The sequence below is a fragment of the Oncorhynchus mykiss genome, chromosome 1 (genome assembly GCF_013265735.2).
Source record: "Oncorhynchus mykiss isolate Arlee chromosome 1, USDA_OmykA_1.1, whole genome shotgun sequence".
Classification (NCBI taxonomy): Eukaryota; Metazoa; Chordata; class Actinopteri; order Salmoniformes; family Salmonidae; genus Oncorhynchus; species Oncorhynchus mykiss.
Genome location: NC_048565.1, coordinates 74,347,396 through 74,419,484, shown reverse-complemented (window position 1 = coordinate 74,419,484; position 72,089 = coordinate 74,347,396). Strand labels below are relative to the sequence as shown.

Genomic DNA, 72,089 nt, shown 5'->3' with positions numbered 1-72,089 from the left:
CAGCCTCCGGGAGGACGTCCACAGGGAGCTAGCTTGTTGGGACGCCACTCTCTCCCTCGATGAACTCATAAACATGTCGTTCCGGCTGGACAATCTGCTAGCTGCCCGCGGGCGTTCAGAAAGGGTCCTGTCAGTTAAACCTCCTGGCCTTCCCACTCCCATACCTATGGAGGTAGGGGAGCTGCATCGAGGGGTACCGGAGGAGGAGGCTCCTCCTGCACCAGCTGTGGTCGGAGAGGACACACTTCCGACTGGTGCTGGAGGAGCTCGTCTGGGAGTCGAGAGGGCAGGCAGAACACTTCTCCGTCACCCCAGGTGAGTCAGCGCCAAACTCACCCAGCGCTCCCTGATGGTCACATGTTTGTATTAATTTATTTTTCAGAGTTTTCTCCCTCTCTCCAGCATAAGGTGCTAGTCAATTCATGTGCAGCTGGGAACTTTATGGATCGTGGACTCGCCCGTAAGCTGGGGATTCCGCTGGTGCCGATAGATTCCTCCCTTCCCCGTGCACTCCTTAAATAGCCGACCATTAGGGTCAGGGCTGACCAGGGAGGCCACGGTTCCACTGGACAAGTAACGCAGGGGGATCATAGGGAGCGGATTAGTCTCTTCCTTATCGATTCATCTGCGTTTCCAGTTCACGTCCCGAGTGTGGAGGGCGTTTATGGAGCGTCTCGGGGTCTCAGTCAGCCTGACCTCGGTTTATCACCCCGAGCGTAATGGGCAGGTGGAGAGAGTGAACCAGGAGGTGGGTAGGTTTCTGCGGTCGTATTGCCAGGACAGGCCAGGAGAATGGGCGAGGTACGTCCCATGGGCGGAGATGGAGCAGAACTCACTACGCCGCACCCACTACGCATAGAAGTGCGTTACAAGTGCGACAAAAACAACAACACAGAATTAAACATAAACAAACATTCAGTCAATAACACGATAGAAAAATCTATGTACAGTGTGTGCAAATATAGAAGAGTAGGGAGGTAAGGCAATAAATAGGCCATGGAGGCAAAATAATTACAATTTAGCATTAACACTGGAGTGATAAATGTGCAGATGATGATGTGCAAGTAGAAAAACTGATGTGCAAAAGAGCAAGAGGATAAGTAACAATATGGAGATGAGGTAGTTGGGTGTGCTATTTACAGATTGGCTGTGTACAGGTACAGTGATCGGTAAGCTGCTCTGACAGCTGATGCTTATTCGTTCCAGTCATTGGCAGCATAGAACTGGAATAAAAGGCGGCCAAAGGGAGTGTTGGCTTTGGGGGTGACCAGTGAAATATACCTGCTGGAGAGCTTGCTGCGGGTGGGTGTTGCTATGGTGACCAGTGAGCTGAGATAAGGCGGGGCCTAGCATAGACTTGTAGATGACCTGGAGCCAGTGGGTTTGGCGACAAATATTTAGTGAGGCCAACCAACGAGAGCATACAGGTCGCAGTGGTGGGTAGTATATGGGGCTTTGGTGACAAAACGGATGGCACTGTGATAGACTACATCCAATTAGCTGAGTAGAGTGTTGGAGGCTATTTTGTAAATTACATCGCCGAAGTCAAGGATCTGCAGGATAGTCAGTTTTAGGGGCGGAGGTGGGGGGGGGGGGGTATGTGTGGCTGCATGAATGAAGGAGGCTTTGTTGCAAAATAGGTAACCGATTCTAGATTTAATTTTGAATTGGAGATGCTTAATGTGAGTCTGGAAGGAGAGTTTACAGTCTAACCAGACACCTAGGTATTTGTAGTTGTCCACATATTTTAAGTCAGAACCATCCAGAGTAGTGATACTAGTCAGGCGGGAGGGTGCGGGCAGCAATCGGTTGAAGAGCATGCATTTAGTTTTACTTGCATTTAAAAGCAGTTGGGGGCCTCGGAAGGAGTATTGTATATCATTGAAGCTCGTTAGCAGGTTTGTTAGCACAGTGTCCAAAGAAGGGCTAGATGTCTACAGAATGGTGGCATCTGCGTAGAGGTAGATCAGAGAATCACCAGCAGCAAGAGGGACATCATTGATATATACAGAGAAAAGAGTCAGTCCAAGAATTTAACCCTGTGGCACCCCCATAGAAACTTCCAGAGGTCTGGACAACAGGCCCTCCGATTTGACACACTGAACTCTATCTGAGAAGTAGTTGGTGAATCAGGCAAGGCAGTCATTTGAGAAGCCAAGGTTATTGAGTCTGCCGATAAGAATGCGTTGACTGACAGAGACGAAAGTCTTGGGCAGGTCAATGAAGACATTATTGTATTTTATTGATGCTGGTTATGATATTGTTTATGACCTTGAGCGTGACTGAGGTGCACCCATGACCAGCTTGGAAACCAGATTGCATAGTGGAGAAGGTACGGTGGGATTCGAAATGGTCGGTGTTCTGTTGATTAACTTGGCTTTCGAAGATTTAAGAAAGGCAGGGCAGGATGGATGTAGGTCTAAAACAGTTTGGGTCTAGAGTGTCTCCCCATTTGAAGAGAAGGATTATCGCGTGAGCTTTTCAATCTTTCGATGCTAATGCAGAACGCAACAGGATGCTTTTGTGCTGGTCAAGGGCAGTCAAGTCTGGGGTGACCAAGGGCTATATCTGTTCTTGGTTATACATTTTTTGAATGGGGCATGATTATTTAAAATAGAGAGGAAAACACTTTTGAAGAGCAACCAGGCATCCTCTACTGGCGGGATGAGGTCAGTATCCTTCCAGGATACCCGGGCCAGGTCGATTAGAAAGGCCTGCACGATGAAGTGTTTTAGGGAGCGTTTGACAGTGATGTGTGGTGAATGTTAAATGTCAGGAATTGTGAAAAACCGAGTTTAAATGTATTTGGCTACGGTGTATGTAAACTTCCGACTTCAACTGTATTTGTAGTTGTCCACATATTCTAGGTGTTTTAGGGAGCGTTTGACAGTGATGAGGGGTGGTCGTTTGACCACGGATCCATTTCGCCCGCAGGCAATGAGATCGCTGAGATCCTGGTTGAAGACAGCAGAGGTGTATTTAGAGGGAAAGTTGGTCAGGATGATATCTAAGAGGGTGCCCATGGTTACAGATATAAGGTTATACCTGGTAGGTTCCTTGTTAATTTGTGTGAGATTGAGGGCACCTATCTTAGATTGTATGACTGCCGGGGTGTTAAACAAATCCCAGTTTAGGTCACCAAACAGTACGAACTCTGAAGATAGATGGGGGGGCAATCAATTCACATATGGTGTCCAGGGCACAGCTGGGGCTGAAAAGGGTCTATAACAACTGTTTCTGGAAAGGTAGATTTTTAAAAGTAGAAGCTCGAATTGTTTGGGCAAAGACCTGGATAGTATGACAGAACTCTGCAGGCTATCTCTGGAGTAGACTGCAACTCTGCCCCCTTTGTCAGTTCTTGTCGTAAAATTGAAATTTCTGGATTTTTGGTGGCCTTCCTAAGCCAGGATTCAGACACGGCAGAGAGATCTGGGTTGGTGGAGTGTGCTATAGCAGTGAATAAAACAAACTTAGGGAGGAGGCTTCAAATGTTAACCAATGCTTTTACGGTTACAGAAGTCAACAAATGAGAGTCCCTGGGGAATGGGAGTGGAGCTAGGCGCTGCAGGGCATGGGTTAACCTCTACATCCCCAGAGGAACAGAGGAGGAGTAGGACAAGGGTACGGCTGAAGGCTATAAGAACTGGTCGTCTTGTGCGTTTGGAACAGAGAGTAAAAGGAGCAGAGTTATGGGCGAGGAAGAATAGATTTAAGGCATAATATACAGACAAGGTTATGGTAGAATGTGAATACAGTGGAGGTAAACCTAGGCATTGAGTGACAATGAGAGAGGTTTTGTCTCTAGAGGCACCATTTAAGCCAGGTGAGGTCACCACATGTGTGGGGGATGGAACAAAATGGCTAGCTAAGGCATATTGATAGGGCTGGAGGCTCTACAGTGAAATAGATAATAATCACCAACCAAAACAGCAATGGACAAGGCCTATTGACATTAGGGAGAGGCATGCAAAGCCAAGTGATCATAGGGTCCATTGAGTAGCTTGGCGAGCTGGAGACATTGCAATTCAGACTGCTAGCGGGCCGGGCATAGCAGGCTAACAGAAGTGCCTTCTGGGGACATCGTGACGGAAGAGCCTTTTGGGACCCCCTCGAACGATTACGTTGGCAGACCAGTCGTGATGGATCGGCGGGGCTGCGTGTCGGCAGTAAAATGGTCCAGGCCAATTGGCAAAACCGGTATTGTAGCCCAAGAATTGGCTGATGGACATCTTCAGCTAACTGGGAGATGGGCCTTGCTCGAGGCTAGCTCCAGGCTAACTGTTGCTTGCTTCGGGACAGAGACGTTAGCCAGGAGTAGCCACTCGGATAGCAGCTAGCTAGCTGTGTGTGTAAAGATGTGTAAAGACTCAGAGCTTGTGGTAGGAATCTGGAGATGTGGAGATGTGGTAGAGAAAAAGCAGTCCGATATGCTCTGGGTTGATATCGCACCTTGCAGTCTGGCAGGAATTGACCGGGCTGAGGCTGGCTTATGTCCGAGTTAACGGTGATGACCGCTAGCAGTGGCTAACTGACCACTAGCAAGTAGCTAGTTAGCTGGCTAGCTACTGTAGCTTCTGATGGGGGTTCCAGTTCTAAAGTGTGAACAAAATAGCAGATCCGTACCACATTGGGTGGAATTATTTTATTATTATTTTTCTTATGATTTTTTTTATTGAGGGAGTCTGTGGGGGGGGGGTCTCAGATCGTTGAGGGGCAGCTCTTGGGGAACTGTTGGGGGGGGGGGCTCTTGAAGGGCTGGTAGCCTGGCGGTTGGGAGCTTGGGCCGGTGGCTGATAGTTAGTCGGTTCGGTTTACCATTTTTGACCTTGTGGGAGATCTGTCGACGTGCTCTTGAGCAGGGCGTTAACCCTGGTTGCTTCTGTGGGTCGCTCTGGATGGGAGTCTGTTAGAAGACTGAATGTAAAGCAAATGTTGAGCGGCTTCACTGCAGTGGCCATTGAAGGTGAGTATTTGCTCAGTGAAATCGGTTACGACGCCGAACTGGAGTCTGGTCAAGACCCTCGTGAGGACGACGAGCACACAGATGAGCTTCCCTGAGATGGTTTCTGACAGTTTGTGAAGAAATTATTCAGTTGTGCAATCCCACAGTTTCATCAGCTGTCCTGGTAGCTGGTCTCATTCATTAATTTCTCTGGCTCCAGCTCTGGTCAACATTCCTGTAGTCAGCATGCCAATTGCATGCTCCCTCAAAACATCTGTGGCATTGGGTTGTGTGACAAAACTTCACATTTTAAAGCGCCTTTTTTGTCCCCAGCACAAGGTGCACATGTGTAATGATTATGCTGTTTAATCAGCTTCTTGATATGCCACACCTGTCAGTTGGATGTATTATCCTGGCAAACGAGAAATGTTCACTAACAGAGATGTAAACAAATTTGTGCACAAAATATTTGTGAAATAAGCTTTTTGTGCATTTGGAAAATGTCTGGGATCTTTTATTTCAGCTCATGAAACATGGGACCAACACTTTACATGTTGCATTTCTATTTTTGTTCAGTGTATAATGATCCTTCTCCTGATCACTGGGAACAGCCGGCCTCCATCCCAAGATGGGCCAGCCCAGTTTTCTGATAACCTGAGCTGAGGTCACAAAAACTCACATTCACATTCATTGCACGTTAATATGAGCATTTTATGGTGTGGATAAAATGCTAAGGCCAAATTCTTCTCCTAGTCTGCCCCTGTCTCACTACACTGTAGTGCTGTATGGAGCTCATCCACTCAGGTCAGGAAAGGATGAATATACTTTTAGCATGTTTTCAATATTGAATAAATCAATTGCGAGGTAAATGCATAGTTCCAGTACCAGTAATTGTGTGATAAATGTGTGACATATAGTACATGTGTGGTGCTATATGCTAATGAACATTTTAATACTTAAACCCTTATCACCTTAAATCAACTCTTCATATCTAAGAATGCAGCATACGATGTCATATACAGTAGTTATGCCAATGAAGATGACAAGTGTGTGTTTTAACCTTATCACCTATCCTTTACATTCCTGTTAAAGATCTCTTCCAGTAGGCTGTGAAGCTCAAGGGAATAATCCAGAGGAATTCTGAAATGATGTGAAATGTGACGCCTTAGGCCATGTCACTATACCAGAGGGAGGTTTATATTAAATTAGAAAAATATATATAAAATAAACAAGAATGTTATTTTGTCTTTTCCTTTTTTGACTGTTTATTCAACCCATTCATATTTAGTATAGCTTATTTTTCAGTCATCATCATTCTGTTCAAATTTCATTTAGGGTCGACCTCTACATTTTGCTTCCGGTATCGAGGAATATAATTGGGTATTTGAATGAAATATTTCCACACAAAAAAAAACAGGTTAATAGACGCAACTTCCAACAACTGGTCTCAAGATTGTCATTAACGCTCCTTATGAAGTCAACGTGTCGACTTATAACACCTTGATCAAAACTTACTGCATGTGTTTCTGCTTGTTGTTGAGGAGGAGGATCTGACGGACAGCCAGTGTACGCCCCTCACCCTCCACTCACTTACCCATATCACTCCAGGCAAATTGTTTTTCCTCTGAACCCCCTCAATAGCTACTAAGGACCCACCTGCTCATCCAAAACCATCAACACATACCACAGAGGCTTGCCTTGTTGCCTTGGGTTTCAAAGGGACATTCTCCAAGTTGATTCTTTTCATTTAATTTGTGTAAAGAGGATAGAATCCCCTTCCCCCTCACACATGGACACACACATATGCACACAGGCAAATGCACGCACGCACGCACGCACGCAAACACACACACACACACACACACACACACACACACACACACACACACACACACACACACACACACACACCAGCCTGCCCTTTATCTGGTCGTGAAAGTGTGGGGACTGAAACAGAGGATTATCGATTTGCACTCCAACAGTGGGCCAACCTAAAAAGCCCCAATGAATTGTCACTCATTATTGAAATTATCAGGCTCTAATTAAACTGGCAACCCTAAGCCCCCTGGGCTGTGCTCATCTCCAACTGAATTTCAGCTCTTCACACGGTAATAGGAAGGCAGCTTTAGCCGCTACAGGATGCTAATGAGCCCTGGAAGCTGTCTCTCCCTCTTAGGGTTTTACAGGAGCAACCACAGTTGCTTGTGAACCACAGCTCGGCCTATAGAGTATAGTATGAGAAGCCTGAGTGGTAGGGATGGTGTTGTGCTTCGCTGTTCTTTGTGGGCAACACTTAACATATACAGAACGTTGAAAGATGTCTTTTTTTTCCTTTTGAAAGTATTTCTTTTTCTTGATGTACGTACTTTGGCTCTAGGTTTTTCATCCTCTCTTTCTGATGCTTTCACTCTGGCTGTTCTCTTTGTCTCTCGCTCTTTTTCTCTCTCTCTCTCTCTCTCTCGGTCTCTCCCCCCCACCCCCACCCCTTTTTCTCCCTTTCTCCATTTTTCCCTTTCTCCCTTTCGCTACTGTCTTGAAGTTGTTGACTTACACAGCTCTCTGCACTTCTCCTCTATGAAAATCAGCAGACACGGTACCAGTGAGAGTCTGACTGACTTTATCACATGGTACACAGCTTGTTAATAACTTCCTCTGACAATTCCTCCTCGTCTTTGCTGATGACCAGAGGGACAGCCATGATTGTCATGTTTGTAGGGGAAGAAAGACTCTAAACAATGATGTCACGTCAGCCCCTCTATTAAAAGACTTCATATTTTGAGCGGCATAATTAATACTCTTGGGCACACCGCTTCCAAGTTGGCACTCCAGGCAAAGGGCTGCCACTCACCTGATAATTATTTTTGGAAACGAAGCCCAAATTACAGTGATTGACAAATGCAACAAAGCAGAGACTGCCTCGAGCGCTCATGGAGAAAGAAATGAGAAAATAGTTAACTAGATAATGTACTGGCAGAGTAGTGTTAAAGTTTGAGGTGGCTGGATTTACGTGTCCTTTTATGACTCTATATTTAACTGTGGCTCGGTCAGACAAATTATCCACTGCTATCTTCTAATGGACAAGCAACTAAACCTAAGTGGCTCCAGTAGCTGCACTTAACACTCCTTACTGTCAGTCAAGAATGGCACTTAAAGACGTCCTCCAGCAATTTTGGAACTTTTACTGTTGAAAAGCGATATCCCAAGTATTAATACAGCAAAGAACACACACTAAAGGGTAAAAAAATATGTTTATAGCAAAATAGCTTTTTTTAGACACAACTGCAAACTTCATGTAGTAGGACATTTAAGGAGTTGGTCTGATGGGAATAGGAGATTGAGGAGCAATAGAGAACAAAAGAGGAACCCAAACCCCTTGTGTGATGTTGTCATGACTTACCTGGACCACCTATTGAAATGTGCTTTTTGCTAAATAAATTAGGTGTTAAATTATGTGAAAGGAGCCTGGAGTGCCACTTTAAACATAACTTTGTCCCTATACTGCAAATGCGAAAAATAAGAAAACATTTTAGGGGGGGGGGGGGGGGGGGGGGGGTCATAGACTCCTTATGGACTATGCCCTGTGACTTTCAATATGCTCATAGACAGTCAATAAGCCAACTGTCAGTGTTTGTTATTGTGTGGTGCTTTAGAAGTCCCTCATCGCTGTAAACAAAACTAAAGAATTCAAGAACATGTCTTTCCCCGTAGCTCCCCATAGTACAGTGTCAGCCTCACTGGTTGTGCCTGCTAGCTGGTGAGTCTAGCTCATGTTACAAGTGTTGAATTTCATGTTGCATAATTACACAAAATCGAGTAGTTCCATGCCAAATATTGCTGTGCATTAATTTTGTTGTTGTGATTGCTCTTTTTAATGCTGCACACTTCCTTCCCTTCCTGTATTCCCCCTAATAAACATCTCCTGCCCTCCTTACCTATTCCCTGTCTACTGTACCCTTGTGGAAGAGGTAGAATTCTGTAATTCATCCCATGAAAATCAACCCTATATGTTAAAACACAGTATGAGTTGATATTGTCACTGACCGTGCACTATAATGGTCTACCACGATTATGTCATGATATGTATGCATTTCAGTCATTTATTAACTTGTTCCTACTTTACATGCTAGCTACTGTACATTTTATTGTACATGTCGTCATTGGGCTGGCATTGAGCCCTTTTGTTGTTAATTTGCACTTTGCAGAGGAACTGGCGTATAAGGTCAGGACAGCATTTGTTTTATGGACGTTTTCCCTGTTATTATCAGATATGTTGTGTTTTAAATAAGATATTTTGACTATATTTTACTGCTCGCAGTTTGAAAGTGTACTTCACCTACTGTGCTGTACGTAATGCCTGGCTGTCATTGTCACGCCCTGACCTTAGAGATCCTTTTTATGTCTCTATTTTGGTTTGGTCAGGGCGTGAGTTGGGGTGGGTATTCTATGTTTTGTTTTTCTATGATTTTCTATTTCTGTGTTTTGGCCGGGTATGGTTCTCAATCAGGGACAGCTGTCTATCGTTGTCTCTGATTGGGAACCATACTTCCCACCTGTGTTTGTGGGAAGTTAACTTTGTTTGATGGCACATAGCCTTAAGCGTCACGGTTTGGTATTGTTTATTGTTTTATTGGCGACATCTACTATTAAAAGTATATACGCTCCACCACACTGCACCTTGGTCGAGTTCTTCCTTCAACAGCCGTGACAGTCATTGAGAAAGTTGGCTAGCCTAGACCTATAGGCTACTGTACATTTACATGTAATACTGTACATTGCATTTGCATTGTTATGTGAAAGAACATTATTGTTATTGGCCCTGTCTGATGTAGCCGTGTGGAAGAGAGGAGTTGGCGTATACAGCAGAGCATTTGTTTATGGATGTTGTTCCTGTCATTATCAGAGAATAAAAGATCTACACCAACCATGGTTATAGGTAAGCCGATCAAAACACAATGCATAGGCAATCTACACCTGTCACACTCGGTGCCGTGACCCGGATGCGCGGTTGGGCTCAGCTCGATGGCTGGGGTTGCTGTGTAGCGAGTTTAAAGGGGGTGCTTGAAATAGAGTTAAGAACATACCGTAAGTTCACATGTCGCGGTTGGACACTTCTAATTGCTGCAATGTGAGGCGGCTCAACCCGTTGGAATGTTGTCAAGGTGGGCGGTCATGTGTGTTGCGTAAGCAAAGGATCACTGGTTCTAGCCTAGTACGAGGCAGGTGACTGTGGAGTAAGCTAAGCTATTAGCAGCACACTGACCTCAGTGATATGCCTCTCCGCTTTAACACCTCTCCTCCCGTGTAAATCAGACACTCCGCCATTCCACACAGAAGAGAGAGGGATGAATTACAGTATGTCAAGTTATTTGTTTTGTACCAAAATGAAATATTTATCAGGAGTGAACACCTACCAGGAACAGACGATAGGCCAAGGTGCTTCATCTTCCGAGCCTCATATTTGTCTTCCACCTCTGCAAAGGCCAAGCCATGTCCTGAGGGTTTTCAGTGATTCAAGGAAGTCCACTAGCTTTGAATCCAGATTTCAAAGCCTGCGTTGAACTGGAGGACAGTGTTGGAACTGGAGAGAAGTACACACTGCAGCCAATTATTATGGTGATCTTCTAGACTTTTGCATATGTCCAAAGGGGTTAGAATACATATCTTTATGCTTCCTTATTTCTCCTGTTTCCATATTCATTCTGAAATGTTTCAATAAAACACTATCAGGAGTTGGGTCTTTGTGGTTAAGAAGTTTTCCACATGACTGTTTTGTTTTGAGTGAGATGTCAAGTTACCATAAAGTCACCAGTTGTAATTAGTTTTTTTTACAGAGCACCCTGAGCATACATCACATATTATAATTTAAGAGAAAAATATTCATTTTTGATGGAAAGATTGATGGAAATTGTGGGAGGAAAACATGGCAGAGGAAACATTAGATCCTGTATGTAAAGGTATATTTTAGAACATTTCACAGAGTCAAATGCCGACCGGAAAACCATAACATAGTTATATTTCTACAGGGAAGCTTGCAGAAGGAAATGCATTCCATAGTAAGGGGCAGTTTGGTGGTAAACGTGAAAGTATTATTACTTTATTCCTAGTGGACTGCTAAACATTTACATTATTGGTTAGTAGAGATGCCTTGGACCTCTGCTCTGCGTCCTTTGGTACATCGTTAACCGTGTATCAACAACAGCTTCCATTCCTCTTCACTGGGAAAACCATTACCATATTTGAATGCTAAACACATTAGCAGAACGAGAGGGAAAGCAAAAACAATAGAATCATTGTACCTCTGTCCAAACCCACTACAACACTGACCCCTCTGACTTCAAAGTAATAATGATTGAGACAGCCATACAGACTTCCCTGCCAGTAGGCCTACCTGGAAAAGTCCTTTCGGAGCGAGCTCTCGTTTGATCATGTGCGCAGGCGACGTATGTCACGCTGGGTTATTCCCACAGTTAATATTCTTTCATGGCCTGCCATGCGGGCTGAACCTGATTATTTTGGCACCTGGGCAAACAGCTATGGATTTCAGGTGCTGCATACTGTATCACAGACCCTGGTCACCAGGGTGATCCTATTCGCTGAAAAGTCAGGCTTCTGGCAAAAGACTCAGCACCTTGGAGTAATGAACCAAGGCTTTCTCTGTGAGCATAGGCAGACCAGGTTACATTAGAAATGCATGAAGGGCAATAGGTGGTTATCCTAGGTCTGCTCAAACCCATTTATATTCCATCAAGTGATATCAAAGAAGGAAAACATTTGTTGAAGGAGGAGAAGGAGAGGTTTGAGGAGAGATGTGGTGGGATTTCAGTTCATTTCCATAACATGCAAAAAATGGATTTGTCAAAATGTTGATGTTTGTTACATAAAAAAATGCAATGGACTCCAAGTAAAATGATCACCACAAAGCACCACCAGGCTTGGAAAGTGTACGTTTCTCTTCAGAACTAAAAAATGATCCCATGAATGTATTACTTTCCTGTCTCAACGCACGAGTCCAGTTGGCAGATGAGAGAAAGAGGGGGTGGGCCAACTAGTGCTGGCCAAAATGAAGACCTGGTTCTGGGCAACTTTCCTGCTGTCCACCCCCTCTCTCAAAGTATTGGTGCTTACTTAATCATGATTAATCGCTGCCTGGATAATCAGATACAACATCAAAAGGTTGGAGATGACAGTCCAAGGACGCTAGGGAGGAAACAAGGTATAGTACGCATTCATTAGCTGTGGCATGGCAGTCATACATTAGCCCATAACCCTTTATTGTCCTAATTAGGCTGGAGTGGAGACACTAGCATTAGCACTTCCAATATTATGCACATACAATCAGAGGGATATTAGTTGACCTGAACCTTCAAACAATAAACACACTCCAGTCTGAAAAATCCATGCAGCCTTCTGTATTCGATCATATTCAGGATATGTTGGGTCCTGTTTTCATCAAGTGAGACGAAGTGGTAATCCTGCTAGTTTCTCCATACGGTATGATGTGTTTGTTATTTTTGTTGCTCAAAGTCGGTATCTTATATGGGCAGCCTTTTTGATTGACTACACCTACGTTGTTTGGGAAACACAAGACTCTTCCTTTCTTTCTCTCTGAAATGTTTACTCATCTCACCACACTGTGAGAGGTAAGAGTGACTGTATATTTCCTTTTCTCCTCCCTGCTTGTAAATCTCTGCGGATGAAGCCTGGCTTTCTGTGCGCCATTTTCCAGCTACAGTAGCATTGGTGCTGGCTGCTGGATCCTGTTCAAACCCATTATTTCTGAGAGCCAAATTCCCATGGTCCCAGGAACAGGCGTGCCAGCTCTGCCTTCTTGGCTCTCTTCCCTGGTATTGTTTCCTTTGTTACATCCAAAGCTGCATTTCAGACCGTTAATGTTTGCACTGGGAGGTCCAAAATTCCCAACGTTCATCCCCAGAAAAGGTAACTCGAAGTTCAGAACGCAATCACCTTTTGATGTTGCGTTGCTTTTTTTCTCACACAACCTCATGGTGTATTTCTGTAGTAAGGCAAAAGCTATTGCTAGAGTTATATATTGTATGTTGCTTATATCATAACCATTCATAGGTACAGTTTAGTTGTGCACGTGGTTTGTAAACCAGTACCTAGAAACATCAAATTATTGTTTGATTTCATCGATGTACAATACTATCTTTATAACATTCATACAATCATTTTTTAGGTACCCTTTTGGCCTGTAATTTGCTCTGGCACACAAGCCACTACAGCCACTACAGCTACATCCCCACTCATTTAATTCTGAAAATCCTAAGATTACTCCAGGGTGATCACATAAGACCTCAGACTGCCATCAAGAAATAACGTCTAACGTTCCTCCCCATTCAAATATGATGGCATTTCCCCGTCATTAATCCACATTATCTCCAATCATACCACCCTTACCACCATAACTCCCTTTCTCTGATGTCAACTCATGTAACCATGGTGGCGGCTCACACAGGGGACTTAATGTAAGGTTTGCTGGCTCTGCACAGCGTGGGGGGGTCGTCTCCGACTGATGTTGCTGTTCCACTCTGAGCCAGAGCACTTGTTTCCCAGAGCAGAGACAGGGAGACGCGGTGGTGTCAGGTAATTCTCAGAGGAAGATCCACACACTCCTGCAGAGAGCGCAGGGGGAGCCTGTATCACATCTCAGGAGTTGTAATAGCAGCTTTGAAGACGCCAGTCCATTAATCCCATCATGTGATCTGGTGTCTAATAGACCTGCATGTAATTCACAGCATTGTGGGGGTGTTTGCTGTCAGTCACACCAGGAGAGGCGGTGTACAGTGTACATGTTCTGTAGAATAAATAGAATGTGAGCAGTTGGGTGGCACAACTCTTTCACAAACACACACACAGAAACGCATGCACACACACCTCGAATAGAATGATCACGGATGACTGCCTGTGTGCGCATACAGTATAGCCACAACCCAGGCAAAGGATTGCTTTGTACAGCATGCTTAAGAGACATCCAGACACAGAAAAAAATACATTTACATACATTTATACAAATAAAGGCAAGCTGTGGGATTTTTTTTTGTCTCTCCTTCATACCCAGAAAACAACAAATCATAGCAAAAGGAATGTGTAGCACAACATGGAGTCCCTCAGTATTGAGTGAATGAATCCCTCTGTAAATGGGTGTGATCATTCACAGGAAAGCTGGTCTGTCAAAAGTTGAATGACAGATGCATCTTCTGTCATGAGATTATCTAAAGTAGAACTGTACACATTAAAGGGCTGGCGTTAACTTTAACACATGTAAAACCATTACCGCTATTGCTGACAGTAGGACATAATCCTGCTTTAAATTCAGATATTGACACACAATCAAAAGCTAAACTCTGATAGCAGCTAGGTTGTTTCTCTCTAGGGGGCTGAAAGACAGACAAATGAAATAGCTCCAGATTGATTGAAGAGAAATACGCACCGTAATAACATTGTAAGTGTGTGTATGTGTGTGTGTATATGTGTGTGTGAGTGTGTGTGTGTGTGTGTGTGTGTGTGTGTGTGTGTGTGTGTGTGTGTGTGTGTGTGTGTGTGTGTGTGTGTGTGTGTGTGTGTGTGTGTGTGTGTGTGTGTGTGTGTGTGTGTTTGTGTGTGTTCTTTCTCATGTAAGAGGTGATTAAACTTACTCTCTTGCAAAGACAATCAATTAATTCTTAAGGTGGAACCAATTAATAGTGTTTCACTTCAGAACCTAGTGCTGGCTTTAGCCATTCATTTTAATAACCATGCCTGCATTTCTAATTATGAACCATGCAAATGGATTTTTAAACCATGCCAAATTAAATCTAAGTTCATTAGATATAAACTGTTGAAAGATTGAAGGGCAATATTATAATTTCTTTGAAATGTTTGAACGTTCATGTCCCATTTTTAATGAGGACGTTGAAATGTAGGCGGGGTGAAAGGAATTGCGGATGAATAATCTTACCAATATGAAATATTAAGTCACTGTTTTACTCTGTGTTTCTTCTCAGGCTCGTATGTAAGGGTGGATACTAGAAGATGTTCCTTTTGTGAGGCTGCAGTTTTGAATAATACACTGAAGTGGATGAAGGGAAAGCTCAATTGTCTAGAGGCAACGGTGGCTCTGAATTACTTGTGAATATATTCATTATTCCTTAAAAAAAGGCATTGTTGACAGACGTCAGTTTCATCATTAGTGGATAAGTATGGCAGACAGTAAATAAGTTAACTTTGTTTCCTCTGATTTTGTTTTCTAAGGAAAAGGGTTGAGGTTAGGAAACTTCAGCTTTCAATTTTTAACCATGTTTGTTTGCTAGATAAATCCAAGCTTTCGCTGTGCTTTCTAATCACAGTTATCACAGTGTAAGTATTCTAGACTGTCATGACATGAGACATGATGTTGCTTTGCCCTTGAGATGAGAAGTCTGGTAATAAATGTTGCAGTGTGTTACAGTGAAGGTTATTGCTCGCAGTGCATCCTCTGCTTTTTACAGCTAATAGAAAGAACATATGTTTGACACGGCACCACCCCCTCCAAGCTATCCTCCCTCTCTCTCACGCCACAGAACACATACAATTAATGGTGAATGTTCTAAAGAATTTTTTTTTTTAAATAGTCTGAAGGTTTAAACATGAAGACGAGAAACTTTAGTCACGGCTATGGTGGAAATTATTCACCTTGGCAACACCAGCAGGCAATCAAGTGGCTGGATCTGAGTTCAACACTTAGCAAGTCTCCTCTATTAACTTCGGTGCCATCTTTCTCGTGCTCCTCTGTCATAGCGGGACTCAGAGACAGATCTGGGTCTACAACAACAACCTCTAAGGCCTCTGCGTTGTGTAAACCGCAGACCAGATTATTATTTACTCTGCATGATGTTCTGCCTCCTCGGCTGGTGAAGTAGAATGCCAGAACAACCTTTGGATTTTGGCCAGTAACCTTGGAGAGAGAGGTGGGGATTGAAAACTGGAGTATGAATCCAGGTCAGTCATTACGCCTTCAATTCTGAAACAATGAGACAAAATTAATCTGACTGCACTGAAGCAAATGTTCTGTTTTGAACGGAGTAATGACGGCAGGGAGCAAAAATGAATTTACAGGATTTAATCTTTATTACTGGAGGCAAGAAACGGATAATAACCAATTCAATAAACAGGTGGATTAATGACAAGAGGAAAAATCCTCCTTTAGATTTCAGATCCTTTGACTAATTTGATAATTGCTTAGTTTTACATTATAGCCTAGGGAGGTTTTTCCTTTACCTGTTGGAAAAATGAAAGTGTTGAACATAGCATCTTTCAGCCTGATGTGACACCCAAAACCCTAGAGTGATTGTGTCTCTTACCCTGCAGGAGAGACAGAGAAGACGATTTGTTGAGGGGCCCTAGGGATTGAGTTTCCTTTGAAAACAGGTAGTACCACAGCGTGCCTGGAGGGAATATTTGTAGGTACTCAGGAAATGCACAAAAACAAAACATTTCCCTCCAACAAAACAAATGATACAGCACAGCATTACATTATGCAAGTGATTTAATCTGTGCCACACTCTGTCAGATTTCACTTGATATATTAACCATATCTACAGACCTACTATTTTTTTTTCAGCATTTCCTGGTATGTTCGTGATTGTTTTGTTATGACTTTTCGTATCACCCATTCAACATGAGCTACAGAAGCTATATGTTGCTCTTGTTGTCAAGACTGGCCAATTGAGTCACTTGTGCCTCAGTGAGATGGGTCAGCAAGCACAATTTCCTCATTTTTGACAAATCACTCCAAAATATATTAGCAGAGAGGCCAGCTGTCAATCCAGTCGCCCAGTGGTCATTACAGGGCTTTTGGAGGTGCTGAAAAATGATGTAATCAGCCTGTCCTTCTCTCCTTCCCCGGCTCCATCCATCCTCTCTGTGGTCCCTCTCCCCTTGGCCTCGCTCTGGATCAAGTCCCCATGCAGCCTCCTGACCCCGTTAGAGTAGCATGATGGGCGGTCCTGTCACTACAAATGGCTGCCCAGGTCCGGTCTGCGGATCACCCCTCACTGTGAGTAAACCTCCGCGTTATTTCTGTTTTATAGGTTACGCTCGGATAACTGCTCTGGATGGATGTGGCCAACTTAGTCATTGTCACTCAGAGCGGGGGAGCGGACGTGTTTACTGGCTGGCAATGGAGTTGGCACTATGAGAAGTTATGTGCTGTAGTTTCTCTCAGTGTGATAAAGAAAACCACATTTCTTATACCATGTTTAAAATGAAAAGAAGTGAAGGGGAGGGCTGCTATGTCTTTAAACATGCTGACATATACCGGGCAGTATGCTACCAAAGACGATGTTCAAAGAAGTTATTTACATTTCATGGAAGAGGTGTATTTTCACTTCTGGAGAGCTCTGTGCCTTTGATGGAACGGAGGACAGACGTGGGTTTGTTATTGAAGTAAAGAATAATAAGGCCACTGCTAGTTGGCGGTCTCTGCCTGTACAAAGACCTTGAGATATGAATCCAATGCACTATGTATGGCCCTTAGAACAAGCAGGCATCCAGGAACGCACGTGGCTTTTGATCCTGCTCCCCCTCTCCGGTCTTTCATCTGACCCATCCTCCCAAAGTATTGTCACTGAGACCTGGGCAGAGGATGGGGCAGGAGTGTACCTCTGTAATCCTCAAGGACTCCAGTGTCTCCTCGTTTTCATGCCCAATTTCAATTAATGGGTTGTTAATGTCATTATTTGGCCAGTAAACATAGCTGCTTTCCCCATGCTCTATATACTGTAGGTCTAGAATTACAGGCTACCCTAAAACTGCTCATGTCTGGCCAAAAACATAAAATAAGAGGTAATTTCACTTTACTTGTGTTTCAATATTTCACTTGATTTAAAATATATGAACTTGGACTGGACAAAGATGTGATGTTAAGTATTGGTCAAAAACCATTTTTCTTTCATAAAGCTATGTGTTTTGTTAGAAGCTTCACCTCGAAGTCTCCAATATGTGTGAACATGCCAACAAATTACACCCTGTGAACAACTCATCAGAGCTATGAAGAGGAGGGCTTTAGGAAAGATAATATGTTTGGTTTGGAGCTGTTCTGCTGAACATGTACATTTTTCTCCCACATACATTTCCCTGGTCCGCCCCTCCACAGCAGTATATCCCCCAACACTGAAACAGCCCACTTTAATTCACTGGATTCAGCATTTAGAATATATTGACTTCATCCCCCTGACCTAAGGGTAGCATTTATAGTTGGAACTGTACATTTATATATACAGTAAATAACATATCTGAACGTTTAAGTGTTCTTAAAGCACGAGCCATGGTGAGTAGTTTAGATACATGGTTGGGGAGTAGTGACCTTTGGTTAGTTACAGCGTGAGACCTAGCCTGGACGCCTCCATCGCTCCATTGAGAGGTGAAACAAAGCATCAACTTTGTGAAATTGAACAACAATCATAAATGTCTCTAAGATGAATAGCAGGGGCAGGAAGGAAACACGTCATGCAAAAGTTTTGATACATTTGATAAAAATGTTGCCCTCAACATGTCGACAACAAAGTACTCACGTGATAACAATGTATCGAGCAAGTCAGAAAGTGTAGCCCCAGGTTAATGAAACAGGGTACCTGAAGATGATCCTAGACATGTGTGTGGTACAAGCCCACTATTCCTATCTAGTGTGGGAGGTTAGGTTCTGGATTACTAATCACGGGAGAGCTGAGAGGTGGGAGAGGAAATCTGCTTCATTCATCACAACCGTCCTCTAGTGAGGAAACATGGCAAATGGCCAAATGAATGCACTTCATAAAGCCCCACTGACTCCTTTGATATGTATCTCAATGAGTTTCTGTACTAGGGAAAGATATCTGCCGATATTACTGTCAGAGGACTGCTAAACTCAGCTTCCCCCCACCCAAGCCCAAGCGTTATGGACGACTTAGTGCATGAGATACAAGAAGAACAGTACAGTGGGACGTACAATACGGCAGGGAGGTGGTGTGGGCCTGCCTGCCCTGAGACGTACAGTACCTGTCCAAGGAGAAGGCAGTGACAACAAGAAAGAACTCTCTCCATTACTCTCCACTCTAGTGCTTTCTTGCATGCTCCTTCGCCTTTTTTGATAACACGAGTGTTGGTATTATGATGGAAGTCAGCACAGAAGAGTGGTTTTCATAACCGCAGGTGACAAGCCATATCACCCCATCTTAAAGCACAAAGAAATTTGTTTAAATATTTTACTGAAATATTTCAACATTCAGAACAGTGTTGACACATGCTATAACACTACTATGACAATGTCATTACAATGGGAATTGTCAATATTGTCACCAGTAGTACCTTAATCTGTGAGAAATAGAGTCAAGGTTTTTGGCTTGTGTAATTACACCTCTCAAGATGGCATATTTACAGCAACTGCCCTTGAGGTCATGCCTCCATCCTGGTAAACGTAGGGAGGTGTGAAAGAACCAATTACAGCTCAACAGGGCAACCTTTTAACAACCATTACCACATCCTATCCACACATTACCATTATAGGGCCGTGATTCCTAAGAATTACAACATTAGGGTGAGACGCATTCAACTCATGTGAGCATGTGTCTGACGATAAAGCCAGCATATCCCTGAGAATCCGCACAATGAAAAAAGACAAGTGAAAGAATAGAAAGCGAGGGGAAAAGATGGGGGGTGCAACAATAGACCATACAGTACATTAGCTGAGGATGTCAAGCACTCCAGTCGTTCCCAATGAAAAGCACAACAAATAAGACGTTGCCCTGTTTGTATTCATTATCAGTCAGCACACGCCCCGGCTCCTGCATTAAACATTAGACAGCCTGTGATGTCTGCTTAACAGTTTAATTCCCTCCCCGCCGCTCAGCCTGTCATAATAAACCCGGCGAAGCACACAAAGTCAAATAAGAGTGTGAGGGGGCCGCCTTTGTGTGTGAGGGGGCTGTGTCTGTGTGTGTGTGTGTGTGTATGTGTGTGTGTGTGTGTGTGTGTGTGTGTGTGTGTGTGTGTGTGTGTGTGTGTGTGTGTGTGTGTGTGTGTGTGTGTGTGTGTGTGTGTGTGTGTGTGTGTGTGTGTGTGTGTGTGTGTGTGTGTGTAAGAGAGAAAGAGAAGAGTCATTAAGCCACTCTCCTCAGTAGCCTCTTCTTTCATTATTGCAGCAGGGATCTTTACGTAGAGTAAGACCCGGAGTGACACCCGATGTTTGTCTATACCCCATCCTGTATGTGCGTGTGGGTGGGTGCGTGCGTGTGAGTGTGTGCCTGCGTGAATGCTTTTTTTGTGTGAGCTCGCTATCTCCCTGGTACAGGGAGAGGTTGGCGCACACGCCACATGGCGATAGCAGGTCCTTGAGAAGGGGACCAGCCTCTTAGGTTGGCAGGCTGGCACCAAAAAGCCCAATCCTGTCAAGAAGGAGGAGATCAAATAGGCATAAATTCTCCATTCCAGAGAGATGATTAGATACATTATATAAATCCACTGTAATTCTGTGTGCTCAATAAATATGCCAGTGGTATTGGTAAAGGTACAACCTTCCACACAGTGACCCTGATAAAAGGATGACTATCTGGGCCATAATCAGAGAGGGATGGCAATATGACGTCTTTCACTTCTGACATCAAAATTGTTAGGATATATTTAGACTTCATTGTCTGTTGGTCCCAGAAATGTGAGAAACGTACAGAAAATGCACTGCGTCAAAAAAAATCCACAACCAAAACAATGACATGGTATAGACATAACATTGGTCATCCATACTCATTAAGAAGAAAAAAGAACAGCCTACAGACATAATATTAGACATCCAAACTCATGAAGAAGAAAAAAGAACAGCCTACAGACATAATATTAGACATCCAAACTCATGAAGAAGAAAAAAGGACAGCCTACAGACATAATATTAGACATCCAAACTCACGAAGAAGAAAAAAGGACAGCCTACATACTTTTACCCCTCCCTTCCCTGTCTTGTACATCCCCAACATAAATACTCTGAATGTATTACACATCCCCTTTACAGTATGTTACTGTATGTTACAGTATTGTCTTCATCAAAGTTTTCATTTATTTAGTTGTTGTCATTTTCGTTCATGACTGAGAAGATTAAAAAAGAGGCAGCTGTCAAAGCGATAACGTCTCCTAGAGAAATAAACCAAATCGTTGACCTAAATGTATTTCTTTATAGATATCAATATCTGACTTGAAATATATATATATATATATATATATATATATATATATATATATATATATATATATATATATATACAGTACCAGTCAAACGTTTGAACACACCTACTCATTCAAGGGGTTTTCTTTATTTTTACTATTTTCTACATTGTAGAATAATAGTGAAGACATCAAAACTATGAAATAACACATTAAATCATGTAATAACCAAACAAGTGTTAAACAAATACAAATATATGTTATATTTGAGATTGATCAAAGTAGCCTCCCTTTGCCTTGATGACAGCTTTGCACACTCTTGGGATTCTCTCAACCAGCTTCATGAGGTAGTCACCTGGAATGTATTTCAATTAACAGGTGTGCCTTGTTAAAAGATAATTTGTGGAATTTCTTTCCTTTTTAATGCGTTTGAGCCAATCAGTTGTGTTGTGACAAGGTAAGGGTGGTATACATAAGACAATCCTATTTGGTAAAATATCAAGTCCATATTATGGCAAGAACAGCTCGAATAAGCAAAGAGAAATGACAGTCCATCATTACTTTAAGACATGGAGGTCAGTCAAAACGGAACATTTCAAGAACTTTTAACATTTCTTCAAGTGCAGTCGCAAAAACCCTCAAGCGCTAGAATGAAACTGGCTCTCATGAGGACCGCCACAGGAAAGGAAGACCCAGAGTTACCTCTGCTGCAGAGGATAAGTTCATTAGAGTTAACTGCACCTCAGATTGCAGCCCAAATAAATGCTTCACAGAGTTCAGGTAATAAACACATCTCAACATCAACTGTTCAGAGGAGACTGCGTGAATCAGGCCTTCATGGTCGAATCACTGCAAAGAAACCACTACTAAAGGACACCAATAAGAAGAAGAGACTTTCTTGGGACAATAAATATGAGCAATGGACATTAGACTGGTGGAAATCTGTCCTTTGGTCTGATGAGTCCAAATTTGACATTTTTGGTTGCAACCGCCGTGTCTTTGTGAGATGCAGAGTAGGTGAACGGATGATCTCCGCATGCGTGGTTCTCACCGTGAAGCATGGAGGAGGTGTGATGTTGTGGGGGTGCTTTGCTGGTGACACTCTCAGTGATTTATTTAGAATTCAAGGCACACTTAACCAGCATGGCTACCACAGCATTCTGCAGCAATGTGCCATGTTATCTGGTTTGCGCTTAGTGGGACTATCATTTATATTTCAACGGGACAGTGACCCAACACACCTCCAGGCTGTGTAAGGGCTATTTTACCAAGAAGGAGAGTGATAGAGTGCTGCATCAAATGACATGGCCTCCACAATCACCTGACCTCAACCCAATTGAGATGGTTTGGGATGAGTTGGACAACAGAGTGAAGGAAAAGCAGCCAACAAGTGCTCAGCATATGTGGGAACTCCTTCAAGACTGTTGAAAATGCATTCCAGGTGAAGCTGGCTACTTTGAAGAATCTCAAATATTAAATACATTTTGATATGTTTAACACTTTTTAATTTTTATTCCATAGGTTTGAGGTCTTCACTATTATTCTACAATGTAGGAAATATTACATTTAAGAAAAACCCATGAATGAGTAGGTGTGTCCAAACTTTTGATATACAGTATGTATACAGTATGTACTCACTTTCACTTGCAGGAAAACACATACCACTCGGCACTGTAAGAAAGCATTGCATTTACAGATATTCTTTCACAACATGCAAAAGGAGAGAAGAGTTCACATTTGCAATAATATAGATTATTAATCATGTACATGCACCATGAAGAAAGACTCACATTAGTAATTTGATGTGCCTTTTCTGGGGGAAAATATGTATTTCTATTGAACAAGGATAAAAATGGGGCCCAAAGAGAACTGCTATAGTGATACAATGTGTGTCTTTTAAAAGGCATGTTTAGCCAGCAGAATGTTAACTAAGGTAAGCAGTGTTGTTTTAGCCCCAGCAGTAACCACACCAATTATCTGTAAACTTATTTTTTCGACTTCCATGCATACTTAATGCATCCCCTGTTCCCCCCTCGCCATCTGCCCCCTCCCCTCCTTCTTCTCCTCCTCCTCCTCCCCCTCTCCAACATTCTGGAATTTTACGAGATAGGACAAAAATGGGCACTTCCCTTATTACCATCTCACAGTGGAAATCAAATATGCAAGGAAAGTAGTGTATCTACTAATTAGTGCTGAATTCATAATTACTGTGCTCATTGATGGAGATACATTTGAATACGTTCATTTCCTTTGGGAGAGGGGCAGGCTGTCCTGGATAGTCTGGGAGAAAAAAATACCCTAGCCCCCCCTTTTCTTTTGGAAATTAGGGATCCGTGGCACATGGCGATACTATCAGACTAAGATCCGAAATGCCCACAATTTTCTTCAGATATAATTAATCAAGTGAAGCTTGTAACCTAATGAATGTGTTTGATATGACACTCCTATTCAAATATGGGCTTTATCGCGATGTGCTCCGGAATTGCTTAGAGCGATGCATAGGCATTGACATTGCTTGGAAAATGTTCTTCAACAGTTTCTCTTTGCATGTAAACAATATCCATGCTTGTCAAAGCATGAAAGCAAAACTGACAGTGAAACACATTTTAATTCCTCTAGATTAATAACAATTAAACCAGAGAACGGTGGCGAGCTGACAGTGCTGTGTTGTTGCCATGGAGGTGAACTCATTGACTGTATCCTTCATTCTGCCATTTAAAAAAAAAAACTTGTTCCTAGTGATTATACATTCACAAAAATATACATTGTCCGCAGCCATGATTTGCCAGACAGATAGATAAATAACAATCAGATGGATCGAGTCCAATACAGTAGCCAGACAAACAGATAAATAGACAGATGGGTGAACGAGCGAACGGACAGACAAACGGACACACCGCCAGATCTTTACGTCCTTACCCTGACCGCAGGTCGTCAGACCACTGAAGTCACATGGCACACGAAACGCTCTAATGAACAGAGAGGACTCTGGGAAGTCTGGTGTATAATGAGGCACCATGCCGGACGGGCTTCCAGTGCAGTGGGGGACTCTGGCCATATGCAGGCCCAGCATCGCATGTAGGAATTTACATAGTGTAGGTCAATGGAGCATATGCACACTCCAAACTGACTAATGACGTCCTGTAGCTCCTCTCTCTGGATGAGTATGTTAACCTAATGAGATGAATGTATAGGAAGTTACTAGTGTAATATATTTACTATTACATTAGGCAGATCTCTAACTACATCTTTGGAGTACAGAAAGAGAGTGAAGCTGCTGTAGCATTGAGGTGGAGCAGCGGGGGGCTAAAGCCAAAATGTGGGGCAGTCAGGGTTGAAAGATTCCTGGAAGTTTCAATAAATTCCCTGGTTTTCCAGAAATCATGGTTGGAGGATTCCGGAATTCCTGCTAATTCCGGGAACTCTCCAACCGGGATTTCAGGGAAACCAGGGAATTTATTGAACAGTCCAGGAATTGTGCAACCCTAAGTATAGTTGCCATCCTTGTCCCACACATTGACACCCACAAACAACAGATGCTACAGTACCCACACCAGTCTGAAAGTCTGCCACCAGCAGCCCACAGCATGCATGCATGTGTGTGCGTCCGTTCGTGTGTGTGTGTACGTGCATGCATTCGTACGTGTGTGTACATGCATGTGTGGTGGGGGTTGTATTGGAGGGGAGAATGGTGTTAAAAGTAGGGGCGGCATGGGGGGTGGCTCTTATTTGGCTGGGTGAGAGAAGAAATGCCCCCAGGTCTCCTGATGGAAGAGACAGGTATTAGCTCTGAGACCTCCACAGTCCCAGCTTGCCATTAGTTTCCTCTCCAGCTGCACCAGGATCCGGACTATGAATCTGCCACGGCTGGTCATTCATCAGTGTCACAGTCCGCACCAGCACACACACACATTCCAATAAAAACACAGTGAAATAGTGAGTGAGTGAGTGAGTGAGTGAGTGAGTGAGTGAGTGAGTGAGTGAGTGAGTGAGTGAGTGGGTGGGTGTGTGAGTGAGTGAGTGAGTGAGTGAGTGAGTGAGTGAGAAAAGGAGAGAGAAAAAGAAGTGTGAAAAAAATACATTGTCATAGAGGCTTTACTTTAGCGAGTGGTCTATGGCCACTATATAACTAGATGGCAGTTATCGGTCATTGAGAGACTGTGGGGTCGGTGCATAGATGCAGGTGTTTGTGGCCGGTGATTTTAATGTAGGAAAATCCGTTCTACTTCATTTCTAAAAACATGTTACCTGTGCAACTAGAGATGAAAAAACAGACAAAGCATCAATACAGGACCAAGATCGAATCCTACTACACTGGTTCTGATGCTCGTAGGATGTGGTAGGGCTCGCATACTATAACGGATAACAAAAAGGAATCCCAGCTGCAAACTGCCCAGTGAAGCGAGCCTAGCAGAGGAGCTAAATACCTTAAATGCTTGCTTCGAGGCAAGCAACACTGAACCATGCATGAGAGCACCAGTTGTTTCGGATGAGTGTGAGTAAGATCTTTAAGCAGGTTAACATTCACAAGGCCACAGGGCCAGACGGATTACCAGAACGCAAACTCAGAGCATGCACTGACCATCTGGCAAGTGGTTTCACTGACATTTTCAACCTCTCCCTGACCCAGTCTGTAATACCTACATATTTCAAGCAGACCGCCATAGTCCCTGTGCCCAAGAACGACAAGGTGACCTGTCTAAATCTCTATCGCCCGGTAGCACTCACATCTGTAGCAATGAAATGCTTTGAAAGGCTGGTCATGGCTCACATCAAAACCATCATCCTAGACACCCTGGACCCACTCCAACTTGCATACCGCTCCAACAGATCCACAGATGACACAATCTCAATTGCACTCCACACTGCCCTTTCCCACCTGTACAAAAGGAACACCTACATTTGTGAGAATGCTGTTCATTGACCAGAGCTAAGAGTTCAACACCATAGTGCCCTCCAAGGTACACCATAGTGCCCTCCAAGGTCGTCACTAAGTTAAGGACCCTGGGACTAAACACCTTCCTCTGCAACTGGATCCTGGACTTCCTGACAGAACGCCCCCAGGTGGTGATTGTAGGCAACAACCAATCCGCCCCGCTGACCCTCAACATGGGGGCTCTTTAGGGGTGCGTGCATAGTTCCCTGCTGTACTCACTGTTCACCCATGACTGCGTGGCCATGCACGACTCCAACACCATTATTAAGATTGCTGACAACACCACGGTGGTAGGCCTGACCACTGACGATGAAGGAGGTCAGGTGCCAGGAGAACAACCTCTCCCTCAATGTCAGAAAGACAAAGAGCTGATTGTAGACTACATGAAAGAGAGGGCCAAGCACACCCCCATTCACATCGATGGTGCTGTAGTGGAGTGGGTCAAGAACTTCAAGTTTCTAGGTGTCCACATCACTAAATAACTATCATTGTCCAAACACACCAACAAAATTGTGAAGAGGGATCGGCAATGCGTGGTACGGCAACTGCTTGGCATCTGACCCTAAAGCGCTAAAGACAGTAGTACATTCCTGGGGCCGAGCTCCCTGCCATCGAGGACCTATATCCCAGGCGGTGTCAGAAGTAAGGCCCTAAACATTGACAAAGACTCCAGCACCCAAGTCATAGACTGTTCTCTCTGCTACCGCAACTGCTGAACAGTTAATCAAATGGCTACCCAGACTATTTGCATTGACCCCCTTTTTTTTCTTGCACTGACTCTCTTGCACTGGCTCTATGCACACTCACTGGACTCACACATACTACACTGACACTTCAACACAAACACACACACACGTGGTGGTCGTGCCATTTAAGATGAGGGAGGACGATTCTTTATTACACCAAATTGGATGACTGTCAATCATATTCCATTCACCCAGCTCAATGTAACATTGACACTGTTGGTTTAAGACTACTACATGATACTCAAATTTTCCATATACCCATCATGAGATTGCTACAACCTAGCCTATGAATGAAAGTTTACAATGTAGGGGCACAGGTCGAGAGAAATGTGAGTAATCAAGGTTGACAGACATTGACACATTCAATACCGCCTTGCACACTTTTGCCTGCATCTAGCTGATCTAGTGTGTAATCATTAGTCCAACAGTTGCAAAGGAAAGTTTTTATTGGACAAATTCATGTATGTTTATCCCAATTTCATTCTGTTTGCTTCCCTTTAAGAAACTTTTTTCAACAGAATCGGTGGAATGAAAACACCCCTGATTACACACAAACACAGTACACTTTCATACCAGCCACATACAAACAGCATGATCCCTTTGATCGTTGTATAATTCCTTCTCTCATCTACACGCTCTCCTCCTCTCACCTTTTCCCTTCCCTTGTGGACTTCAGTGCACAACACATCAGCTGTCTGTGTCCAAGCCAAAAAAACTTTCCAAGCCAAACCTATCATAACCGCTAAATTCAGCCTACATCGTTGTCACCATATTAGCTAACATCATAGTCAACATAACTACTAGAACGAACACATTAGTAAACCTGCTACAATCATGCGGTACAGTGTACAGTCAGCAAGCAGTTTAGCAGTTAAACCAGCGGGCCCCGGAGGCAACAATTTAATAAAACCAAAAGCCTACGTTGACTTGAAAGAAATCCAGTGTTGGATAGCCATAGCCAGCTAGCTTACATAGCATCCCTCTCTGTTTGAGCCGGGTGTTTGAGTAGACTAAACTAGTTAGCTGCATTTGCTAGCTAAGTAAGTGAAAGTGCTACCCTACAGATTGCTGTTGAGGGTACTGTAGACCTTCACTGCAAAACAGTGGATTTAAATAAATGATTTGTTGATGTGAATATATTTACTATTGTTTTATATCAAATGGATAACTTTAATGTTTCACTATTTTTATTTTTATGAAATTCACTGAGGAGGATGGTCCTCCTCTTCCTCCTCCGAGGAGCCGCCACTGACATGCACACACACACACACACACACACACACACACACACACACACACACACACACACACACACACACACATACACACAGCTACCATGTTTATTGTGTATCCTGATTGCTTAGTCACTTTTTTTATTTTTATTTTTTTATTTCACCATTTAACCAGGTAGGCTAGTTGAGAACAAGTTCTCATTTACAACTGCGACCTGGCCAAGATAAAGCATAGCAGTGTGAACAGACCACAGAGTTACACATGGAGTAAACAATTAACAAGTCAATAACACAGTAGAAAAAAGAGAGTCTATATACATTGTGTGCAAAAGGCATGAGGAGGTAGGCGAATAATTAAAATTTTGCAGATTAACACTGGAGTGATAAATGATCAGATGGCCATGTACAAGTAGAGATACTGGTGTGCAAAAGAGCAGAAAAGTAAATAAATATAAACAGTATGGGGATGAGGTAGGTGAACTTGGGTGGGCTACTTACCGGTAGACTATGTACAGCTGCAGCGATCGGTTAGCTGCTCAGATAGCAGATGTTTGAAGTTGGTGAGGGAGATAAAAGTCTCCAACTTCAGCGATTTTTGCAATTCGTTCCAGTCACAGGCAGCAGAGAACTGGAACGAAAGGTGGCCAAATGAGGTGTTGGCTTTAGGGATGAACAGTGAGATACACCTTTTACCCCTACCTACATGTACATAAACACAGCAGAAAAAGAAACGTCCCTTTTTCAGGACCCTGTCTTTCCAAATAACTTCACAGATCTTCATTGTAAATGGTTTAAACACTGTTTCCCATGCATCAATGAACCATAAACAATTAATGAACATGCACCTGTGGAATGGTCGTTAAGACACTAACAGCTTACAGACGGTAGGCAATTAAGGTCACAGTTATGAAAACTTATGACAATAAAGAGGCATTTCTACTGACTCTGAAGAACACCAAAAGAAAGATTCCCAGGGTCCTTGCTCATCTGTGTGAATGTGTCTTGGGCATGCTGCAAGGAGGCATGAGGACTGCAGATGTGACCAGAGCAATAAATTGCAATGTTTGTACTGTGAGACGCCTACAGGGAGACAGGACGGACAGATGATCGTCCTGACAGTGGCAGACCACGTGTAACAACACCTGCACAGGATCGGTACATCTGACATCACACCTGCGGGACAGGTACAGGATGGCAACAACAACTGCCCGAGTTACGCCAGGAACGCACAATCACTCCATCAGTGATCAGACTGTGCGCAATAGGCTGAGAGAGGCTGGACTGAGGGCTTGTAGGCCTGTTGTAAGGCAGGTCCTCACCAGACATCACCGGCAACAACGTCGCCTATGGGCACAAACCCACCGTCGCTGGACCAGACAGGACTGGCAAAAAGTGGTCTTCACTGATGAGTCGCGGTTCTGTCTCACTGGGGCTGATGGTCTGATTCACGTTTATCGTCGAAAGAATGAGCATTACACCGAGGCCTGTACTCTGGAGCGGGATAGATCTGGAGGTGGAAGATCCGTCATGGGGCGGTGTGTCACAGCATCATCAGACTGAGCTTGTTGTCATTGCAGGCAATCTCAACGCTGTGCGTTACAGGGAAGACATCCTCCTCCCTCATATGGTACCCTTCCTGCAGGCTCATCCTGACATGACCCTCCAGCATGACAATGCCACCAGCCATACTGCTCGTGCGTGATTTCCTGCAAGGCAGGAATGTCAGTGTTCTGCAATGGCCAGCGAAGAGCCCGGATCTCAATCCCATTGAGCACATCTGGGACCTGTTTGGTTGGAGGGTGAGGGCTAGGGCCATTCCCCCAGAAATGTCCGGGAACTTGCAAGTGCCTTGGTGGAAGAGTGGGGTAACATCTCACAGCAAGAACTGGCCAATCTGGTGCAATCCATGAGGAGGAGATGCACTGCAGTACTTAATGCATCTGGTGGCCACACCAGATACTGACTATTACTTTTGATTTTGACCCCACCTTTGTTCAGGGACACATTATTAAATTTCTGTTAGTCACATATCTGTGGAACTTGTTCAGTTTATGTCAGTTGTTGAATCTTGTTATGTTCATACAAATATTTACACATGTTAAGTTTGCTGAAAATAAATGCAGTTGACAGTGAGAGGACGTTTATTTTTTGCTGAGTTTATTATACAACTGCACATTGAAACGGGACCGTTACTCCTTGTAGTGCATACGGGGTGGCAAGTAGTCTAGTGGTTAGAGCATTGGGCCTGTAACCGAAAGGTTGCTAGATCAAATCCCTAAACTGAAAAGGTAAAAATCTGTAATTCTGTCCCTGAACAAGGCAGTTAAACCCACTGTTTCTAGGCTGTCAATGTAAATAAGAATTTGTTTATAACTGACTTGCCTAGTTAAATAGCATTTTTATTGTGTTACTGTTTATTTTTTATATTTAGCTAATTTTACTAACTTTTTAGCTCAGCATTGTGGGGAAAGGGCTCGTAAGTAAGCATTTCATGGTAAAGTCTACACCTGTTGTATTTTGCGCACATGACAAATACAAGTTCATTTTATTTGTGCGTTCATACATGTGTACGTATTTGTGAGCACATTTGTACGCACATGTGGACATTTTCGTGAGTGTATCCACATGGTATGTGAGAGATGAGGTGATGAAACGTGGTATAAATTATACCAGGTTCCTGCATACTGCCATTCGTTTCGCGCTGTTGAGCGCTGCTCCTGGTCCCACAGAGTGATGGGGAACTTCCTGTTAAACAGGAAGCCTTTAAATGTTGGCTGGAGAATTACGGAATTGCCTGTGGAAACATATTGGAGGAGGTCAGACAGAAAGGTCAGTCCCTAAGACTTTACATGTCAAGGTCCTCTTGAGTCAGGCCCTTTGAGTCCTCCTTAGGCTATTTGAATTTACATGTGCTTCTTGATATTTAGCATTTCCAAATGATGCAGCCTTTTAGCTACCATATTCATCCATAATATGAAATAAATGTAAGTATTTGGAGAACCAATAATGTTGCTATGGATCAGTGTTGAAACAAGTACGAGCTACTCCAGTAAAACAATTATATTGTCTCATTCTGCTGTGGAACCCGAAATGGACAATGCCTAGCGATTCAGTTGCTGGGTTGATAGGAACAGGACATGGGCACGGCGGTGATAGTCCGGTTAGGCAACAGTGACACGTCGTCACCATCCATCTTCAGCCTGAAACATTTTAGGATGACTGACAGAGCGTGGAGCTTGCTTACACTCTTCCCAGAGGAAACAGTCCAGACTGGTGGCATCTTGACATGCACTAAACAGTGAGCAGTCCAGAGGTCCTAAGGGCCATTGTTTTTCCAGCCACAGACTTAAGGTTATGTCCTATGAAAATGCATAAATAGGAATACAAGAGACATTTTTTATTGAAGGACTGCTGTTGAAGTTGATGATAGGATTTATTGGATGTTCAAATCAATTATATTTTAAAAACTTTGTTATGCCATTGTTTGCAGATTATTTCTGGATCCTACGCCTGTCTGTTATTCCTGTTACTAAGAGTACAAACCTGGTTAAATAAGTCAAATGAATGAATACTTAGAGTGTATACTTTACTTCATATCAAATGTAATATGTTACCATGAAGAAAATGGGTGAAACAATTTACTTTGCTCCTCCATTCTTCATAGATTTGCGATCTCTTTCACATTTTATAGCAAATCTACAGAATATGAATGTATACAAATGTATTACGTCTATTTTCTATTGTCTTAAGTTTTACTAAAATCATGTATCTTGGTCAGACACCCCCAAAAAATAATACTGGGGATAGAAAGAGAATTGAGCAGTGGTTGTAGTAATAAATCACTGGATCGCTGGTGACATTCATACAACACAGATACAGTGTTAACTCAATGAGTCGGACAGCCCTAGCCTGTTCCTCCATCCTGACCTTGCCTCCCTGTCGTAATCAATCATGTTGGCACGGTACACACGTTCCTTATTTATTATTACTCTAGACCCACATGTACTGTAAACAATGAGTAGAATACATTGGAAAGAGTGAGAGGCTTAGGGTGGGCTATTATAAGGAGGAGGTGAGGGTCCAGTGGAATAACCGCAGGGCATATGTGTCCGGCTGGCTGGTTAAAGAGTGCTTAGTAGCTTGGTGAGCTGAGCACCCACCATGGCATTATGGGCTATAAGATGGAATAATGAGCTATAGATGCTCCTCCTTGTGTCAAAGGTCACATCTCTGTATTGTCACTAGGAAGTTTACTAGCATTGCAGGTGTGATGCTCTGCATGTATTTGCTTCAATGTATTGCGTGATTATATGACATCTTACTGCACTTACTCCTACAGAAAGGAGATTTCGTGAGAGGGTGTTTGGTAAAGGAGTGGAATTTATTGGAATTTGTTTCTGAAAATGGATTTAAGCACGGGGGTGTGTATAACTATGTATTTTTTGTCCTCCTGGAACAGAAGGTTGACCAGAGTGACTTGTTTACAATGTAGGGCTGACAGCACATACACATAAATACCATAATAATGCACCAATGGTAAATTGCCACAGTGTAACCCCTGATATTGCCTGTCGTAAAGCCAAAACTAAGACTGCCATAACGATCTATGAAAAGCAGCCAACCTGCACACACACAGATCCATATGGAGCCTATGCAGGGGGCCTGGTCTGGCAACAAAGGGGGCCCCACGTAAGGCAGAATTCCCCTCAACTCTCCATGAAGGATGGCTCGCTACGAGGAGCGGCCAAGGGGGAGACAGCTTAAAACACATACCATATGGAGTTAGGGAGAGACTCATTTATCAGCCCCTCGGACCCCTCCATCCCCCCATATCACTCCCCCAGAAGGAACTCACCTCCTCACCGGTCGGTGCAGATGACAGGTTGCCGAGGCCCTGGTTCAACGGCCGCCCATCTCACTGCTCTCTTTGTAAATTACATGAGAGAGGAGTGGATGTAAGAAATAGAGCTACTGTATGATGATTTAATTAGATCAAAAAGTAGAAGTATGACATAAAATGAAAAAATGTTATGTTTCCATATGTGTTTTTAACAATTACCATTTTATGAATCTCTCCTACTTCTTTTGACTTGATGGTTTAACTATTTCTGTTTTATTTGAACCTCGTAAAAGGCTATCTAAAATACCTCTCTTTTGCCCTTCTCTTAACCTTCCTGTCCCAGCTCTTCCTCACAGTAGGATATCATCTGGCCCGTGAAAGGCACATTGTTAAGCTCACTCTACAGCGGAGGTTAGAGCACATAAGACATGTGCAGTCGCCACACTCAGCGCAAGGTTGGAAGTTATAGCATTCAACACAAGGCTGTAAATTACATCTAGTGAACACACAAACACACTCTTCACTCAACTGCACTCCAGCAATTTAAAGCACCATTTGGAGAGCATGGCATATCCCTTTTTTCTTTTTTTTTACTTCAGTCTCAAGCAGTGGGGAAGTAGCCCCATGGTGAACGACCATGGCATATACGGGGAAGATCACGGACAGACAGCTGGGCTTTGAACTTGTTACCCCGACGTTGCTGGGGTCAACAGCTCGGTGGCCGCAAAGGTCGACCTGCTGTAAGAGGCGGTCTTCAAGTGAACTGCTGGACTGTTTTCACAAAGTCCCTATGGCACGATTACCTACTAGGGGCTGGAGGTGAAGTATTGAGGAGGTATCTGGTGCAGTGGGATTTAGGAATAACTTAGATTATATGCATAGATATAGCCAAGGTACACATACTGTAAAGAGCCCAATGAATGGTGCATGTAAACTTGGATTTAAAACATATTGTACATGAAGATTGTTATCATAACAATCTTTTTTACTTAATATTTGTTTTACTTAATATTTTATGATTTCCACATGCACCTTCAGGATATAACTCTGATTTGAAGTTGAGACACAGTTGTAAATGGTTTGTAAATGTCTTAGGAGATATTTCATTCCAAATCAAACATTTCATCTGTCTGTTTGAAGAACAAGCATCCTTGTTGCTCCTCATTACAACCAATATTTACACGCTCAAATCCCACGTCTAGTCAAGGCAAGGAGCTCACTAAGATATATGGGTCACTTTATTCATAGCACTTCAATTACAAAATCATGCATTGAGGGAAGGAATAAATTAATAATAAACCCCCTATGTGAACTTCTAATATTTTGCTTGGCGAAGGGAAACGAATTACCCTTTTCAGAACTGATGATATATTGCTAGCGTTGGATCCTTGGAGGTTTCACCGTGCTCACATTCATTACTTTCAAGTGCTGAGGTGTATCTGCAATTAGAAGCACCTTGCAGTGGATTCCTGACACTCCTGCAGACTTGAAACACCAGATCATAGAATTATCACAACATTATACTGCAGGAGTGAGGACGCTGAAGGTCTCCACCCCCTTATACGATGGGGAGGGCTTAATTCAGCCATGTGCCCATAAGTGAGGGGAGCCGGTAAGCAAATGAGGACCTTTCATTAAATCAAAGGTGATTTTTGTTCTGCTAATGGGCGCCCCAAAATCTGATGCAGCAGCGAGACATGTGATCAGTCTCGGCGGAGCCTACTGTACCTCTGCAGAGCGGTCAGGACTATTCTTATTACTGTATGCATAATGTAATGAGTGTGCTTGTTTAATTTAATCACACTGAGTGCATTCTGTATTAATGTGTCATTTACCGACCTAGTCGTATCACCATGTGGTCTGATAAAGGGAAATAAATAATACAATTACTAAATCGGATGTGCATATGAATGATGTTAGTAGTTTAAGAATGGCAGTCCCATAGACCTATGCTGTTACTGGAAGTAATTTTTTACTGTGGCATGTTCTCTTATACTGACATTAGTCCCACTGGTTCCTTTAAATGTACTCCTAAAAGAAAACTGCAGTTGTAGTAGTGTCCTCATGTTCCATGTTGATTGGTCAGGATGGGACAAAATGGATGTCACGTTGATGCTTCTAAGAGAGGCAAAGTAGCTTCGGCCAAAGAACACACTGAGCCATTATGTTAAAGTAAACGACAGCACTTCCTAATGTCGTTTGGCAGTGGTAGCACTGGGCAATTAGGCTCTCTCTTAATGTGACGCTGGGAACATTTCTCCTCAAGGTTAGCGCCTCATTTCCCCACGATGGGTCTGCCGGGCAGCAGCTGATGCATTCTGGGAGCTGGGGGGCGCAAGTTAAGACAGGTGTCTGCCACCTTGGAAACCTCCCCACGCAGCTGGCACCAGCTGGTACCCCTGATGCCCTATCCGGACGGTCTGCTCTCTCCTCTCTGCCGAAGGGGGGGGGGGGGGGGGGGGGGCATGTCAAGGGCAGCCCCGGTACAAGCTCACTCACAGGGCACCCATGCCATGACATGACCTGGCCACTAGGGGACCATGCAGGCCAACAGTGATGGGGAGGAGTAATGTGGTGCAGCAGAAGCATGCCCGTTTGGAGACCTACTCTAGCATCCCTAATGGACCGGCAATGATGAGACCCAGCAGTGCCAGAGGGTCAAAGGCAGCTTCAGCGGAGGACACTACACAGCACACACTGGGATACAGACTATGCATTGTGTGAAGATGGTCTCTTTGGATGTAGAAGATATTTTGCCACTATTAGGGGTGAATGGAAGATGAATTAAAAGTGAACCATTATCAAAGCATGGTATACCTGTACAATACTAGCTTAATGTAAAGAGAACGCTCTATTCCAAAATGAATGCAATATAATTAACATAAGCATTGGGAATGTGAACAGAGTGTTTTCAGTCTGGTGAAATCACCTGACATTATAACCACATTACCTATCAGGCACTGCACCATAGTGATTCCCATTTCAGAATGTGGTAATTTTCTTAATACGTCTTTAATGGGGAAAGGGGTACAATTATTTAAAAGGGTTTCTATGCTGACCATTATCTGAAATCAACCGTAATGATTGCAAAGTTTTATGTTAATGACCATTATCACAGTGACTACCCTATCTGCCAAATTACCATGCATTTCTTACTTGTGACTATGTGACTTAATTTTTAGCCATGTGGTTGTGATGTTATCTAGATTTCTATGTTATCACTGTTCAAACCTAGAATACTGTTGGTCTTTTGAAGTTGTTAGCACCATACAGTGTACAATCATTAGCCTCATAATGGATAATATCCATGCAGAGATTTCATAGTCTACATATTAAACAAAGTGTTCACCCTCAGCACAAAGGTAATTGTGAATCTACAATAATAATTTGTTATAACACACGCTGACTCGCTGTGTCGGATGCCACATGGATCCTTTGAGGTGCAGACTGTTGATTACTGTAAATGAGAGCTGTTTCAGGGTGGATTGTGGGTAATTATATGCAGTGCACCCTGGGGACCGGTGGTGGGACTCAGGGGACAGTGACTCCACACGAGAGAGCGACTACGAAGAGAGCAACACATGCTAGGCTATCGACTCAGAGCAGTACAGTGCATGTGCAACTATTCAACAGGGCTATCTTTTAATTGTAACATCAATGATATGTCACAGAATCCCTATAACACATTCACAAGAAAAGTGTGCATATTTGTATGTGATTGAACAGCATTATGTCTGAATGAACCTAAGATGCTTAAAGAAAACAGATGCAGCTGTATTTTTCTTCCAAACTATTACTATGGCTGCTAATCAAAGAAACACATCATCAAAGTTAGATATAAAATCAAAATGAGAATCCAAACTGACACCTGAATAGGCTTCAGAACAATATTCATGACAATAAGTAAACAAGGAATTGGGGTGATAGCACAATCAGGCCGACATTGTAATCGCAGGGATACAATTAAAATTGGTCACAGCAACTGCAACACAAATTCATGGAGAACATGAACAGGGCTGTCAAGAGTTCAATATTACTGGCAAGGATAATAAAGACAATAAAAATAGCATTGTATAGGCCTAAATATATGTTTTTAGAATTGTCTTTATTACACACACATACTGTACATTGGGAATTCAATTCAAATTAGAATGCACTGTGTGGTAAAGTTTCAAACCACGCTGGGAGCCCAGCAATCTCGTTCTCTTCACTTGAGCTCATTTCGCCACTAATGACTTTGCCCCCTGATGCAAGCCAAGGGATCGGCAAAGGTCCTTGAAACAAAAAAGGGAAATATAGCAATTACTGGGACTTTCATCGGCAAGAAAAGAGATTAAAAACCCTCGTGGTTGTATAAGCACCAGAGTTGCAAACCATGACTTTTTCCGTAATACGCATATATTCAAACTGCAGTTCTGTTTTCAATGCATGAAATGTATTATTTCCACAACCTTAATGCATTCTCCTTAACATGATAATGGCATCAGATGTATTACTAATCACGATTATAGCCTTTGGTGGTAGCAATGCATGTTGATTTCAAAATGCTGTGCATGTACGGAAAGAAAAGCTATTGCTTTTTAACACGGGCCTAAGGGACTGAAATTGTCCCCTAGTCTCTATATACCCATTGACACAAAGGGTCTCTTAACAATTTCAAATTATTACTTTATTTTCTCTAATATAATCCACCCCCTTTATTAAATCTTTCACCTTCTGGGACTTTAGCGATATAATCATATTACAGTGCTAAGATGTTTACATTTGAGAGACAGGCAGCTTTACTTGTTATGAACATGTAGCCTATACCCTAAGGACTGTTAAAATACGTGTGCATGCTATTTGGTCTAAATGAGACTCGGGTCACCCATTACCTCAGGGCATCAGGCTAAGGCTGACTGAGCAGAAAATGGCCCCTGATATCCATAGATGAGATCTATTATACATTAAACATGCTTGTAAATATTCACTAGTCAACCCATTTGAATGGAAAATATTGTTTTGCTCAGAGGTCGGTGGGAATGTCGTCTCTAGAGGAAGTCCCATTAGAATAGGACCAACAATGACAATAGGAGACACCTATAGGGGACTGGAGAGAACATTAAGAGTTGTTTAACATGTTTGACTGAAGGACAGCAATGATACCAGAGAGATACATGATGGGTACTTATCATACTGGACTAATCTGGTTTAGACACCACAACCATTGGAAAATTATGGTTATAAATTGAAGTGAATTGGAACTGCATTGCTGCAACATATTATACTGTCACATGTGGTTAACAAAATAAAATGATGCATTGGATCCTCAGAGTAGCCAATCCTACAAAAATGTATAACATTTGTTGGATTAGTGGTTTGTCTCTGTGACAGGCCTGCATGGCCTAAAATGATTGTATCATGTTGAAGTCCAACTATGGTGTTACTGATTGTTTTTGTTTCTAGCCTCATATACAATTTTAAGAGCCAGGAACAATGTGCTCTGACAGATATATTCTTTATAAGAGAGTCGTGGTCTCTCTAATTTGACACAGTTGTCAGATATAAAGCTCCTTAGAGAGTGTGGCCATGCTCTGGGTAAGAATGGGGATTAAATTAACACCCCCACATCTTGTGACCCCAATAGTGCAGAATAAAACATACACCATGACTGAATCAAAGACTACTTCATGCTTCAGACCTCATTTTATGGACTTGGTCTTCTAAAAAGATGGGGTTTTGTTTTGTTTTCCACATGTTGTAATAGATTTTTTTATTTAACTAGGCAAGTCAGTTAAGAACAAATTCTTATTGAATGATACTAAATTGAATGATACAAAACAATATTGTATAACATAACCGACTTATTACATGGCATTGTTGAATACTTCTGACATATTTGGATATGTCATCTTCAGACACCTTTGAAGCTTTACTGCAAAAAACACCATGAAACAGTTGATATAACCTTTCATTATGTACCCCTCATAATGTTGTAAAATCAACACACATCTTTCATATAGGTACTGTAATTTGGTGGTAAAGGACACCCACTGCCACAAACTTTACATAATGTAGCAGTATTATTTAAAGGGACATTTCTAAAATCTTCATAATCTCCAGCCCAAACGCAACATCAACATATGTGAACATTGTGTTTCTATGTTTTATAGCAAAAAAGATAGGAAGATAAGTGTTTCCATTGATATCATCGATGTGCATCGTGTGATTTTAACTAATTATGAGTAGGTATTGCCTAATAATGGTCTACTAAGTGGTCGATGATGTCATTGGAAACACATCTTCCTATATATTTTTTACTACAAAACATAGAAACGCACCATTTTCACATATGTTGATGTTGACGGTGGTGCTGGAGATGAGGAATATGAAGTTGAACATTTTGGAAAAGATCCTTTTAATTTCATATCAAATGGACTGACACAGAAAATCTTATCAATTCGACAGTAAAATAGATCATATCACATTCTAATGAAAGCATAACATTCTCTTAAAATGTCTGTCCCCCTGTGCAGCCAGTCAGTCTTCTGCAGATGACGTGATGAATATGCATCAAAGTCGAGCTCATGATTTATGTAATAGCAGTCACTTGGACAATGATTAGCTGCTCTGTCAAGCGTGTAATACGAGAGGTACAACCCCTGGTTTATCAGTCATTTATCTGAAGAGTGTCCTGATATTATCACTGGATCCTAATGTCATCATTATGCCGCGCAGCATGTGCGGGCCAGTGTATCACAGTGCCGGCGACAGAGCCTGTCAGGAGTTCAAGCCTCTTCATTTGCAAAGTGCTCAGACATTGTTAACACTGTCAACAGTAAAATAGGAAAATCCACAACATTCCAGAAAAAGGGGGATAGCAGTACAGAGGCACTGAATGAGTGTACACCAGTGGGTATGAAGAATTGTGTGTGTGGGGGGTTTGGGTGTAATGCAGTTGTCAAGTTTATTTGGTAGAAGGATGTAAACAATAAATGAGAAATAAGCATACAACTAACAAAAAAATATATGTCTCTCATGCAGTACTTCAACTATAATGGGTTTAATACAAATTCACACGTACTGTACATTACGAACAATACAGAGCCCAGGAACTCCAATGTGAGGCCCGGGAAGCATTTCTTCCTGATGAAAATTCCCTCACATACCTGTGAAAGAATGATGGTGTTCATATCTCCCAGGACTGTCCTCTACTCCTCAAGCATGCTGGGTATTATAAACGGCAGCTCCTCCCACGTCAATATCAGGAGAAGTCTGCGAACAAAGGAAAAGGGCGAGACAGAGACAGACAGTATAGGACAGAGCCATGACAATCATACGTACAGGAGTGGATGGAAGAAATTGCTCATAAACAATCTCTGTGTTCATGAAGAAGGTCCTGTTATTCTCACAAACATCTGGTACCATAGGCTACACTAAAAGGAAGCTGTACTTTAAGTCCATCAACACCTCACACAAACAAATATAGTGAGGGAAACTGAACAGGAAAAGGAGCTCTTTGAGTTTCAAACAAAAGAGATCAGCCTTGCTGCCAACACAGACAGGGCACCACACCTTTACACTGATGCTGCCCACAATCAAAGGAACAGCCGTCACCAGTGGAACTGTGTTTTTAAAGGATATCTTAAAAAGATTAAATTGTGTGCCACTAATGGAAAACAATTGGGACTGGAAGCTTTACTGTACAGGCCATTTTCTCACTCACTCACACACACACACACACACGCACGCACGCACACACACATTATTCATTTGACCTCAGAGTTTTTCCTGTTTTGTTAAATATTTCCAGTCATTTGATTTGAATGAATACCGCTGCGGTGACGCTTAAACCAATACATAATGTATGTGACTTGGATGTTTCAATACAGCCAATACAATGGGGGAGGGCAAAAGCAGGAGTAAATATAACAGATAAAAAACTAAACTTCTTAAAGCTCATTTTAGTTACTACAACATCTTTGTTTGCTAAAATTGGAAAACTCCAATGTAAACGGTTGTAAGAGCAAGGTAGGCCTATATTTTTGTTGGAACATTATCATTAAACCAGAAGTCATGGTATCATGGCCCAGCATTTCCAGCAGAGGGGGCTGCTTACTGCAATCATATGGTGATTAATTGAGCTTGATTCTCACCATGCTGTGAACATAAGCTGTCCTACATGAAGTTATGTGAATAAAGGTCGCAATGCCTCTAATAATCCCTAACTCACTTACTTATAGCCTACATCAGAATCACATGCAGAATTAAGAAAAGTGTAATTTATATTATCACTCATGCAAGCTCATATCAAACCAGGTTATGTTCATTTTTATTAGGTCTAATTGTGCATGTTCCTCTAATTAGCTAACGAGAGACAAAAAGCAGGTTTAGAGCAGCAAAATGCAAATGACTTAGAAATTGCACAAAAAAGTAAATGGCAAGGCTGAGAATCATCTTTCATTGAAATGTCAGAGATAAATGGCTCAAATGTCACATCAATTAAAACGGGGGACAGTTAGTAGTTCATTAGAGAGAGCCATATTGCACCGTCGGGTAGCGCTGCCAACCCTTGCTATCTGGGGCAGACTGGCAGAGGGTCCAGATGGCACGGAAATCCTCAAAGATTTGAAAATGTTCTCTGCAGGGGTGGCGTTTTCTCCCCGCTCCCACCCTTACCACTGAGTGGGGTGTGGGCCTTGCCTGGCTTGCCACCCACAGAAGCTCAATTGGAAACTTGCATGGAAATATAGTACAGAGAAAGTGTAGAGAGTAGGCTACCTAGCTGCTGCAAGCTCATGAAGATACATGAGTTATGAGTGGATCAAAGAAGCACCAGGAAAGTTGTGGGTGTCACAAATATTTTCATTTAAGTATTCTAGTGGGTGAGATTTGTTTAACTATATTTTTTTCCTACCTGCTTTTAAAAGTTTGATTAGGAATACAGCCTTCACAAGGATGACACATTGTATATTAACTGAATACTATAGTGCATGTGTGATTTTAGTAGTATAGCTGTATTATTTGCTGTGGGGCATTGGGGGAAGCATGTCTGTCCAAATACGGAGTAAAGATAAAGTAGATGCAGCCGTTTGCCTCTTTTGATTGGCTGCCTCCTACACGTTGTGGGAGAAACCAGGAAGAGAAACAACTACACATTGTTACATGGAGCAGGCAAGTATTTGGAAGCATTTGGGCATTATATAAAGTTGTAGGCTACGTTCTTGTTTGTTATTTTCCTGACAATATATTAGGCTACTGTCAATATTACTACACGTACACATGCCTTTTTTGTTGTTAGAAGATATCAACGTGTGCTGCGCGCCTCATTTCCTCGCTAATATCAGCATCGTCCTTGTGACTCCCCTATGTAGTTGAAGTTGAGATTTGAAATGGTTAGGGTCATGTTCAGGGTAGGGACAGTATGCGCGCGAATTCCAGAGTAGTTAGCGCATTATTTAGTCTCGCGAGGCCATCCAAATCTCGTCTCGCTGACCACTGACACAGTGTTAGACTAGTTGTATGGATTTGTCTGTTCATTATGTGTACAAATAGGCTAAATAAACATAGTATACTGTAAGCTATACTTAAATGCAACACAGTTATTTGCACCAAATATATAAAATGTATATTAGGCCTAATCAGCACATCAAACAGCTGAACTCTATATTCCTCCTTATCATTTTACATTTTTGGTTACGATACCCTTAGTTTGTTTAGGATTAAAATATTGTACGTGTGTCATATGTGTAAAGTACCCTAGTGTCAAAGCTGTTTCATTGCTTGGTTTGCTATTGTGGGCGCTGCTCTGCAACATTGCAGCTTGATTGTCTTAGTTCATAGCCCCCCCTCCCCTCCCCCAACCTGGGAGTTGCTGGAATAGTTAGGGAGGAGTTTACGTGCTCTCCTTTTTCCTGGAAGCTATTATGTGGTTACTGTAGATAGAGAGGAAAGGAATTGAGCTATAGGTCCAGTTAAACAAATCTAAATCACTTAAATTATTATGACAGCAACAAATTATTGTATCATGGTTATGTTTTTGTCTGTACCTCCTGTTTACTTTAACAAGTGCATGATGATAATGGGGAAATGTAAACCCATTGTTATTTCTAGACTTTATAACTGATGTGCAGGCCTGTATAGAAAATAGAGATTTCTTGGAATCAATGTGACCTTTATGTATTATAACCCCCATACCTCAAAAAGTCGCAATATAACATAGTCAATCATCTCTCCTTCCCTCAAAGTAAAAATAAAAAATAAAGTGCTGTCTGGTTATTGCCAAAATCCATCTCAGTCGTCAGAAAAGCTGCACGTTTTCACTGTTGTTAAGGGCTGGAAACCGGAATCCCCTTGGAGTTGCACCCTAAGGAACAAATTTAATGCTAGGAAAACATCCCGGCCATCAACCAAAAATGATGGATTGAAAATAATGTTGAGCTATCTAGGGAATCCCTCACCAGACAAGGGAACATACTGCATTGTTTTTCTCATTTATATGATATATAGAAAAGAAATGCGGGGAAAAAACGAGCGATTTATTGGTTAGATGGGCAGATAGTTTTTTTTTTCTCCATAAAACAAAGAAATACAGGATTTTAATGTAAGGATCATGTCACATCATGACATTGTTTCAAGGGTAGGTGTACAAATCATTAACATTTGACTCGTACGTGGCTTGCTTGCTTTACAACAATTCCTTCAATATAGAATGTGTAAAAAATTCTGAAATTTAGCCACCTACATGAATACAACATTGCATATGTTTCCCTACCAGGGCAATAACATGAAGAGTCCGAGTCAGTGCAGACAGAGGACCATCTCGTTGCAAAGTCCCCTGGGAAAGATCCAAGTCAGCGGATGTGAAAATGGTGTGCACACCATCCAGATCCTAATGGATGTTCCACCTGCAGAAAGGTACTGTACTGTATAGCCACCGACATTCTAAACAAAGGTGTGCAATTTACAGGCAGACCGCATCCACCCGTGTGATCGAGTGCTCCCAATTCCTCATTGGAAGCAGGGGCATTTTTGTTGATCCCCTAAGAAATATCCCAAAGAAAGTTGGGCAAAATCTAGGAGACACTAGAAATATGAGGGGCACTAGAATACAGTTGCGCTTGAAATTTGATTTCTGATGGCACATTATTCCTGCAGTATATTTGAGATCTTCTGAAATCTAACTGTTTATTACCAACAAGGGTGACTATTAGAGTGGAAGACTAGGGCCAGCTAAGGGCATAGGGAACATGGCCTTTTCTGTATACCGGTATGTATTTTGCTTCCTAGTTAGAACTGATATTTATCAGTTCTAGAAAACCCCTTTTACACTCCTCAAACAGGTACAGTGGGATTTCAGAGCAATCATTGCTCAATAATATTGACTATTTGCAATCTTGAATGATTGGAAATGATTAAAATCTCCATAAATAAGTATGTAGTCTTTCATTTTCAACAAATTCCAATTTTCAGGTCCATGCCCTACATTTCAAATTGGTTTTGATTAGATGGAAATTAAATATGTAATAATATCTGTATCACAGATTCAAATTTGATCAACTTGATTGGTTTGGGAAATGAAAGCTTTTTCACATTCACCAAAAAGGAAGTCACCCTTTTAGTAATGTATGGAACACTGTAATTTATGGAAACATATTAATGCCCTTGTATATTTTAAGTCAATATGTCTGCTACCTAGCTGTCTCCCATCCCTTAAAATTCATCAAGCAGTAAAAACATTATACTTGTTAATCAGCAGAAGTGTAGAAATTAATAATATGGAATGTGATTATCGAATATGTCCTGTAACCATGCACAAGCACCTTTTCTGCCCCTCGTTCTGGATGTGGTTTAATTTGTGTGTTCAGGTTCAGTGAGAATATGCAAATGAATTTAATGATTTGCATCAGTAGATGCTGCGTTTAATATAATTTGCTATGTCGGTCATCAGAGTAGTTTCTATTAGGCTGCAATGTATCTTCCCAAATGTAAGAACAAGTAAGGATTTAATCTGGATAATGTTTGAATGCTATCGCGATCAGTTAAATACTGGCATTGATAAATTATTTGAGTATGTCAGCAACAACTTAATTGTAAAGTAGCCTATACAATTAGCATCAAAATGGCAAAACAAAGCAAAAACAATCCAATTGCCTAAGCCAGTCTTCCTCAAGATTTATAATTCTCCAAAAAGTGTGTAATTTTTTGGTTTTGGTCCAGGAGTGTTTTGCACTAGAAGAGTTGGCAACCAAAGATGTGTGCTTGGTTGAAGCCTAGGGTTAGCATTGTTCAGTGCAAAACAACAGCAGTGGTAACAAAGCATTTGCCATATTGAAAAAGTGTGATTGATAAATGACATTATAGTCACACAAATGCACTTGAAGCATTGCTTACACACCATGACCGTCAGCTTTTCTAATAGAAACGTCTCAAGCCCCTTTTGCTTCCTAACTGATATGGCTAGGCAACATTTGCTGAAATAAACCTCCACCAGTCTAACGACAGCCCTGAAGGCAACGTCAGATGAACAAATTCATTATATCTCAACAACCCCTGTTGGGGACTAAGCCACCCAACACACTGTTAACCAGCATTCCCTTTTTTAACATGGCCATAACATTGTTCACTGAAAAATGATACACATTTTGTTTACAGGAGATTACTATTATCTGAAATATGATGCTTCTCACCCCAAAACAGAGACATGTTATACAGAGGAAAAACACAGACTACTTTTTTTGTTAGGGTGAAAAATGGAAAAAGGCTGGACTTTTGGCCCCAAGACATTTTGTGGGCATATTATTTTACAATGCTTTGATCAATTTTTCTGTCAACCTTACTGAGATGTGGGAGAGCTGGAAAAAGCAATTTAGCTTGTGAGGTCCTCAATAGAAATGTAGTGCAGATGCCTGTGTGTGACATGTTGCATTAGTTCTTGAGTAGTCTTTATTGCCTGATAATGTTGCAAGGCGATACTGATATCAATCATTCTTTAACAGCTACCAGTATGCTGCAATTTTGTAACAAAAATAATGCATACAATAATTGATTTAATTCAAAGGTAAAGTATTAAAGTGATATATATTCCTGCTTTAACAAAAAAAAAACATACAGTTGGACAAACAGAAAATGTGGTGCTCTAATAGAAACTGTTAGAAATACTGTCGGCCGGCACGCGTATGGTTCCATAGATATTCTCATTAATACTACACGGATAAACAATGAACACTCTGTCTCATTTGCATATAGATATAAACAATATATTTGTGCATCTGAATTCCCATCACACATGGATCATGTGATGCGCCGGAAATCCTAAGTGGCTCAAACCAAAATTGTCATTATACTTCCCTATGCCATAAATCCAGCTTTTTTCCTCTCTCACAAAGCTGTATAAATCTGTGTCTGATTTTTCAACAGTGCACATTGTTTTTAGTTAATTGTTTTCATCTGTTTGTTTTGCCTCTGATAGCAGGGAAATCTACCATATGCTCTTCCAAAAGACAAATGATTAGCAAATGAAATTCTGGACAGCTGTCTGACTGAAAGCATTTGGTTGATAGCATTCTGCTACCATAATTAGCTTAAGCTTTGGGTTAATTAACTTTCTACCTGGATATGCATAATAATAGCAGCACCCTGCACAAAACCAAGGAGCTTGTGGTATATCAGCAGGAAAGGCTGTCTTCATTTTATATTTCAACAGCATATTTCAATTTCAAGAGGCGATTTAACTCGGGAATATCATCAAAAATTGTAGATTTTCTTTTCCGAGCCAGATAATTCTGAAACAATAGGGGTGTATTATGTGGCAGAAATGCCATTTCTGAATGTAATTAAAATGGATGAAAGCAATCACTGATTTTTAAATGCTTTTGTTCAGCATCAGGCCTGCTTGTAAAAGAAACACCCATTGAGAGGAGAAAGAGACAAGAAACCCTTACAGTACACGAGTAATTAGTATTTTGTACGAATGTGCTCACCATACTTGTTATAGTAAAGCATAAGAGAGATTGACTGTGTTACACACAAGAGGAATGGATATTGTCAGTGTTTTAGTCTATTTAGCCCCAGCTAGTATAACCTTACACTCTCCATTGTCATAGACCACATGAGGCCGAGTGTTTGATTTGTAACTGTTCTCCCTCAAAATGTTCACTGTCAAACTGTCTAAGCATGCCTGCTATATTCTGTCTAATACCCCAGCTGTCACAGCAGTTTTAACACACTACTAATACTACTAACACTAGTTCTCAGACTCTGTCCTCGGGACCTCAAGGAGTGCATGTTTTGTTTTTTGTCCTAACACTACACAGCTGATTTAAAATGATCAACTAATCATCAAGGTTTTGAATCAGCTGTGTAGTGTTAGGGCAAAAAACAAAACTTCCACCCCTTGGGGTCCCGAGGACCGAGTTTGGGAAACGCTGGTTAAACTATGTCATCATTTTGCATTTAGATTTTATAATGGCCTTAGGTACTGTAGATGTATTTTGTTTTTCTGGCCTAGTGCTCAGCTGCAGGTTCATTAAGGTGCAGTTCCCCGTGGCCCTTGGACCCATCTGTGCTCTGTGCCTATAGCTCTGTCTCCTGGGACTCTTTCCCCAATCAGGCTGCCTGTGTCATTTCCTGTGGAAACCAACACCTGTGTTGACACACTACCTGTAAACAACCCAACACAGCCATTCATTTGTGAATGTAGATTCACCCAGAGCTGAATCCTAACTTGAGATTTGTGTGAAAATGGGAGCACAGATCTCAAGTTAGGCCGGTTTGGATTCATGTTGGATTTATTTCAACCAGGGAAGCTATATTTTTTTTAAGCCGTTCTAGATCAGAATGTTCTATCATTATCTGAAAACTTTTGATGGTAGCATGATGCCATGTGGCTTGTTTTTGAGACTGAACGTATTCTACATTTGTGCTATTCAACACTGTACAGTGTATGGTGTACTGAGGCAGGAAGATGGTTGTGTTCTGACATCTTGAAGAGAAGTATGAGTCAATTATGGCCAAGTGTTGTTCTTGCTTATCTTCCTGCGGCACCAAACAAGGATTTAGTCAAGGATTTAGGGGTGAGGGGGGCGGTGGTGGGGATCATGGTAAGCGGTTCACAACAAAACACTCAAAACTCCTGGGAACGGGCACTGATTTAAAAATAAATTACAGAAGACGAAGCGCTAACACTCAAGGGCCCTCAGCAGGGCTGGCATACACAGGTGAAGATTACCCTCCTCACTAATCAGAGGAACAAGGCAGTCATTTGCTCCGAACACAGACAGCAATTAGGACTTGGTGACACTGGATTCCCATAATGCCTTTGTGCTTGACATGGTCAAATTTCGACAGAGGCTATCCATGCAGGGTCACTGTCCCTCTCTCTCAGCCCAGGATAGACAGTTGTGGCTCCAGAGGTCCTCATTCCAGGGGATCCTTAATACATTTACTCCCTCACTGCCTTGTTACTGTACCACTCTGGTAATTAGAATCTCCTTGGAAGACACTGGAGACTAGAGGCTGAAAACACTATTTAAAACTGCTCACTAGTCCCATGTAGATACATATTGCTGAGTGGGTTGTATATGGATGATAGAGTAAGAAATAAGCCACTGGTAATGTGTGTCTACTTAGAGTCCATGGTTACTAAGCCGTGTGCTACAGCCAGCTTGAAGTACCTCACTGTCTCTGTGGCTATTGTAGCTAGATACTGTAGTGGGCTACCAGCGGAATTTCAACTGCTTGAGTGAGCTTCATTGAGCAAGTGGCATACAATTGTAACACACCCTTTGCCTTGAAGCCTTCCTTTTTTAGATAGTCATTTCAGGCTGTTTTCACGCTCTCTCGAGTTCTAACATCTCAGTGTTAAGTATCTGCTACTGTAAGGCTAAGGAAAATATGGACCGGTCTTACCCTTTTCTGTTTCATCCTCTGACCCGCCATGTTAGCCATGATTGGTGAAGGAGAACTCTGGTAAGTGGTGCCAAACGTGGCTGCCAATCGAGACAGGATAAGCAAGATCACACTTCACAGGATGGAGGCATGAAAGCTGAAGGTTTTTCCTCCTAAAATACTCTGACAACAATGTCGACAATTAGATGAAAGCAATTCCTTTTAATGACAGTAGATACTCCCACCAAAGTATGTCCCTGATACATGCTGTGCAGTAGATTGCATAAGTCATACTGTAGAAGACCTATAAGTTTTGACAAAACATGGCAACAATATTTTTGTTGATGCGGTATCGCTTCCCTGATTTATTTTTTTCTGTTCATCCTAGGGTAAATTAAATAGCCATCCTAATAACTATATACATGCTCAATTCATTATTTGCATTTGCTCAAATAAAATAGGTAGAGTGCTAAACGACTCTCACACTGCACAGCAATGATTTATGGTAATTGCAAATCGATTGTGACAGGAGCACAATATTAGAAATTCTTTCAACTCACAATCCACTATCAAGGGAAATATGTTGTCCTCTGACGCAAACCCTTGCCTGTGGAAACGAATAACCGAAGGAAAAAACAGGTCACAGGATGTTAAAAATATTCCGTTCTAAACTATGGAAAAGTAACATTAAAATTGTGCGATTTTAAAAGGGCCTTCAGGAATTGAACACTTCATTTGTGGGTTGGTTGGTATACAAAAGCTGTATGCGATTTGGCTTTCTTTTTGTTTATCTCAAGACACGAGTATTTCTCCTGGGAGAGTGTTATTGTAATTGGAAGAACATTGAAGACATTGATTGGATATCTCTGATCTCACATTTCAAGGTCATGGTTTCTAATCTTCCTCCCATAAAGTAAAAAAAAAAAAATGTATTTGCTTTTTCTGTTGAAAGAGATGCTCTCGTACTTAATCTGAGTTTACAAATTGCATATGACGATAAAGAGTACAAACGCCCAGCCTCTCCCAATATGTCTTCAGCTAAACTAACTTTGTAACAATTACACAATAACATGTATGTTTGCTGACTGTATTATATTGACTTGTACTAAATGTAAAATTCAATGTAGGATCACTCATACACCCTCATTGTGAGGGTCTATAGCAGAGGCCTGTGGGATAACAGCCATAGTGACAGGTCTAAAGTGTGAGTGGAGGTTAAAGGTCCTATGCCTTAAGCAAAGGTGCTCTAGCCTCTGTCCAGTAGATTGTAAGGCCTGCGGGTCCAACAGGAACATTTCCACAAACAATATCCCTGAGCTGTCAGTGTGCAGTGGCTGGAACATCCTCACTGAGAGAAAGAGAGGGATGGGGATGGGGGGGGGGGGGGTCTGGAGAGGGAATAGAGAAATTCAGAGAAGGGAGAAATGAGGAGAGAAGGGGGGAGCGGCGTTTGGGGAGGGGGAGAAGGGGGTGAGGGAGAGACAATGAAAAGTAGGGGCTGGCTGGGCGCTCACCCATGCCGAAAGAGATTGCTATGAGCCAGAGCCATTGTTTGACTGGGTCTCGGCTTGGACCAGGGCTAGGTGTCTGAGTTGTCAGCACTTGACTATAAACTCAACTGTGGTTTGGTGTATTTTGATATGAGTATTTACACCTTTTACAGTGTTCACACCTACTGTAAAATAGCACCCCTGAGAGTTTCATTACAACCACAAACACCTAGGCTTTGCTGCTTTCTGAAAACTGAACTGCACCATAACACACTAGCTAGTAAACCTCAGCCAAGGATGTTGAATTCATGTTTTTGTTTTGTTTTTTTTGCACAAATTGTTTCCTGCAGCAGTGTTAAAAAGTACACCATGTTGACTTACGTATTGTGGGTTCGAAAAAATGTGCTCTTTGTGTTTAACAAACTAAATGTGTATTATTAATACTATACAGGATAAACCAATCTTCCAAAAAGGCACTTAAATGGTGTCATTATTTATTTACACGTCCATACACCAGTTAATGGAATTGGCGGTGTTGAGCTGCAACACAGCTTGGGGTCTACTTTACCGAAATGCACATGTTCAGAAATGGCTATCCCAGTAGGGTCTTTACATGTCCAATATGGGTCAGTCCACTTGCGGACCTAGAGGCTGGTCAGCATCACAGAGCAACCTCATCTTCGTTAAGTGATGCTAGCTCAACCATAGGCAAAGTGCTTTCCCAGGTGCAAGTCCAAGTTTTGTTTGTTGCTTGTAGGCACCCTTTTATATTGATATGCTGCCTTTGTTTACTGGGACTAAACTAAACTAGTTTTAGAGCCTTGCTGCCATAAGAATAATTGTAAATCCTGTTATTTTTGACAACTGACATGCAATAACACTTTTGCATGAAATACTTAGCTTTTGATGTCATGCCAAACTATTCAGCTGTTTCATTCACATCAACAACCTCTGTCCGTTTGCATACAATGAAACACTTTTGTCATTACTCTATCATTCATGCCCTTTCATTCAGGACTTTTATTACACACATGACATGCTATGATACTGTCTAACCGAGAATGGTCTCTTATTAATCTACTTCTTATTAATCTACTTCTACTTCATATCTCTCACAGGAGTGGTGACACCTCCCTAAGCTGTGTGGTCACTGTTAGCAATGGCCAAGAGGAAATGGGCCCAGAGTTGCAGCACTGCGTGGAATGGCTTCGGGCCTACTTCAGCGAGCCGTGGACCGTGGGGAGGCTCCCACTCCCAGTCTTTCATCACCCCACCCTGCATGGAGGTCTGTCGCCATGGATAAATACTTTTTCAGAGCCATGACTGGAATCAGGCTTTCACTCTTAATTGTCAGTTACCTCACTTACACTCTCTGGCTCACTGTGTTATAATGAAGTATTTTATGGCAGAGAGAGAGAACAGAACCCGGAGCTGTAACTTGGTTCAGTAATCTGTGGCAGCCCTTACCATGCGTGTTAGTCTTGGCCGCTGTTCCCATGATTCTTGGCACATTCTTGAAAACTGATCAAATTCCACTCTTGACATGTTCAGACAGGAAGCTTTTTTTTAATGAGAACATGTGAATGTTAGTAAAGTTTCAATGAGGGCATTGTTGGCTTGACCAGTCACCCACAGCAGGGGACAAGAGAGCCTTCACAATGGACAGTTAGTGTGCTTTCAAGAAATAGCTGTGATTTTGTAGTTTATAGGCAGCAGTACATAGGTAGGCAATTATTAGAGCATTTTCTGCAAGAATAAATTAGTATCATAATGCCATAAGACACCATAAATCATTTCGAAGAAAATGACAAATCAGTCAGTTTAGACTTTTAAGTCTGAATGCTTATTGTATTGAAGCTGATCATTTTCCGAAGTGGTTTAATTTAGGAGGAAATAAAGCGCACCTACACCCAAAAAATATGACAGCACTCAAATCCACTCCATTGCATGTACTCAACAACCGTGCTACTCTTCCCCTGCTATTAGGTTTTAGTTGCAGTCTAATTTCATGCAGATCCACACAGTGCTTGAGTGATGGCATTTTCAATGAGTAGGTACTCCATTGAGACTCTGTATACTGCAACGAGTCCCACGCTCCCGCAAAGGCAATGCAGAAATACATCAGGAGCAATTACGATATCAACTTCCAGCGTGATTCCCTCCACCACCAAGTGCTTGTGTACCCGCCCCGGGCTCTTTCAAATCGCATCTCATCTGAAGTCTTTGGGGTTTTAATTAAATTTCTGGATAGATGGAATTCTTCATTAGTACCTGATCTGAATAAATGATTGTGCTCTGTTAACCCCCCCACCCACACACACACACACACACACACACACACACATCTCTGTTGTTTTGAGGTTGGGTAAATAGATGGTAGCCTAGGAGTGAATTGCTCTCTGTGGTCCAATAGCTGTAACGGTTGTCAGTGAAGACATGTTAAATGCAGGCAGCATGAGTATTTGTCTATTGAGGGAAGAAAATGCACTTTCTATATTTTTGATGATCATCAGAATTTTTACATTTTCTTCTGGTTATGAGCAGGGTACGAATGTGTTTACAGTTTGAATGAATTGCTAGTTATACTAACCTGTTGTTAAGTGCCCTCAGGAGATTCATGAAATGCATAGAGTAATTAGAACGACTCATGTCCAACATAAAGGCTTTGTTTTTTTGGGGGGTGAGAAAAGCTGAATGTCACATTACTTACAGCTTCTCACAGGAATCATTGCCTCTACTTTTTCAATGTTGTCACGTTCATTCGCTCTGTTCATATAAAATGGAACCACTTTTAATATTAAGCTTCTTTGCGTAAAGTAACAACCCGGTTGAGGTGACATGATGTGAAACTTGTTTTCCTTCACTCGCTGTCATGCACCACATCACACACAAACTTTGGTTGGTCGAGAAGAGATGGAGAAAGTGAGTGTGTGTCTCCTCAAACACAGACACCACAGGTTCTCAGAATGATGCATATTCTTTCATTAATTATACATCCATATGTAAAAGACGAGAGGATCTTAGTCTGGGTAAGCGGCACGGGGAACGTGTGGGGAGGGGGGAAGGGCGCTCTTCAAAGCCCATATGACTGGGTTCCTGCAGGAGTCTGAACCTCCCTCTGTGCACAGCGCAGTGCGAGATGAGACTCTCCAGGACCCGCCCCTGTGATGTGGAGAGGAATTAGGGAAATGAACGTTTTCAGAATATCGAATAATCAGAGAATCATGAACACCCCGTCAGCCTTCAAAAGTATGGATCCCCTAAGACTCAGGAGACACTTTGACTAGGAGCCAAATTCTCTCCTCCCTGCCATTAGACACAAAGGATAATGAGGGAGCCGCATTTCCACTATTATACTTTATGCTCACAACTACAGAGGGTTGGGTAGCAACTGGAAAATGATCTCTCCAAATCTCATTGTTAGTTAGCTAGGCTCATGTAGTGTCTGCAAATGTTCCACACAGTCACCTACACAACATTATGAACGGCTAATAAACTACTGGATTTATTATTTTATGTACAGTATTACATTTAAAAAGAACAATAACGTCAATAGATTTAAAATCATATAATCCAGTTCTACCCATCGATTTTAGTCCCAGCCAATCTGGCCTCTCCAATGTCCCTGTCACCTGCGCTTATGGTAGGTAATGACCTGTGACATCATTATGGGATGTCTGTAAAGGTGTAAGTGGTGCCCCTCAACTTTTATTTAAACAATTGACATCGGTGTGACCCTATCTAAACAGGGTCTTGACCCCAGACACACCATATTAAGCCCTTTATGAAGTATGGGGCTAAGGGACCGCTCTCAAATCATTGCTGGTCACCTGAGGTGACCCTCGTGAAACTCTCTCCAACACTGTTGAGGCCAGAGTTGTTTAACCTCTAGATGTGTAGGTTTATGTCTGTGGAACCAGTATAAACCTTTTTCTTGTTTGACCAAGAAACTGGGGGTGTACTCACTTAAGACATATAGTGCAAGTTAACATAGACTCGGTCATGATGTAGAGTCTGTCAATTTGACATTGACTAGTTGTTTGTCGATAATGTGTACATAAACACTGATTTGTATCTGTAGTCAGGAAGTGGTGCTGTTTAGCCACCAGAGTCACAGCGGTATCAATATGTAACACACACGCCATGCACGCGAATCCATAATTTACAAGCAAGAATAATCTATTTAAAAATTGAGGATAAAGCTTCCTCTCTCCTCTTTACATGAAGTCTGCCTTCGTCAGAACCCATCAGCTCGTTGACAGCGTGATTATTACCTGAAAAATTATTAAACAGTACCTACGGGCCTCGTTGAAGACAAAGAACTCACATGGGTACGCATCAATCAAATATATCCCCTTCAGGTGTTATACTTATTCCCCCCAGTTTAGGCAAATTGCCTTGTTGGCGTGGCTTTGTGTAGCGGAGAGTGACTATAAGGTGAGAGCCTAGGGAGTGAAGGATGTTCGCTCTGTAGAAGAGATACTGGGGGGGTTACATGTTTTCACACAATGCCAATTTAGAGGGATTTCACCTACTGTAGATCACTTGTCATGTGCTCTCTTAGACCAGAATGAGATGGCATGGTAGATGGCTAATTGACTGTGTAGGATGCATGAATTAAAGGACCAACAAGCTTAAGCTGTTCCCTATTTCACTTTACAAAGGTACGGTTCAATTGTACACAGATAGTCAATGTTCAGAGTAAAAATAGATCCGTTTTGAATATATTGCATTTCTACTGTAAGTAATCAGAGTAGTCTGGTAGTACAGCTGAAGATAATGCTACCGCTCAAGTGTTAATGAAATCAAAGCTGTTAATGTGGCTTCTTAAACTGCAAATCATTTCTGAATTCCACTATTTAAGAGAGCCTGATATAATGAATCTACTCTCAATAGAAAGCAATTAAAAGGACACATTAGTCTTATTAACCTCAAAGTCATCCCACTGCCACAAATGGTGTGCAACATTCAAATTATTTTTATTCAAAAAATTAGAACAGATTTGGTGTCTATTTGGCCTCTCTTAATCCTTTTAAATGAAAGAGCGACCTTATAATTGTAGCTGTGACCTTATCTAATATAACCTAGATTGTCCTTCTTCAGAAATAATTTCCTTCATGTAAAACTCTTTCTCTTTTGTAGCTGTTATTGGAAGAAAGATTTGGAAAGCTCTTTCTTAGTTGTCTATTAAAGATGCACTATTCAGAAATCGCTCTGCCATTTCTTGGTTGCTAAAATCTATTAGTTTGCCTAATTCAGTTTATTTTACAAAACAAGCAAGAATTAGTGTAGAGAATCATTGTACCATCTAAAGCTCTGTGAAGCATTTTTAACTATACCCAAAAATAAAGTAATTTTAGCTGTTTGAAGCTGGTGTACAAAACTGAAAGTAAAAGACGCAAAAACAAAACTTAAGCACAGGAAGCATAGAAATTGAGCATATGGAACAGATCTACCGCTTACACTTGTTTTCAATGAGTGACAGATCTATAAATCACATTTCTGTTTGAATTTGATCAGGTCACCCAAAAAGTTACATAAAATCACATTTTATTTGTCACGTGTGGAATACAACATGCGTAGACCTTACAGTGAAATGCTTACTACAAGCCCTTAACCAACAATGCTAGTTTTAAGAAAAATAAGTGTTATGAAAGTATTTACAAAAATTAACTGAAGTAAAAAAGAAAGAAATAAAGTAGAAAAATAACAAACAATTAAAGAGCAACAATAAAATAACAGTAGTGAGGCTATATACAGGGGATATCAGAACAGTGAGTCAGTGTGCGGGGCCGGGCCACAGGTTAGTCGAGGGAATTAAGGTAATATGTACATGTAGGTAGAGTTAAAGTGACTATGCATAGATAATAAACAGAGAGTACCAGCAGCGTAGAAGGGAGGGGCAATGCAAATAGTCTGGGTAGCCATTTGATTAGCTGTTCAGTAGTCTCATCTCTTGTGGATAGAAGCTGTTAAGAAGTCTTTTGGACATAGACTTGGCGCTCCGGTACCGCTTGCCGTGCGGTAGCAGAGAGAACAGTCTATGACTAGGGTGGCTGGAGTCTTTTTGACATATTTTAGGGCCTTCCTCAGACACCGCCTGGTATAGATGTCCAGGATGGCAGGAAGCTTGGCCCCAGTGATGGACTGGGCCGTACGTACTACCATATTCCAGTTTTAACTAATTTACTGCCTGGTGATGTCACCAAAACAGGCTGAAATTTCAGGCGGTCTTTTCAAACAGCTAAAAGGGCATTATCATAATTTTCACAATTTCACTATATTATTCCAACATCATAGTGTGAAATATTATGTATATAAAATACAGGAAAATCACTTTTTACTGCACTGTGACTAATTATGCGTCAGTCTCTACCTTTATACCTCCGACTCACTCCCTCTATTTTACTCTTTCTCTTTTATCTTGCAGATTCCTTCACCAGCCGGGTTCTGCAGACTCTTGTGCGGGACGTGAAGGTGGGAGAGACGGTGTCGTATAAGCGGCTGGCTGAGATGGCAGGAAACCCCAGGGCCGTGAGAGCTGTGGGAGGGGCCATGAGGAGGAACCCGGTCAGTAGGGCTCTCTTTGATTGACACGTACACTCCTCTGAGATTAGCCATAAGTAGTCAGGACACCACAGTTGGCTTTAGTTTTACCAAAGGTATACCTCTTTTAGTAGTGGGTATCAAGTACATGGGTACTAAGTACAAGTACATACCTGTTACAGCTTCAGTAAGGCACAGACAGCTTTAGCATCCAGCCGTGATCGGGAGTCCCATGGGGCGGCTCACAATTGGCCCAGTGTTGTTTGGCCGGTGTAGGCCGTCATTGTAAATAAGAATTTGTTATTTTTGTTCTTAACTGACTTGCCTAGTTAAATAAAGGTTGCATTTTTTTTAGATGATGATTTATTCAAAATAAGAATTTAACTCAATCATGAATTTTATTATGAGTATCTGCATTATTGTAAAGGCTATGTTCAAATGAATGGCTCTTGTAGGAAACCAGTCATATCCTCTATCTTTTTTACTGGTGATTTTATTCAGTCTGTACAAAATGAAAAGCTAGAGGGAAAACGCTGTGTCTGCTTTTGATCAGAACCTTTGATCAAAGCCCGTTTAGCTCTGCCCATGTAGTGCTGTGGGCTAGTCGACTAAACTAAACTCCACGATTTGCGATGGAGTTGGGCAGAGACTAGTGTAGGCCGACTGGAGCTCCGACTTCACATAAGATTACTTTTTAAAATCAAAAACTACTGATTTCAGCACCCCAAAAATAGCCGCAATATCACAGAACAATGTCATTCATTTTATGTGACATCAGAGCTCCAGTCGGCTCACACTCGTCGCCAGTCAACTCCATCGTAAATTGAGTTGAGTTTAATCGGCTAGCTGTGGGCATGTGTTGGAGGCACTGCACAGCAGTAGTAGTAATAGTAGTTTTGTGAAGACACACACATTGTGTGTTTACAAAGTAACCAATGTATGTTTTAAAGTCTAAATGTATGGAAAAATAAGTACAATATTATGTGTTATGTTACACTGTAATATGCACGAAAAGTACCCTTACTCACGATTACATTCTAGAGTACTACCTTCCAGTTAAACAATAAAGAGTCTAGCCTTTTGGCTCATGATCTAGAATCAGATCCTCTCAATGTCAATTACTTGTCAGTACTGCTGATACACTTGGGCTTCAGCTGTGAAAAGCTCTGGAAAGTATTGATTTTTGCCTCTCTGTGGCACCTCTTTACCAGGATTTGAGTATTGATAAGCTTTAGTGTTCTTTCCCCGAGTGAAGAGGCTGATCCAAAGGCCTTGAGAGTACCCTACCTAGACTGCTCTTCAAACCCGGGGAACCCAGTATCGATCCACATAGCGTTGAAGCTTCCCTCTGTCAGTAAGGTTAATCTGGGGTCTGAAAGTTTTATTGCTGTTGACATGAGAGTGGTTTTAATGATCGATTTAAAACACACAGGATTTCCTACAGTAAGAGAAGGGCTGAAGGTACAGCCATCAAACTGTGACAACCAACCCTGAACTAGTGAAATCTAGTTAAATTACAGGGCTATGCCAGCTAATATGTAATTACTAATAACATGTTTTTAATATTTGATCATGACACCAAAATCCAGGTAATATGCAGGCAATATACAGGCGGCAAAAGAGCAACTCGATGTAAGCTAGGCTAACGTTTGAAAATGCAAACAACTGTTATGAAGTGCCCGCCCTATTGCCACTATTCTTGTTGGGATTCCACAATGAATGAACTTGTGTACTCTCACTTGTTTTATCCTTCACCAGTCATTTAGTTTACAAAGAACTCCAGACCCCCTGGCAGTCATCTGCAACAAGAGTAAACGCACCATCGACTTCCTCTTTTTAATGATCACAGGGTTATCAGATCTTAATGTTGACACCCTCTCCATTGAATATTCATCCTGCTGGTGTTTTTGCCCATTAATTTTTGATTGCTGCTTTGCTTTATACTATTAAAGAGTCAAAAATCATTTATAACCAAAGACTGAGAGTTCACGTTCAATGTGGATCCGTTCAGGATCAAACAAAGACACTTTTGACGTGGCTTTTTTACATGATCAAATGAAGGGAAAATGTTGTAGAATCATGTTTTCATATATAGCAAATCAGGGATGCCTCAGTGGTTCTGTGTTATCAAAGCATCAACAATTATGCTACATTCACAGTGTCTGTCTGTGTCAACATGAGAATGCGGTCCCTGAATTGTCACGTCACTTGACTAAACGTTGTTATGACATGGACGTATTATCTTCATAACTAGTGGTGTGAAACATAAGGAGAGGCTTGTTCAACCAATTGTACCCCCAATATTGCAAAAATATGCTATTTTTATTCATCTCTTCACCTCAGGTGCCTCTTCTCATCCCCTGCCACCGCGTCATCTCCAGCGGTGGTCAGAGTGGGATGTACATGGGCGGCAAAGGTAACCATCTCAAACAATGGCTGCTCACCCACGAGAAGGTCAAAGAGGAAGACTGAAGCACAATGATGTGATATAGTAAGACCAGTGTGGGATTATATTTTACAAAGCAGTGTTGACGTGTTATCCAGACAACTTCTATAACCATTCTGAAACCACTGTACTTCCTGAAGCAGTTAAGAGCTTTCTTTGTGTTATATGAGTGAACACCAACTATTATTTTTGACTGTTTATCACAGTAAGCAAGCTAACTCCTTTATCCTGCTTTGTGAAATACAACAGTAAGCAAGATGCGATGTCAACAATGAACCACAGCTGAGGAAACCTGTACATAGTTGCGTGACATGTGCACATGGGGCGGCTTCACAGTTGAAATGTGTGTCAGCTGTGCCTTATTTTGAAAATGCTGTCTATAACCCAAGGGAGAGCTTTCATGTTTTGATTTTATATCTGCTTCTGTTCTGCTTTGTCCGACTGTCCAGTCTGTGTTCTAATTGAATTCATGTGAAAGAATAAAGTGGAGGTTTAAGGGAGTGGCGGTGTTAGGGGGGTTAGTGTAGAGGCCTCAGTCTGCCTCAGTCTACCCCCCCCCCCCCCCCCCCCTCTAGTTGACCCTCAGTTTCAGAACGGCAGTAACAACGCTCTCTGCATTCCGGCAGCACAGTGAAATAGATTCTAACTATACTGCAGTGGGACAAGACAGGACAATCACATCCATAAAGAACAACTATGTGTATGCCAATACTACTGGTCTTATGTTCTACTAATCATACTGTATAGTTAATGTTGGTCTGAAATTAGAAGGCACTAAAATAACTTTAACATTGAACATTAAGAATTACAAACATATGTTCCCATGGGTGCCAGTTTGGGTTGCCAGTTATTGTTGGAATGGTTTCTCTAAATAATTATTTCCCCAAAAATATGTCACTTGAATCGTTTTCCTCCCTATGCTAAATCACTCTTTGTACCTTTCATTGGTTATTGTATTTCCTGCCAAGTGAATGCTTTGTTCAACATCCAGGAAAAAGGCTTGAAATTGTTTGTGAGTCATTAGTTTTTCTTCATTTAAGATTCACCTTCAACGACAGTGTTGAAATGTATTTTTATTTTTCATAAATACATTTAAAGTTTAAAAAGCTTCATCTTGAATAACCAGTCACTTAATTATTTTAAATGTTGTAGTTATACCGGAACAAACTGGAGATATAGTTTGCAATAGATGTTATTGTGTTCAGTTAGCCATCTCAAATATGGCTGAAATTTGAAGCACCATTCAGAGAATAATTTTAGAGCTTCTTTCTTGTAAAAATGATGATTTCCATTAGAGGGCAGTGTAGAACGGGAAACAGGCATACAAACGCAGCTTTCAATTCTTCAGTTGAACAATGGGATCAATTTCCAATTTGATGCCATTGAGATAAATTAAATATTTTTCCTGACAGCGAGGTATATGAAAGCAGCCTTGTAAAGAGTGCATGGACATTTTTCTGTGAGGATTAGATTGACTGTCATTTTAATCTATGCATTATATCATTTCTGCTATTCTATTTTTGCAAAGATGAATCAATGTCTACTGAACTGTAGTACATTTTGAAGCATCTTTGAATGCGTCTCTGCTGTACTGTTGGACTCACTTACAGCACTGTGCCATCAGAGCACAATTCCAGCCTCGATGTTGAAGCAGGCAGGCAGAAGGCTGTACACTGTCAGATGAAGAATGCATTTCAGTGTGTGGTTTCACACAGGACTAATGATGCCTGTGGTGGCTACAGGCTACAGTCAGCCCGTAACCAAGGCTGCTGTGACAGAGCCACCAGGGGATCATATTTAAAAGGAGCACACTCTGAAGTGCACTGTAAGCGCCCTCTTTGCTTGTGGCTAAGTCAAGTCTATGTAATAGGCTACACCACACAACAGAGGGAGTAAAAGGTAAACGATACGTTCTATGTATTTAGTCAGAGAGACAGGCTGACAGATTAGCAGATGTGTGAGTAGTTTGGCCGATACAGTTCAGGGATCAGAGAGAAATGCGTTATGCACTTTGATAACTTATTAGTATCATGCATGTGCAAGTACTCTGTTTCAGTATCATCCTGGCCATGTGATTCAATGGAATTATAATGGAATTATGGACACCATTAAAAGCGGTTGAGACTACTATTTTATTATCCGCTCTGTTAATCTCTGTGAAACCTCGAATTTTGTCCTAATATTTGCTTCTGTGTGTGTGCGTGTGTCTGTGTGTCAGTGTGTGTGTGCAGGCATGTGTGTGGGGGTAAAGTGGATGATATTGAGTCTGACTTCATAAATCACCCAGACACTGATAAACTCCCCATACACCCACACACCGCTAATGGGCAACCCTTAAGGAGTGTGGGTGTCTCGTGCAGCGTTTGATTCAACATTTATTAACGCCCTCACACACACACGCGTGCACACACACACACACACACACACTCAAAAGAGCTTCTGGAGGCCCGAGGAAAGGGTCGGTGGCATTCACATCGTTATTACAAGGATGTGACCAAGTCAGGCTGAATTAATCATTGCTGATACTGTTAAGATGTATTTTGGCTTCTGTAACAATATTTCACACCATTCCATTTCATAAGTTATATGCTGTCTCTAATGTAACTCCCTACTTCCCATCTCATATCCTGCCATCCCTCCTCATAACACAGTAATTGTCTGCCCCCACATCAAATACAGACACTCTGTGCTCCAACCTCACACAGTCGACCATAGTTACTCCCTATACTAATCCATCACATACCAGTGTAGTCACAACTCACATCGGCAATTTCTATAAAAGTCCTTCTCTGCTTACCTATCATGCAATATGTACATCAGTCCAGCAGCCTCATTTTACACGGTAGGCTTACACATACCGTTTGGTTGTGTATTCTAGTGCCTCAACATGTTAGTAGAACTAGAACACAGCGCCCAGCCAGAGGCAGTATAATGCCTTTGAGATTCCAGAGTATTACACATGCAGATAAGCATTGACCAACAGACCGATATTATACTGGGCTCCACTGCCCTATCATGTTCCCTCCCCCTCTGTCATGATGCCTCTCCGAGGCCCTGACACCAAGGCACCATGCAGCCAGACCAGCTTCCACAGCTGCTGCTCCAGCAGTCTAATACACTGCGGATGTAGATAGGCAGGGGCAAGGCCATGCAGATGTGGTCTGAGTTTGGCAGTGGACACGTTGTATCATCTGCAATGTCACACATAATGTTAACCCTTGTGGAAAAACCACATGATTTCACATGTGAAAATGTCCATGTTTTGCTTCACATGTGAAATCATGTGATGATATTTCATGAGATTTCACAGGCCCTCTGCAAACCAAAATAAGTTGTTAAGAAGTCATGCAGTTGCAGTGTTTTCAACATGTTGTGCATGTTAATTCACACAGTTTTTATTATTCAACATGTCCTTATCTGGGATTTGAACTCAGAACCTCGTGGTTCATAGTATCCCGATCTTCCTGCTACGCCACCATGTCTGCGTCAATAACTGATTTCACCTGTATTCCTACACTTTGGACTTTAAAGTAAACCTCAGCTTTGTTAAAAAATACACTCAAGAAAAACGGTTATATTTATCATAGTGATTCAGGAGTAACATTAAAACAAAACAATATGCCCCACCAACATTAGACAACTAATACAGAAAACCCTCAAATTGCTGAAATAAGTCAATTAAAGCAATGATGAGAGAATAGTCAGATTAGCTGATAACTAAAATTGCAGTGCAGATGGCACTCTGTTGCTAAGGGCTGATATGTATTATAGGTATTGAATCTGTAGGGGACTTCAGTGAGTGCTACATACTTTGTGGCGCAGTAGAAAGATCAGCATACTCTAAATCCAGAGGTTGTGAGTTCAAGTCCCAGGTCGGATCATATTGAAAAGTCAGCACTAAGGGATCATGTTGAATAAAGACATTGACACTAATTTATCTTAACAGTGTACCACTTACCTTAAAACACCCATACCATTTAATTACTTCCCTTACAAAAGTTTCATGAGAACAACTGACCTCACATGTGTCTCTTGTTTGTGAAAACAGCTATTTCACATGTGAAAATGTGATCATATTATGTGAAATAGCTGTTTTCACATGTTGAGCTGAAATGTTAATGTGAAAACAAAAGAGACACGTGAGGTCAGTTGTTCTCATGTGAAACCATATGTTCATATGTATAAAATGTTGAGCTCACCACATTTTCACATGTGAGTAGGATAAAATATTTTTACCTCTCATGTGAATTGCAGATTTACATGTGAAAATCTCATTTGCATTTTCACATGTGTAAACCTAACTCACGTGGAATTGCAGTTTCACATGTGAAAACACTCAAATGTTGTCACGTGTAATATATGGACACCTGCTCGTCAAACATCTCATTCCAAAATCATGGGCATTAATATGGAGTTGGTCCCCCCTTTGCTGCTATAACTGCCTCCCCTCTTCTGAGAAGGCTTTTCACTAGATGTCGGAACATTGCTGTGGGGACATGCTTCCTTTCAGCCACAAGAGCATTTAGTGAGGTTGGGCGATAATGCCTGTCTCGCAGTCGGTGTTACAATTAGGGCTGTGGCGGTCACGAAATTTCGTCAGCCGGTGATTGTGAAGCAGATAACTGTCAGTCTCACAGTATTTTACCTTTAATTAACATAAACACATTTAGCATGTCCTGGCTTCCACAGCCTACAAGCCACTGATGCAGACCTTTGTAACATCTACATTTTAAAAAGTCTAATATATCCATGTAATATAGCCTACACCTTCACAATAAACCTATTATTTATTTTAGACAGGTCTAAAGAAGCATGATTTGAAGAAAATGTAGTCTATTACAGAAGATATATGTTAGGTCCTGATGTGGCTATGTCAAATGGCTGTGGGCTACACTAGTTCATTTAGCAGACAAGATTTGCTTAGCATTCCGTGGCATTATTAATTTAATTTTAATTTCATTTATTTATTTAAATTTTATTTAACCAGGAAGGGCTCGTTGAGATTTAAAATCTCTTTGTCAAGAGCGTCTTGGCCAAGATAGACATCACCAAGTCATTACAAAAATTACAGACAAACAACATGAAAAACTACAAGTAATCTAGTAAAAACCATAGAATTCACAAGAGTATAACAAAATCAAAAACAGCAAATTAAAAACATTGACAGGTCAGGGAATCAGTCTCAAGATCATTCATCAGTGATTTAAAAATACCAATCGGGACAAGTTGTTCCAGTTTAAATGTCACGTCCTGATCTTAGTTCCTTTTTTTATGTCTCTATTTTGGTTTGGTCGGGGCTTGAGTTGGGGTGGGCATTCTATGTTTTGTTCTATGTTTTTTATTTCTGTGTTTGGCCTGGTATGGTTCCCAATCAGAGGCAGCTGTCTATCGTTGTCTCTGATTGAGAACCATACTTAGGTAGCCTGTTCCCACCTATGTTTGTGGGTAGTTGTTTCCTGTTTTGTGTTGTTTCACCTGATAGGACTGTTTCGTTTCTTACATTCTCGTTGTTATTTTTGTTTCGTGTTCTGTTATATTAAAATATTAACATGGACACTTACCACGCTGCGTGTTGGTCCGATCTTGACTACTCTTCCTCAGACGAAGAGGAGAATCGTTACATTAAAAGTATTTTGTAAGGCGTTTCAAGACGATGGCGCAGAGTACATAAAAGCCCTTTTACCAAATTCAGTTCGGACATTTGGAACAGTTAGCAGGATAAAGTCCAGCGAACGAAGAGAGTACCCACCACATTTCTGAACAATAAAAATGCCCAAGTAAAAAGGTAGTAAACCCAAAATGGCTTTGTAAATAAAAGTATAGAATGAAGAATTTATAGAATGAAGAATACAATTGAACAAAGCTGAATAGAATATAAACATTTTCTCCAAACGATTTGAGGGAGTGCGCACATGTGGCTATTCTGTGTTGAGAGGTTAACAAAGAAATAGGTACTTCTATATACTTAATTTATAGTTATTAATGTGACTTTAGTTGTTCTACAAACTTTGGACTATATGTTTTGATTTTAAATACATTGTAAGGCTGCATGATGAGACTCTGATGATGATTTTTTAAAAGTTTCTTAAAAGGCATGAGCTCTGCTTTGTTTTTTTTGCGCAGGCTGTATACATTCCAATAGTCTCTCATTCACAATTTGACAAGCTCTTGATAATTGCTCGGATTTCACAGCAGCATCCCATTTGTGTCCATAATGCACCCTAAAAAAAAGTATGCCTTTTGTGGCCCGAAGCGCCTCTCACTCACATGGCTCTCCATCACATGATCGGGTCTTTCTCACAGGCTACAAGTGAAGACAGACACATCAGGGACACAAATGCACGCGTCCTTATCCAATTTCAAGGTGCATATCGAAGATATTGGAAGAACTGTCCACATTTACTTTTTGTCAGCCAACAAGTTGAGTTGGCCTAACGAACAGCAAAAGCACTAGACTATGTAAATCTATTATCACCATAGTACAAAAACTACCTATTTTATTCTCTGCAGTAAATAAATATTCCAAACATAGTCTGGGACAGTTGTGGGATGCAATAGATCCCAAATGAATACAGCCACTAGCATCAAAAAACACAATGTGATTGACAACAGATCTGAACGTTTAGCTTAAAATGTTGATAAACTATTAGGCTATTTCTTCACATTATAAGCGCAGCAATTCACACACGGCAGAAGGCTATAATCGCAAATGTTGCATTAGCGGGAAAACACCATTATCAAAAGTGACCACAAATGCTATTACTCATGCAATGCTTTTATTATAAAGGTGCATTTTATTGTGAAAATGATCTTCCCCAAACTTGAACCTCGCATGCTGCTTATGTATTCCAGTTAGGCTCTACACCCGTTATAAAGTGGATTAATGCCCTTCATTTTAAGAAGTTATTTGGCCACTTTAGTTGTGATACAAACCTTATCAAAACCTATAGGCCTATGGGCTAGACTACATGAGGTGTGCCACTATGATTCGAAAAAGTTGAAGAAAAAAAAGCAGTTTCTTAAGCTGGACATTATTCACAAGTGATAGGCTAATATTGTCACCCATCAGACTATTCTTGATTTAATCTTGTCTTTACATATACTAAATCATATATGTGTGACATTTGTTTTGATTTAGAATGGACCATTATCATGCATCTGTCTCGATACAGGGGCAGTGGAAAAAACATGTCATCTATGCACTTAAACAGCGAATGGAGGACACTTTTACTGTCATGCCAGCCAGGTATGCTACACTCCTGTTGTAAAGATAAACAATGTACTTAATATTATGAAAGTTAAGAAAGTAGGCCTAGTCTATAGAAAGCTGATGGGATCCTCCTTTTAGTAGAGACCATCACTCTGTTTTCTTGCGCAATTGCATAGCCTATAGAAATGTTGCGCAACATGAGCTCATGGGAACTCATGAAATGTTTGATTCGATTTTCGATTACATTTGCATTGATGTCAGAGTGATTAGCGGGACAGTAGAGTGCTGAGTACCAGGCAGTTAGCAAGTTTGGTAGGCTACTAATGACCATCAGCAGCATCAGAGCTTGGAGAAGCCTAGTTATGTGACTAAACGGTCACGTGGACTTTGACTTCCTTCATGACTCGTGACCACCAGTGTGGCTGTAATACTTAACAGACCTAGTTACAATTCATCCCAAAGGTGTTCGATGGGGTTGAGGTCAGGGCTCTGTGCAGGCCAGTCAAGTTCTTCCACACTGATCTCGGCCATGGAAATCCATTTCATGAAGCTCCCAACAAACAGTTCTTGGACCTCGGTAGTGAGTGTTACAATTTTTACTCGCTACGTGCTTCAGCACTCGGTTGTTCCGTTCTGTGAGCTTGCGTGGCCTACTACTTCGCGGCTGAACCGTTGTTGCTGCTAGATGTTTCCACTTCACAATAACAGCACTTACAGTTGACCGGGGCAGCTCTAGCAGGTCAGAAATTTTACGAACTGAGTTGTTGAAAAGGTGGCATCCAATGACGGTGCCACGTTGAAAATCACTGACTTCTTCAAATAAGGCTATTCTATTGCCAATGTATGTCTATGGAGATTACTTGGCTGTGTGCTGTCAGCAACGGGTGTGGCTGAAATAGCCAAATCCACTAATTTGAAGGGGTGTCCACAAACTTTTGTATATATAGTGTATCACATGTTGAAATTTTGCATCTTCATGTTGTCACATTTATTTCTTCACAGGAGATCATGTTTTCACATGGGCTCAAATGTTTTCACGTGTAGTTTCATGTTATCATTAACTTCACATAAGATCACAAGATTTTTTCCATAAGGGAATCTCCAAAAGGTAGCATATAGTCCAGAACACTCAGACTTGTGTTTGTATGGGAGTGTCCGTGTGAACTTGTGAACGTGTGTGGTGCTGTATGCACTGCAGGGAGAGACATGGGCTGAGTGTGACTGAGTGTGTGTATTCCTTCACGTATTATTAACCTATGACTACAGCCTAGTTTTTAGAGAGTGGGAACCAGAGTGTCTCAGAAAGTGCAGGTCTAGCCTTGTTCTGTTGACGAAGGGGCGGCACTTCAGAGGCTCCAGGACCCCCTGGCACCAGTCTCCCCAGTCCCCCAGACAGACTGGGAGCATCTGGGCTCCGTCAGCACCTCTGGCCCCCGCAGACTGCGATCTATATGACGAGTCTGGGACAGGAGTGGACTGGATCAGGGAGAGGGAAAATAAGAGCCTTGGTGCCAAATACTGTCTGCAGCCTTGTGAGAAATACACTTTACCTATTAGAAGTTCTGTATGACTCGAGAAGATGCACTGTAGATATTGACCAATGTCTAGTGTCTTGTTTTTCTGTAATTCTATCAGTTTAATTATATTTTAAATTGAAGTGGGGGTATCTATGGCATCTGGATGTAATATACAAGTCTGTCTGAATGTAGTAGTAGTCAATAACATTAGTGTATACAGTATTTATACTGTGTTGTAAAGTGTGTTACAAATTGGATTCCATGTTCATACAAATACTCATGCAGGTCTACTGTATGTGTCAAGCTCTGGACTCATCCAGAGATAATTGTTGATCAGTTATATGTGTTTGATTGGTAGAGCTGGAGTTTCCTCTTACAGGAAAGCTTTCTCTGACTAGTCATGATTAATTATTATCCATTGATAATAAATACACCTGGCCCAATCAAACATGACAACATGTAACAACTCAGTATCTTTAAAATGTTTGAGATATTTAAAATAATATAGATGTGATTATTTTATTATGATTGATGATTTATAATTAAGTCAACCTGCCATGGCACTACAAAAGCCTGTGGGTTGGAATTGAATCTGACACATACACAGTTCTGCGTGTTAGGTAATTTGTTGACGAAGGGCCAAATTCATTTATGGAACAGCAGTATTGGCAGGCCTGGACACTCTGCTAAAAAGCAACGATAATCACAGAGGTTTGGCGCGGTGTTGACGTTTATTGTCATGAATCTTGCCCTGGAGGCAGTACTGAGGAATTTCTCCTTAGATAGGCCAGCTGCGAAGGGAAAATTGGCTATAGTGTAAAAATGTATGGATTTTTTGTTGTTGCTGCTTTTTTCAGGTTAGGTTTAAAATCAGATTTTACGACGTGCTAGCTGGTGACCACGAAAGCCTCCAGAACAAGATGCATGATGAAAAACGCTAACCTGCGTGTGACAAGGACTCTTCAGGAAAGGCCCTTACACGCAGGCTTTTGTTGGCCATCGCTCTGTTAGGTGGAGACGTCTTCATAAGGCCATTAAGGATAGTATTTTCTGTAGCGTGTAGACAATTTATGAGACATGTTCTTTTAGAGGATGTAAATTATAATGTTTTTATAGTGCCCTAGTTTTTTTTGAGTGAATTGTGGGGAATTACATGCTGGGTGCTGAGAAAGGTTTTAAGGCTGAACAGTAAGATACAGGTAAGGGTCCAGGCACATACTCTGGGGAGTTCAGGGATATGGGGTAAGAGTATTTGAACAATTTTGTGTCAATCTCATCGAGGACCCTGTCTCAAGCTTCCTAATCACTGTTCAGGTTTCTTTAAAACACACAGTTAATGATCCTCATTGACAGTCAAACTGGTGCTGTCACCCCCCCTAGGACACACAGCTCTCAGACCCTGCCTGTTTGTCACAGTATCTCCCACTCAGTGTCGACTGTAAGACCATGGCTGGTAGACAGTTAGTGGTTTGTACAGCGGTTCTGACTGAAAATGTCACGCTTCCTGTTGCTTTGCAGCTGCCACCTCTGCTACTTCCATTACTTTCTATAATATGCAGATGTTGTAACAACATTCCCAGACAAGGGGACTACAATAACTGTGTGATTCATGCAATGTTTCAGAGGCCTGTCAATTTCTGAAGTGGCACAATTAAAGGGAGAAATACAGTACCAGGTTTTTCACAGGCGCTGAAATGTGATTTTTTTTCTTTCTTTCTAGGAGTACTGTTTCATAAGGATTCAGAAATCCACCCAATTTTTACAGCCCTTTTCCTGAGTTGAGCTGTTCTGTGAGTCTTTGTGCGGCAAACCTGTCGCGACCCTCAGCGGATATGGAAATGGGGTAAGGTTTTATGGGCCAAAAGGAATGGACATAGTCAAGCTCAGGGGGCATGAATATTGGATGTTATTTCTGGTCTCTTTTTATGTAATCCATTGCCAATACATTATTAATAGATGATATCATATCCAGAACTAGTGGACAAAGCACTACTGAGGGGTACTATGAAGGGAGTTCTATGTGTCAGAGTATGGCATAAAAATGCAGTTGAAGTGATATTATTTTATCACTGTCGTCTCTCACTTTCTGACCTGGGTTTCTGTACTATGACTGTTCTTGGTTGAGTGTGCTTTATGGAAGAAAATCCTGCATATGTGGGTCTGAAATACTTTAGATCATTAATATAGTATCGAATGATTTTTTTTACCATTAGGATACTTTGCTATTCCACAGTGAATAAAGTAGATATATTTCTGCTGACCTATCTTTATCTATTTTTTCAAGCAGACCAGATTGCAGATAGACAGACCAGTGGTCACCCATGTGAACACATGATTTTATGTAAAGTTAATGTGATAAAATGACAACATGTGAAGCAACGTGTAAAAACAACATGGGGATGCAACATTTCATTTCTCAGAATATTGTATGATGGTACACTGGAGGTTTGTGTCTAGTTGTGGTGAAAATACGATAAATCTACAACCAGTTACTGTGTTTTAATTAAGGTGTTAATGTTAAAGGACAGTATGCTGATGTATGTTGATTAGTCGCGACTTAACCTCACTTAGGATTTTAACTCACAATCTTTTGGTTGTTAGCTACCTGAAGTTCCTCCTGCGCCACCATGTCTGTACATTTATTGCCAAGAATACGTTTCTGCACTTTGCCGAAAGCTACAGTAAAAATAAAGTAAATATATACAACAACTTCAAGGTATTATTTTTATAAGATGACAGTATTTAAATGTTCCCTTTATTTAACTAGGCAAGTCAGTTAAGAACAAATTCTTATTTTCAATGACAGCCTAGAATCAGTGGGTTAACTGCCTGTTCAGGGGCAGAACGACAGATTTGTACCTTGTCAGCTCAGGGGTTTGAACTTGCAACCTTACGGTTACTAGTCCAACGCTCTAACCACTAGGCTACCCTGCCGCCCCAAGTATGCTGCTGTATTCTGATTTCAATGCTGTACAATCTTCTAAAATGTTGCACTGTGACCACACTTGGGACTCAGCCTTACCTGGGATTTGAACTCACAACCTCTTATCAACCTGAAATTTCCTGCTACAGTATCAGATTGTAAAACAGATATGGCCACAGAGTTATTGGCAAGAATGCATTTCTGCACTATGCTGAATATGCTGCCCACTATGCTGCCCAGAATCAAGTAAATACTTGTCCAATTATCACCACCAGCGTAACATCAACGTAAAACTAACAGTGCTCAAGGACACTTGATGAGCAGTGGTATTAAAACTTTTTCAGCAGGGACCTGTCACATCTACTCTCCCTCTCCAGCGCTCGATGTCACCGGTCTACTAACCACCGGTCCTGGCAACCCATCATTACACATACCTGGCAAACTTCACCGAGAGCTCCAAGGTTGCCACGGTCATTTCCCTGCTGACCGGATGGGCATTGGAGTGGGCTACAACCACCTGGGAGAGAAGAGAAGAGAAGAGGAGCTGGGTTTGTATGAGAGGTTCCTGGCATTGTTCAGGACGGTCTTCGATCATCCTCCAGAGGGTAGAAAGGGAGGTGAGCTACTCTTCCAGGATGGCCAAACTGCTGCTCAGTGCTCCCTCACCTTTCACACTGTGGCAGCCTGAGGTGGGTGGATTGAGCCGGCGCTCTGCACTCTATTCCACAGTGGTGTGCGCGAGGAGGTCCAGATGGAGTTGGCGTGTTGGGATGACAACGTATCCTTGAACGCTCTCATCTCGACCATCAATCTGGATAACTTTCCTCGGGAGCGCCAGTGTCCACCTCACCACTTGCCTCCCTCCTTTAGCTGTCCTGAGGCAGAGCCTGAACCCATGGATGTAGGGGCCACACACCTCTCCGCGACAGAGCAGTGTCGCCAGAGACCGCTGGGGCTCTGTCTCTATTGCGGCCAGGAGGAGCACCAGCTTCAGCGGGGTCCGGTGCGCCCTAACCCAGGGTCCACTAGAGCAGAGGGGTGGCCCCGTGACCTTACATCTCCCAGGGTAGACGTTATCATCGTTTTCCGCCAAACCCTTTCTGGTTCCTATTTCACTGGCTGGCTGTCCCTCAAGTGTTGTCACTACAGCTCTAGTGGACTCTGGTGCCGTTGGGAGCTTAATCGACCAGGCCCTCGCCTCCTCCCTTAACTTAACCTCATACCCCGCTC

The 72,089-nt window shown here is 41.8% G+C and overlaps 1 protein-coding gene across 2 annotated transcripts; it reads left to right on the top strand.

The window, feature by feature from the left end:
• Positions 1–41,330: 41,330 nt before the first annotated feature.
• Positions 41,331–70,695, top strand: mgmt (O-6-methylguanine-DNA methyltransferase). 2 transcript variants are annotated; one of them, XM_021611387.2, is made up of 6 exons: positions 41,331–42,013; positions 43,617–43,756; positions 51,336–51,502; positions 56,648–56,787; positions 59,107–59,254; positions 69,657–70,695. In XM_021611387.2, the coding sequence occupies exons 1-5, from the start codon at positions 42,005–42,007 to the stop codon at positions 59,233–59,235; spliced, it is 585 nt and encodes a 194-aa protein (XP_021467062.1). In that variant the 5' UTR covers positions 41,331–42,004; the 3' UTR covers positions 59,236–59,254; positions 69,657–70,695. The 2 variants fall into 2 exon arrangements, with proteins under 2 accessions (XP_021467062.1, XP_021467054.1); XM_021611379.2 differs by lacking the exon at positions 69,657–70,695 and having other exon boundaries at positions 41,332–42,013; positions 59,107–59,745.
• The last annotated feature ends 1,394 nt before the right edge of the window (positions 70,696–72,089 follow it).

Coding starts and splice junctions, on each gene's coding strand:
- mgmt (XM_021611387.2), top strand. Junction 43,757..51,335: donor GATGTTCCACCTGCAGAAAG/GTACTGTACTGT, acceptor TATCTCTCACAG/GAGTGGTGACACCTCCCTAA. Junction 51,503..56,647: donor TCACCCCACCCTGCATGGAG/GTCTGTCGCCAT, acceptor TTTATCTTGCAG/ATTCCTTCACCAGCCGGGTT.